Here is a 72,089-nt window from a genome sequence, read left to right on the forward strand (position 1 = left end):
ATTTCCCATGTGCAATTTCTCCATAACTTCCTAAAAACGATATCCATAGTTGTCCTTAACAGCCGAACTTCTTGATCACTCGATCAAAAAAAAATTGATTATGTCTAGTAGGATAAAAATTCTATTTTATCCAGTGGTTGAACTCTTCATAAGTTAAGTTTCAATCGCTTTTTGGATCTTCGTCAATATTTATTTCCATAAAATCTCGTTAAACACAAGCTCCTTATTACTTTACTGGTACTGTGGGCACTTATTGCTATAAAGTTAAATTTTTAAATACTTGAACGTAATATCTGTTGTTATTTTTCTTTTAGGATGAAGTTGCATATTCCATACGACCTTTTGTGGTTTAATATGTATATTACTGATGAATTTAATATACTTGATAAATAATTTTCAATAAAAGATTTACAAAGTGACTTTTGCAATTATTCTTGTATTCGTTCGAAGTACATGGTTTTAAAACAATAATTATATCATAATCTAAATTCATTTACTATTTTTATAGAGAACAAAGCTATTGCGTACAAAATAAAATGAAATAAAGGCGAAAACTTATTTTTCTTTTGATTTTCTAATTGAAAATTGACACTAATGTGCCTCCGTAGTAAAATCCGACTTTTGACCAGGTTAAAAAAAGATCATCGTTTTTATTGGTTTGCATTATTTGATTAGTTGCCCGGATAATCGAAAGAGAAAGTAAAGAACATGATTGACAGGTGCAGGATCGTTGAAGAAGGAGGAAATTTTCTTTTTAAGTAAAAACGGAGAAAAGTTGTACTTGTTTACATACGTGACATTTTTTGTCAAATTTCTGAACGACTCTGCGCAAAAAATTACATGTTGAATTTTCGATTTTTTTCACTCAAAACACCGATAAATATTTATATTTTATTCCACATGGTTTAAAATTATGTGCCATTCCACGCCATTCTATGTAATTAAACACAACCATTTTTCTCTCCCAATTGGTCAGTAAAATTTGTCTCCGATATGGGAGATTGTTCACCAAACGGGGGATAAATGACCATTTGGTGGGGTGTGCCCAACCTGATTAATATAGCCTGAATGCTGCCTGATCAAAATTCAAAACTGATTTCTAGATTTTAACATGTTTAGGAGTTAAACTTGATTTGGAATGACAACAAAATACCTTAAATGTTAGTAATATATGTATTACTAACAGCCATGCAAAGGTTTTTGTCTTAATCCACTTGCAGAATGCTAGTATTTTACACATACTGACATTGTTTTTTTTTTATTTTTTTGCCATTCAATTTCAGTGCACTGGCACATGTGAAAAGTGTTTACAAGACATTTTGGTTAATTTGTGCACTGAAAAGTTATCAAATTAAAGAAATGTGTAGGAGTAAGATAGATAGAACAAGCAATCGTTAAAAATGGTATTGTCCTACGGGCCCGGTTTAACAATAAAATGTGTTCCATGTGTTGTCAATGTAGAATGTATGTTCGTTCGCTCACCCTCGCATTCACCCTTGACACTGTTCGCCCAAAGTCGGTTTGGCATTTGCTCTAAAACTCGTTCGTCCAAAGTCTGTTCGCCCATAGTATGTTAGTCGATTAATATTTCATAAATTCCTCTTGTTATAAGTAATGTGATATATAACGGTAAATTAAATTGAGAATAAAATAAACCCTTTGCTCAGAGGCTACTCATCCCCAATGAAAATGGCCTATTATCACGATTAACACCACTCTCAATTTCCATAATTATTTGCAAAACATACATGATGCAGGTCCAGATCCAGGAATATTTTCCAGGGTTTTTTTTTCCAGTGGGGTCCACCCAGTCCAAAAAAATTTCCAACCCAAAAATTCCTTGACAAGCAAAAAAAAAAAAAAAAGAAAAGAAAAAAGAAAAAAACACCTATTTTGTGGTGTCGATGGTGGGGTCCACATTTTTTAAGGGGGGGGGGGGGGTGTCCAAAGTCATTTTTTATTTGCTTCAGTATATACTTTAATACCTCTGCAAATTATGGGGGGGGGGGGGGGGGTTAACATTAACTGCAATTAAGCCAAATAAGTTTTTGATAAACATTTCATTAAGAAAATAAAAAAGAAAACAACTTATAATTCAAAGATAATGTTGGCGTAAAATATTTACATTAGGGTGATCAGGATATATTTCAAATAGGGTACAGGGCAAACAAGAATGAAGGCGAACAAACCCTGCGCAAACGGACTCATGCAAAAAAGTAGATAGGGCTAACGGACCTGATACCATCAATGTAGCAAAATAAACAGGGGCAGATAATTTTAATCTTCATGTTTACTATGAACAATCCAGAGAGTTCAGAATGTCAACATGGCATGTAAATTTGAGATAAAGGAACATATTGATTTTTTTTTACATATGAATTATTTTTTTCAAGATAGAAGACATATACAAGCCCCAAAAGGTTTATGATTAATAACAGATTTATTTTCAGTGTAACTTCTTTTGTATTCTTTAAAACTGTTTTGAAGCAGATCCGCTCCGATTTGCTACAGTGCAATTAAATGGGACATTCTTATTATAGATAGTTTTCATTAAGCCCAAATTAGCAAGAGTTCTTTCCCATTGGCTGCCATATTGGTGATCAGCATGCTTATATTCCTTCATTACTCAACCAACTTTAACTTTTTATACTGGCCATTGTGGGGTAGGAGGCATTGTTTTCCTGAAAATATATATTCATTTGTTAAAGCCTCCTTTATTTCATAGTTTTTATTCTATTAAGATTAAGATTTTTTTCCCAAATATTTCTGCTACACCCTCTTAAATTTGGTAAGACAAAGAGGAAAAATGACCAGGTTGACCACCAAGATGGTGGCCAAGAGAAATAACTCGGAGAGAAAATATGACAGATGAAAACTATCTATTGTAAGAGCTTTTACTGTCCAGAGACCCTGTTAAAAATTCTAACAAGGAGTAAAACACCTAAGTACACAGAGAATGAGTTTTCACACTGTGAACTTTCATCAAACATATTTAATATACACAAAAGAAATACTCCTTGACACAAAAGGCTTTAAAGCATTTACTCTTTTTCTATTTCTAGCTTTGGAGTTATCTTCCCTGGTGTGATTTTGAGATTACAACATAACTTAGTCCCGTTCCAAAGACTGATTGGATATTTACCATGGATCCTTGACACCAGAACAGGAACACATAGAAATGCTTGATTTAATCTAAAGTTTGGCCTTCATCATGTTGATATTAACAGAAATAACTTATTTCATCAATACTCTAATGGGAGAGTCTGTAATCTAATTTGGTCAAACTAAGCAATAACAAATGGCTACTACTTCTATAACTGAAAAAGTCAAGGATGCAGCAACTGATTCAGAAGCAGTTCATTCTACTCTGAATAACAGTCCATCAAAGATTCCAAGCACACTTGCAACAAAACAGTGTGATCCTTTAGAGAGCACAAACAGCCTAGGGGTTCATTCTACCCTTCCTACAGCTAGTAGGAGCATGAAAAGCCTTCTAACCAATAAGTTCACTCAGGCTTGTGTGAACGTGAACAGCCTCAGAATCCAGCAGGCCTCTCAAACCACTTTGAACACAGACAGCCTTGGAACACATCAGTCATCCCAGCCTAGTGTGAACACAGACAGCCTTGGAACGCATCAGTCATCCCAGCCTAGTGTGAACACAGGAAAAACAGTAAATATCATGCCTATTCCCCGAAATACTGCAGTTACTGTCTCTAGCACAAATATTAAGAACCCTGCAACCCTCAGCAGTTCTGGCATTTTGATAAATCTGAACAATGGTGTTCAAAGTAATTTTACTCTTAATCAGATTGTAAATAACAAAACATTACCTGTGAACACTTCAAAAACAGTGGGACCTACAGATGTGGAGGTTACAGAGCAGAGCTTTCAAGTCACTATTCAACCTGTTCAGAAACTGGATCCACCACTAATCACAAATTTGGATCCACCAACAGAATTGGAAAATATTCAAGTGAAAATAGAAGAAAGCTCTGTTGTTGAGGAACTCCAGTCTTCCACCCCTATGAGTGAAGAACATGAGCAACAAAGGGTAGAAAATAGTCTTGTTGAAGAAAGTGTAAGTATTTGTTAAATATGTAACCTATATCTTGTATATAGGTTTAATGTCTACAGACAAACCTTTTTTTTGAAGTCAACAGGGATAAAAAAGTTTATAACTTTATAAGGTTAAAATATGCATGGTGGGAACATTTATCGATGCTATTAGAGGTGCTTGGACAGGGTTTGAAGTTAATATTTTCTCAAAGGATGACTGCACTTAATGCCTATTTTTGGGTCTTTTTCGGTTGCTTCTGTTGCTTTTATATCTAAACCTTATTTCACTTTTGTATGTTTTTGAGAGAATCCTGTCAATTTGGAACCAAATTTAAATCTTAAAATGATTTTAGACTGTGATACAATAAAATTATTCAATGTTTTTTGTCCTTAGTGCTTTCCAAATATAGTGAATTTACACTTATCTGCCCTTGATTGAACATTAGGTATGCATGAGAGGTGGAGCTAACATTGTAAGAATGGGTCTAAAATTAGACTTGATAATAACAATGACATGTTTGGAAAAAAGAACGTGATCACTCTTTCCAATCTCCCTCTCCATTCTGTATGGCACAAATACACTTCTGATAAAGGTTTCAAAACGAAATTAACAATATGAGCACGTCAATGTAATTAAAGCAGACTTTATATCAATGCCAGATGACTTAACGTGTTCGAACACAATGTCCTAGTTAGCACAAACATGCTACCTTACAAGTCACATGACGGAATTTAGTATTCACAAAGTTACCCGAGGTAAGAAATCATGTGGTGAATTATAATATTCAGCATGTCACAATCCTTGGTTACAACACAGAGAGCGAATGTAAGAAGAAGCAGTTTTTTTCTCCTTTTAACCATGAGCGCATGTTTGTCTATTAATCTCCTTTTGACACATTATTATTTATGCAAATATACAACTACTGTTAAACGTAGAACAATAGACAATCATGCGCTGACTATGTATAAAGTCAGTAAAAAAGTGGGCGTCCTCATTATCGAACGGAGATTCATGAAATTGTGATGACCCTGCCTTTGAAAACAGATTCGAACTTCGTAAATACAAACTTTTATTAAACGTAATTACATAAAGTTGTAGATTGGATGTTGACCATTCTTGCAATGAAAAGAAAAATGCTTGTTTTAAAAGTTTATTTTGTCACAAATTTCACATGTCCTTAAGTGCAGTCATCCTTTTCAGTATTATATCATGACTTATATGTTGCTAAAGCATTTCACATGGAAATATAAACATGATAAAAAAAAAAAACTTGTTTTTTCAGTTTTATATGGAAATTACTGAAACTACACACCCTGAAACGTGCTACTACCCCACCTGCACGCTGCATGAACGGTACACGCTCGCTACACGGTTTGCATGAAACGCTACATGGTTTACACGAAACGCGTTGCACGAAAGGCTGCACGGTTTACACGAAAGGCTGCACGAAACGATTTGTACACGTTTCTCACATGCTTTGTACACGATTCTCGCATGCTTTGGCCTCGATCTGGATTTTCTATTCGGAATCTCTCAGACTTTATTTAAATTATTACGCATTAAACAAAAATTATTTAAGAATTGCAATCATTCAAATGAAGTTAAGATTAAAAACTCGCAATATCAGTACTATATTAACAGATAAAATACTCAATGTTCAGTTTTAATTAATTAATAACTGTCATTGAGTATGTGACCCACCTGGTGAAATGCTTAAATCATCGTCTGTCTACAAACCTTTTTCACTAGACTCTAAATTAAGCACTGAAAAAAATTATTATATTCGTAATTCATAATCTTTTACAACATTTAATGTTTTTCATGAATAAAAATCAATCCTTATTGTCGGGTGTCATCTTAGCTATGATTGACAAGAGATAATCATGATAATAGCAGAACAAGTTGTCAGGCCTGGCACGCGGTGTCCATGATCGCTGTTGTAAATGACCTTGATCACAGTCGTAAGTGTAAAGAAGATTCCAATATATTTTTTAAGGGGTGCATCAGGAGCACCCCGAAAAAAAGCAATCATTTTCTTTAAAGGGAAAATTATCAATAAAACACTTGTTTACAACAAAAACTTAGTTTGTGTTTTTATTTGATCCCCCCCCCCCCCTGGAAATATTTAACCCTGTATTTGCCGATGCATGTGAATTATAATTCATTTATATGACTATTATTAATCAACCTATTTTATGCATTAAAAGACTATAAATAACTCATCGTTTCAAAATTGTTTGTATTACAATCGTGTAATATAAGAAAATTATGTTCGTTTATAAAGAAAATCAATTAACTGTGCTCCCCAACATAGAATCCCAATACTTCACATTTATAGCAACACACTAAATTTTGCATTTTATTTTTCACGCATTTTCTTTCAAAAAATGTTCAGTATTGCATACTCCCTTTAAAAAACGTATTGAATCAAATACCTTAAAATTGATGTGCAAATAATTTATTACTTTTAACACATTTTCAGTACATCTTTATTTAGATAAAAAAAGAAAGAAAATCTAACAAATATGTAATTATACATTACCGAGTAATTTTATTTTGTTGTTTATGTATTTTTTTTTCACTCTTAAAATACCACTGGTATGATATATCTGAATAGTATTAGTTACAAACAACATAGAATGACATGTTGATCTATCAATAGCCATATTTAGAATAAAAGGACTTCCGAATGAATCCTACATGTTTCTTACACGATTCTTGCACGAAAGTCACACATATCTCACACGATTCTTACACGAAAGTCACATGTTTCTCACACGCTTCTCGCACGCTCGCTACACGGTTTGGAGCTTACACGAAACGCTACACGGTTTGCATGAAACGCTGCACGGTTTACACGAAACACTACACGGTTTGCATGAAACGAAAATGCACGAAAGTCACACGCTTTTTTTGGGTAGTAGCACGTTTCAGGGTCTGTGTGAATTTCGGGTGCGTTTGATTGATACATCCTTGCACTTTCTCAAAGCAAACTTTATTCTTAATACTTATGAAAAGTAGAAATTTTGTTGTGTATTAATGAAATATAATTAAAATATAATCCAGAAAATTCAGAGTAGAATTGTGAGAAAGCAAAACCAACTCACCAGTATTGTCAGTCTATGCTCAGTGATGTGTGCAGAGTTTAACATATTGAACACACCCGGTGAAACGTAAACATTAACAATAACAGAGTTTGTGCTTTGTTTACAAAAACAGTTTACATTTCATGGTTATGGTTGAATATTTTTCATTAAAACACAACAAAATTTCTACTTTTCGGATAAGTTTACTTTGTGAAAGTGCACAGATGTTTCAATCAAATGCATCCCCAAATTTGTAGTTTCAATAATTTCTAGAAAAAAAGTTTTTTTTATTATATATTTCCATGTGAAATGCTATATAAACATATAAGTCATGATATTATACCAAAAATTTGACCAGGACTTTTTTCCTTGGCTGCACCTCGGGAAATGGTCCTGGCCTTTGGGAACTGGAATCTTGCTAACTCCCTCAATAATATACTTTAACTGTATAATATACATGTACACAGTAATTAGCAAATTATTTAAGAAATAAAGTATAATTATTTAATGTCCATTGGGATATAAATATGGTTTGGTCACTTGATCAAATTCCAAAAGGACTTTATGGTAAATTTGATCAAGTACCAACTTGTATTTATATTCCGATAAATATTTTGAAATCATACCTTATTTCTTATATTTACATTTGTGACTTGTATATAATTATTATAATATTTAATGCTTGAAATGATTTATTTTCAAAACTCAACGGCTCACAAGTTTTATCAATTGAATGCATCTCAATCTAGTTAGAATAATCTGTGTCTCGGGACAAGCCCTCACCACAGTTAGAATGCCTCCCATATACTAGCAAAAAATTGCAGAATTGCTCCGAAATTATTTTGAAGAATCAAAAGGATTTGCACTGAAAATAACTACCAAATTAAGGACATTGGCAAGTCAGGGTTTTCCGGAGAAAAAAGGTTTAATACATGGTTTTTTTTTCACTTATAACATGTAGAATTCTCTAAGCGGTGAAAACCAAGAAAGCGTATGTTACAGAGGTAAACAAAAGCATGTGTACTTCCTTCAACGTTTAGAATAATCTATAAGAAAGAAAAGTAGTAATGGCTTTGTTGTACATTGTATTCAGGGACAAAGAGCCAACAGGTCATCATTTACCATAGTTATGCTCAGTATGCTGGGAAGCTGGGCAAAGATGTGACATAGAGATGCTAAAAGGTAGATCGACCATGCTGACTGAGAACAGTTCTTAGGTTGTGTGAAGGAATCAGCATTTAGTAACTACGAATAAAAGTTAAAAATAAATCCATGCCAATATTTTTATGACAATGTGTTTCAATCAATTCAGTCAATTACATGATAAAAACAATCAACCAGTTTCTTGACCAATTTTAGCTGTTAAGGGACGCAACTCAAAAATGATGATCGATGCCGGTATATCCATGTCTTGTTTCTATATATACATTTTCAGCCAAAATATCTAGAAGTCATAGGAAATGAAGATACAATAATGTATATAATACAAAAACTGTATGAAATAAATGGGTTTTCAGGGTTCGACACTAACTTTTTAAGGCTTTAGTCCTGCCGGACTAGTGCTTCATTACTTTTACTAGTCCGCACGCGATTTTATTAGTCCGTCAAAAAAAAAAGAAACATCAATGTTTTTTAACATTAATTTAACATGACAATTAATATACATATTATTTTTTGAAATAAACAAAGTATTTACGTGAAATATATTATTCCACAGATTCATGAAATCTTGCAATCAGCAAGTACGATCGTATTCCCGATCTCGTTTTTTTTTTTATCTTTACATTACATCCAAAACGTCCAACATCTTTCTTAAAAGTGTCATACTAAATCATGATCGCTAAAACCTTATACTTCATATTGATCAGTCGAAAAATTAAGCGCTGAATTGACCCGGTATTGCGTAACTCCCGCCAAAAGCTAGAAATCTAAAAATACACGCGGGATTTCTTAGTAAAAGTTGTCGAGAATCGGACATCGGTAATTTATTCATATTCTTTTTCAAAATTTTTTATTGGTCCGTTCGGACTAATTAGCCACATATTTTATTAGTCCGAATGAAAATGTATTAGTCTGAGACTAACGGACTAACGTTAGTGTCAAACCCTGGTTTTGAAGAAATATTAAGGTGAAAATTTATGTAGATCCCTTTTATCAAAATGCATTAAGAAATGTAAAAACACTAATTTGACAAAATCTAAAAAAGAATGTTGGATTGGTAGGTAAAACGATCCAGAATATAGCCTGTTTAGTGCATTAAACCTACTCAAAAGTTCTTGAAAAATTCTATTACAATAACCAGGAACCTTGCCAATGTCCTTAACTATAACAAACCATTTTTGAGGTTGTGTATGCCTTTTATATGTTTTAACCTTAAATATAATCCACATAAATATGAAAGTTCAACTCATTTTCTCAATGTTTTTTTTCTTGCTTCAAATTTACATGCCATGTTGACATTCGGAACTCTCTGGATTGTTCAAAGAGTATGCACTGAGTTAGAGTTATCTCCCATTTTTCTTTTCTACATTGCCAATACACAGAACGCATTCTATTGTTAAACCGGGTCCATAGGACATTTATCATTTTAACATCAGAACATTCTATCTAATCTCAATTCTTTAGGCTACAGCTGCAACAGACCTAATTCAACAAAAATAAATAACCATTATTCCTTTGCCAAACATTCAGCACTTTATGTTCATAATGTTTAAAATGTAAGTTGTGTCCTTCAAATAGGACCTTAAAAACCCAGTATAGATTCTAAATTGTTTAAATTATGGCTCCCAGGGGAAATGTGGGGCCACAATAGGGAATCAAAAGTTTAACATTTTAATATATAAGGAAAATCTTTAAATTTAAAATCTTCTTGTCAAGAATAGGGGTGCAACAATACATCAACCTCACGATACGATACTTATTCATGGTATTCACGATACAAAAGGTATCACGATACATGACAAGGTTAAGAAGTCTTTCAAGTTTGTCATCATATTTTTTTTTTAAACTTGACAGGGTTATATCAAATGTTCATATTTTGTGATAATAATTAAAATATCATTTTGTTAACTTGAATTGGATTGATACATGTAGGTAGATCTTTGAGTTGTGACAATATTCTAAACCAATGATAAACATTTGCAGGGAACTACTGGGACCTTTCCTAATAATCTTCCTTTTAAATTGGAATGAAAAAGAAAGACATTCATTCTTTTATTCCTTTTATTTACCTAGAAAACCAGTTGTAAAATTTCTCGTGTTAACATATTTTAGTCAACAAGACAGCGAATTTTCATCGAAATACACGCGTGATGAGATATCGTGTATTACCAAGAATACATTTAGATCTAAAGGGTTAATCATTTGTCTTAACATCTATAACTTTTAATCATGAGGTCTGTAAGATGCTGGAGATGAGTTTAACTGCCATTAATGTATTATCGTTAACCTCACGTTTTGTGTGGAAGCCATTTTGAAATTGTAAACAAGGAAATAAAACAGATGACTCTGATAATTCTGGACCAATTAAACCAAATCGCGATATCAGTTTAGTGTATCATGAATTGATCCGTGGAAAAATATACTGCGATATACCGTCAAACAGTTTATCAATGCACTGTTAATGAGTCAAGAACCACTGGGACAGAAAAGCTGAGTCTTCAGGGGCTGATAAATCCCATTGCCTGAGGCCCGAGACTAGTGAATTTTAGGGATGGGCAAGTGAATTTTTATTAACCACTTGCCTGAGGGCAAGTGACTTTTTCAAGACATAAAATAATAAGTCTTAGTTTAAGTGGAGATGGGCACTTGTAATAATCATTTTTTTGTCTTCCTACTTTTCATAGTTTATGGTGAGGCAAGTAAAAATTCAGGTAGGGCAATTGAATTTTGACCATGTACTCGCCCATGGGCAAGTACTTGAAAAATCTATTTGTCAGCCCCTGATCTTATGTGAAATCATCCTGGAGTGGTGTAGATTCTGAATTGTTCATATGGCCCCCAGGGGTAGGGTGGGACCAAAACAAGGAATCAAATTTTAACAATGAAATATATAGTAAAAATCTTTAAAAATCTTCTTCTTAAGAACCACAGACTGGGCCAGAAAAGATGAAACTTACTGTAAACCAACTTTTTTTCGATTGTGAGAAATATTTGTGAGTTTCGCGACCTGCTTTAACTCTCGAATATTAATTGCTGTGAATTAATTTATGCTTTGTATTTGTAGAGAATATTTCCTAAGTCTCGAAAATTAAACACCGCGGATTGATTTCAAACTGACGAATCACGAATAAAAGATGACGCAAATAATAGTTGGTTTACACTATGTGGAAGCTTCCTTGGGTAGTGTAGATTCTAAATTGTTCAAATCATGACCCCCGAGGGTAGGGTGCAGCCAAACATGGAATCAAAGTTTAATGTTGCAATATATATATAGGAAAAATCTTCTTCCCAAGAACCACTGGGCCAGAAATGATGAAACTTATGTGGAAATATCCTGGGGTAGTATAAATTCTAAATTGTTGAAATCATGGCCCCCTAGGGTAGGGTGGGGCCAAAAGGGGGGATCTAGTGAAGAGCGGTAAGGCCATGGCCAAAGTTAGTCAGGTGAGCATTGTGGCCCATTGGCCACTTGTTGACTTTCATAACATTCAGATTACCTCAGTTCTACATGTTCAAATGTAACCCAGTAAATTTTCTATATTTTGTTTGCTGGGAATTTGAATGTTGAGAAAAATGAAAGCTTGTAGAATTTATAGCAATTGGAAGTGAATTTAATTGGACTTGTCAATGACTCTAAAACTCATACATTGTTTGTGTTTCATTATTGGTTTAAGATAAGATATTTCTTTCTTTTAGGAAGAAAATGCAGACAATTGTAACAAAGATAAAATGAGTGAGACCGACTTCAAGTTTTTCAAATGTGGAATTTGTGATGTGGCTTTTATTAATTCAGTAAATCTAGAGAAACACGTTCACCAGCACAAGATATTCCAAAGTGAAACCATTAAATGTGGGTATTGTGAAGAGATTTTCTATTCTAAAAGAAATGCACTGCATCATCTGAATCACACTCATGGTATTATTTGTAAGAAACCAAAGGCTGGAATGGAAGAAGTTAATTTACCAACATATGAGAGTGATGGAAAATCTCCGAAAACTATTCGAGTCATTCGAACAAAAATTCCAAAATGTGAGGTTTGTAAGAAAATATTTCCAAATCTGGAAAGGTTTGCAGAGCACAAACAGAAAAGCATTTGCGCTTATGTGTGGTATTGTTGTCTTTCTTGTCGGAAAAAAGTTGGCAAAGAAACTTGTAAGGAAGTTCCACTCCCAAAAGAATTAATATGCAAACTATGTCATCAGTCAGGGAACCAGTCAAAAGAGAACACAGATACTGTGATGGAGCAAGAGAAACAAGGAGATGAAATGATTTTAGGTGTAGTGCAACCAAGTATTGTAGAATTTGGTTCTAAGAAGAAGGATGAAAACAAACAAGGAAATGAAATGATTTTAAGTGTAGTGCAACCATGTATTGTAAAATTTGGTTGTAAGAAGAAGGATAAAAGCAGACAAGAAGATGAAATGATTTTAGATGAAGTGCAACCAAGTATTGTAGAATTTGGTTGTAAGAAGAAGGATGAAAATAAACAAGGCGATGAAATGATTTTAGATAAAGCACAACCAAGTATTGTAGAGTTTGGTTGTAAGAAGAAGGATGAAAATAAACAAAAAGATGAAAAATTAACTGATAAAAAATGTAAGAAGAAGGTGAAAAAGTTCTACAATTGTTTGGATTGTGGGAAATCTTATGCAGAAAAAGATACATATGAGATGCACCTGAAAATGTTGCACAGTACCATAAAACAACATAAATGTGATTTGTGTGAACGGGCTTATGTGCATCCCTCTTCCCTTAGATTACACAAACGTTTACACTCAAAAATGGAAACATTTGCATGTGATAAGTGTCCAAAAACATTTAAATTAAAAGGGTTTCTCAAAAAACATCAGAATGTACATGAGCCTGCAAGGTTTCAATGTGATGTATGCGGTAGGAAATTGAAGTCTAAACCTAAACTCATAGAACATAAGAGATTACACAGTGGTGAAAAGCCCTTTCTCTGTGAGATCTGTGGAAAGGGATTTCATAGTCGGATGGCCAGAATTTTTCATGTGGATACCCACAATCCCTCGAGCAAGAGACTATGTGAGATTTGTGGGAAACTCTACACATGCACTTCTTCTTTGCGACTTCATCAGAAATTGCACAGAATCCATAATGGTTCGGACTTGAAAGAAAGATTCTGCATTTTACCATGGGTTTGTGAAATTTGTGGCAAAAGATTTAGTAAGAGGCTGCGATATGAAAATCACAAATTAAATGTGCATGAGCGTAAAAACAAAAAAAACATAAAGAGAAGTCATTTAGAAGATAACCAGAAGAAGAAGAAGACAAATTCTGATTGTCGATCCATATGTGACATTTGTGGGAAATCTTTCTGCAGTAAATCGGCTCTTAGGTCTCATATTGCAGTTGTCCATCGAGAAAACCCTGATGATCGAATCATATGTGACATTTGTGGAAAAACTTTCTCCAGTAAATCAACTCTTTCTTCTCATTCTGCCCTCCATAAAGGACAAATGCAGATTTCCTGTGAGAAGTGCAATATGGTAATGCATAAACATTCTTTGAAAAGACACATGTTAAGAATGCACAAAACAAATGTATAACTATCTTCATGAACATTGAACAGTGTCAAAAAGATATTAAGTATAAATATAACAAATGAATCACAGAAGTATATTAACAGGTTTAAATGAAGTTATTTAATCTCATTAGTAAAATATCTATTTTTAGAATGTCAGTTCATGCTGTTTACCACAATAATAAAATACAGTACACTGTCTTGCAATATTCCTATGTGTAGAGAAATGTGTAGACAAATAATTGAAACCAAAAGGAAAGTAATGTTTCTGGCAAAAACAGTGGTATCATAGATATTTTAATGCACCCATACTACTCTTATGTTATAAAAAAAAAAGAGGCCCCAAGGGCCTAGAATCACTTCTGTGTTAAATTGTACATCAACCTAATCATTTCTACTCTAAGCCTCTTAATTAGTATAAAAAAATCAGATAAAGCCTTGAAACTTGTAAAGTAGGTCATGGTCAACATGACTAATCAAGTCACAAAGATTGATGATTACAGATCTTCTTATTATATATGTATCCGAAATATTTTGATATAATCCTATTCCAAAAGAATGTTATTGTGACCTACTTTTTGGATTACACAATCTGAGGACCCAAACCAACTAACAAAGTTTGATGATTTTAATCTACTTACGAATCCTAAATGTTCAGTTGGTTTGATATTCCAAAATTAAGACACAGTAACCAACCTTTTGGTTGATACACCCCAATGATCAAAGATGAATCAACTGACAAAATATGATGATTTTAAGCATCTTATTATCCAGAATATTGAGATATAGGTGTAAAATTCCAAAAATAGGTCGAAGTGACCTACTTTTCATTGTTCTGATTGAAACACTCTGAGGATCCAAAGTGCATTAACTGACAAACTTTAATGATTTTAAGCCTCTTGATAACTGAAATAGATATATTTTTTGTAAAATATCAAAATAAGGTGACCTTAACTAACTTTTTAGTCTACATTAGTACCCAAGATGCATTAGGCATTGCTTGAAATTCCAAACTAAGGTTATTGACTTTTGTTTTCATATACTAAGGATTCAAGATGCCAATGTTGACAAAATTAGAAATTTATGATACCAAGCATCATAGTTTCCTTAATATTGAGGAAAAAACCTATGAAATTTCAAAAGTACATATGTAGGTCACTGTGACCTACTTTCTAATTGATAGAGTATGCTGACCTAGGATACACCAACTTTCAACTTTGATGAATTTAAGCCTCTTACTATCTGAATTAAGATTTAACCATGAAATTTCAGAAATAAGTCATCATGACATACTTTTTTGGCTGATGAACGTTGAGATCCGAGGATTTTTCAACTGACAAAGTTTTTGATGATTCCTAGTCTCTTAGTATTAATTTGGGAAATTAGGGCTACTTATTTGGTTTTCACACACTGGGGATTCAAAATTCCAAAATTGACAAAATTTGAAATTGAAGATTCCAAGCATCGTAGTTTTCTTAAAATTGAGAAAAACCTATGAAATTACAAGCCATTTTCTAAGCTAGGTAGTATCAGAGAGATTAAAAATTATAACCAAGAAATTCAAAAAAAAAAGAGGTCACTGTGACCTCTTTTGGGTAGGTGTACTCTTGAGACCTAAGGATGCGCCTATTGACAAAGCTGGATAATCTTATGCTTCAAAGTGTCCAAATATGCATCTAGTACATGTCCAATTTGAAATGGAATCCCAGTAAACCAGTAAAATCCAACAATAGGCCTGTCGGCCACAACACTTACCTGAGTCACATTGGCCCTGTTGTTCTTCATTACCTTTTTCTCAAAATATATGTATTCCTGTGTAATTTTGATCTTTTTTGTAGCCCAACCTTATATTCAGTGATTTGAAATCAGTTTACACTACCAGATGATGTTTCTACTTTAATTTGATTCATCATAGCTTTGCTGTTCTTTAGTAGAAGGGTTTTAATGATTTTCTTCCCTACGTAACCCCCATTTTGGTCCCACCCTACCTTGGGGACGATGATCTGCACAAATTACAGTATACACTACCTCCAGACGCTTCAACAAAAGTTTCAGCTTTTCTGGTCAAGTAGTTCTTGGGAAGATCACAGATGTGTTCAATTTGTAGTTTCCGTATAGATCGATCATTTCTTCATTATATTCACTTATTTCATATTCAAGCTGCCATCTTAAAATAATTTACTATAAACCATGTTTTCCTAACATATCTTTCAATACTTCCACAATTATTCAAGAGTTCATGTTACAAATCGTTATGTACAAATAGAACGATTCGTTTTGAACCGATTTGCCTTTCCATCCAATACATGCATGGCAATATACATGAAAATAGGCGAAATTTCGATGATCTCAATTTCTATTTTACGACAGCTTTGGGGATCAATGCGATGATGAAAGACTGGCACAATGACTATAGCGCGATAATGTGAGAACGCTATTGCGATGATAACACGATGGTACGACATTATCGCGATATGAAGCAATATTTTCTATTGCTCCATCTTGCTCTCGCGCCATTCGTTTGACTATATGGGTAAATCAATGTAGGTGTGTGATAAGTGCATTATTTACACTTATCTTTAAAACGTTTCAAGTTTTTGCCACTTTGCTATCCTAAAGAAACGAAATGTTAATCATTTATCACTGAAAAGTGCACTTCAAAGTTCGCCTATTTCAAAGATGCCGTATATTTGTATTGCATTACCTTAAAACACATTAATTTTAAATCGTACTTGGTCTAAAAGTTTTCTCAAACGAATCTTTTATTTAACAGCAACTGTGTATGAGAATTTTACTTTTAAACGTTACATGTATTACACTGCCATGAATGATGAAATAAACTAGCTACTCACACTCACTTACTCTATTTTTCAATACATGTATATATATTTATATATATTTTCAAAACTGCAAAAACTGCTGTTTCCAGATGCTACTGAATTCAAGAAAAAGCAGGAAAAAACAACTTACAATTTTATATTTCTTCTGCATTTGTGTCATGTTTACATTGTCAATATTTTTGTAATGGTCACTTCGAATATGACTGGAAGCATGATTTCTCAACAGAAGTTGGGGGGGGGGGTAAATAAGGAATACACGAAATAGATTTGTAAAATGCTTCTTTTATCAGACTACCTTAAAAGTTGGGATTCCTGAAAATGGCTAATTATTATTAGCAGAAATAATTGAAGACAATTAGCCAGCCATTCTCGTGCTAGTTTTGCTAATATTTGAATTTCTAGATGAAGAGGTTTTTTAAAAAAAAATTAAGGAAATAAGAATTAGCAATATAATATATAAAAAATATACATGTATGAATTGGAGAACAAAAAATATAACAATCTGATATCCATAGTAAAAATATTTTGATTTACTATTAGTAAAAACTTTGATTTACTATTAGTAAAAACTTTGATTTACTATTAGTAAAAACTTTGATTTACTATAGTAAAAAAAAATCATACTGTAATAAAGTATATTAAAGGTGCATAGACACAGATTTGAAGTTTATATTTTCTCAAATTTTCTGTATAATATCACAACTTATATGTTGCTATAGCATTTCACACGAAAATAAAATTAAAAACTTATTTAATCTGGAAAATATTGAAACTACGAATTTCGGGAGGCGTTTGATAGCCACATCCTTGCACTTTCACAATTTTTAACTTTATACTTAATACTTAACAAAAGTAGCAATTTTGTTGTTTATTAATGAAAAATATTAAAACTATAATGCAGAAATTTCAGAGTAGAAATGTAGAAAGCAAAATCCTCTCACCAGTATTGTCAGTCCGTGCTCAGTGGTGTGTGCAGAGTTTAACAATTGAACACACCCGGTGAAACGTAAACATCACCAACAACAGAGCTCGTGCCCTGTTTACAAAAATAGTTTACGTTTCACGGGTGTATTCAATTTGTTAAACTCTGTACACAACTACACAACACTGAGCACGGGCTGAAAATACTTAAGTGAGTGGGTTTTGCTTTCGCACATTTTTACTCTGAATTTTCTGGATTATAGATGTAATATTATTCATTAATACACAACAAAATTGCTACTTGTGTTAAGTATTAAGTATAAAGTTAAAAATTGTGAAAGTGCAAGGATGTGGCTATCAAACGCCTCCCGAAATTCGTAGTTTCAATAATTTCCAGATTAAATAAGTTTTTAATTTTATTTTCGTGTGAAATGCTATAGCAACATATAAGTTGTGATATTATACAGAAAATTTGAGAAAATATAAACTTCAAATCTGTGTCTATGCACCTTTAACTATACATGTAATATTTTTTGTTAGGGAAGAATTGAATTCAAAAGAAAGCACAGGATAAAGTTAATCCTTTCATAAACAAACCAGTATACTCCATACACTAGAGTGTTCCAAGGAGCACAAGTTTCGTCTGCTTTATAGCATCATAAAAGATAACAATAAATCTTGAGGGTGGTCGGTTAATCTGCTACTAGGATTATCATGATTATATCAGAGAAAAAATTCACAAAATATAGTAAGACCGATAGTATAGCAAGAAAATCTGACATTCAAAAAGAAATATGATTCCCCAACCTTCCAAACTAGAGTGAATAATGAAATTGAAATTACATTAAAACATGTTAAATACGTGTTTAATCCCAGGCGCGGATCCAGGATTTTTTTCCTAAGGGGGTCCACCCCAGTCAAAATATTTCCAAACTAGAAATGATTCCGCATGAATCCAACTTTCTCCCAAAAGAGATTGCAGTTTTTCTTTCCTGCAATACTATCAGCCTACAACGATCCTTTTGGTATACCGATCCTAATGTATTTTCATGATATTTAAATTTCAGTTTCTGTGATTACTGTATAATATACGGTTTCAAATTACAGTGTCATGAGCTTATAAAAATGTGATATACATGTAAATGCCTATATCAAAAGCCTGCCTCACAAACCTAAAGAGAGATTTCAAAGCAACCTTCCAGAGTATTTTTTTGCAAAGTAGGTAAAAGGTCAAGGACAAGTGGATTGAAAAATGTAATTTTTATAGTGTTTATGTCAAACAGTGCAATTAAGTGTTAAAAAGCATAGATTTTACCTCTGAAGTACCAAAATATCCTGTACATTGGCGTTATGAACTACATGTTTATTTTGTAAAGGATGTCAAATGTCAAGATTTTCCTGTCCGTCCGTCCGTCTGTTTGTCCACAAAAAGTGTAACCTTGCCCATAATGTTTGATTGGTTGAAGCAATAGCTTTCATATTTCACATGTATATTTTTTGAGACAAGACCTTTCTTTGGATACCAACATATTTGACCCCTTTGACCTTGAAGTTTGAACCCTTTTGCAAAATTTCACTACACCTTAACCTTGGCCATAATTTAAGAACGGTTAGTGCTAGGACTTTTACACTTCAAAGATGTAGTTTTTATAATAAGACCTTTTCTGGGTATGAATATTTTTGTAGACTTTGACCGTAGAGTTTGATGTTCTTTTTAAAACCTTTACCTTGGCCATAAATTTGGAATAGTTGGGGCTAGAGCTTTCAAATTACACGTGTGTATTTCTTGTGACGAGAGGTAAAAGATAAATGTGTATTCCCTTTTTCCCTTTTTTCAAGACCCTCCTTTGGGTACCAACATTTTTGAACTCTTGGCATTGGAATTTGATTTGCATTTGAGGAATCTTTAACCTTTGGCATGAGCTGGCATAAGGGGGTTTCACTATTTCACAAACACATCTTTTTTTAATGTCAGATTTAGTCTGGATGACTTCTTCCTCTGGTCACGATAATTAAACCTAGCATATATACATGCTTCTTATTATCAATTCATTTCTCATGACCTTGACCCAATGTCTTTCGGATATGATTAAAGTCTTCTTTTTTTATTTTTTGGTTTGTTCGATGTCTGTGTAATGAAAGGTCATATATACTTGACACAGAAAGATTATAGACAGTTACGGTGTTCTCCTGAAAGAAATAAAATTGATCATTGTAAAAATTAACTGTGTCCCCATTATAACTGGATCGCTATAGAGGTATTGTGTTTCAGGAATATATGAAATTTTGTCCTGTATGTTTGTATATACTGAGAGACACAATATATTGCATTAAGAATTGAGTCTATAATATAAATACTAGTATATCCGCAGTGTTAAAGAAACACAGATGTTCCAGTATGGCAGCTCAAGGCCAAGGATAAAGTTTTTTTTCAAATGTAGGTTAAACTTCAATGTCAAGAGCTAGCTCAAAATGGTGATATCCAATGAAAGGTCTTGTCGCAAGGAATACACGTAAGCACATGTACGTGTAATATTAGGCCTTTCAACTAATTTTTTCAAGTTGCACATATGGAAAAACCATTTGATTAATAGATTTTTAGGTGCATGAAATTATCAATTTAAAGTGTATTCTATACATACATTTAATATAAATCGTTAGAAAATTAAATAGTTTTTAATTGATTTGTGTGATGTTGAGTTTTAAGGACAGGTAACTCAAGTGTGAAAAACGTCATCACCAAATTACCGATTTATGAATTATGGTTTATAGGAATGGCATATAGGCTGCTTCATTTTGTACTGTTACATGTACATGTATATAACCAGAAGGGTTCTTTTGGACACAAAAGGGTTGACCAAAACAAGGAGAATACTCTACCTAGAATAACGGGATTAAAATGAATGGGAAACTGACTATATTCAAGATTTATAACTCTCTCTGACAGGTGCTCTGAGGAAGAAAATATAATGTCATGTGTTATGGGTGCATTGATGTGCTTCTTGTATCAAGATATATATTTCTACAATAAAATGCAATGATTATGCAATGTTATCTACAAATAGCATTTATTCTTGTTAAAACTTTTTTTGACTTAAGAGAGATCCCCTGATGTTTTTAGACGATTTTTATTTCGTAATTACGAAATTTTATTTCTCTCAATTTTTAGATTTCTCATACCATGTCCTATACAAGCCACCGTACATACTGCGGAGCTTAAGTTGCTTTTTGAATTGTTTATCAAGATTGATAAATTAAACAATTAACTTTATTAAAATTCCCAATTTAAAGAAGAATTACGTAAAGTCATTATACAGCTATTTGCACACGGTTATACAAAGATCTAACGTATTTCTTCTAAAACTGTCGGACTCTCTCTCTCTCTCTCTCTCTGTAGAATAATTAGTGTCATTATGCCCTCTAGATATGATGTTCGGGATGATTACATTCCTCTTCTATTTAAGTTCACAAACCAGCATTGATCAATTTGTCCGTAAGATAAAAGTACCTTAAAAGCTTTACAAACTTTCTAAAGGACGTGCGAGCGACTGTTAACGCTTTTCAAAACACCCCAAGACTTTTTATTCTGTTTGTATAAATGATTGTTGATAGATCAACGAAACTAGATTTACTGGTGAAGCGTCTTTGGAGGTCCGTTGTGCTAAATAATTGTATTAATAGTGGTTAACAATAATTTTAACTGTGATCAAACTTCCGGGCGGATATGTTTGCTAAAATCCTTAGGAACCGTTTACTAAATGCTTTATTATGTGCATAGTTCATTAAGGTTTTAAATAGCGGAAATTTTTTTATTATGAACACACTGTGGACAGAAGATTGTGAAGTCAACAAAGCTGTGAATAAATTTTATTTGTTATTCTGAGGACTGAAATTAGGTTCTGTGGTTTGGAATTAGTCTTTCAATTAAAATCCTCAGCCGCAATTATGAATTTTAACAAGGATGTGGGACTCATCATCAATATTTTTATTATTATCACACCTGCCATGACACATGGGTATGAATTAACAGTTCTCCACACAAATGATGTTCACGCGAGAATTCAGGAGATGAACGCTTTCGGTGGACAGTGTTCCTCTGGAAGTTCTAATTGCTTTGGCGGAGTGGCCAGAATAAAGACAAAAGTCGAGGAGCTCCGAAGGGAACATCGGAATACTCTCCTTCTGGACGCTGGGGACCAGTACCAGGGGACACTCTGGTTCACGCATTATGGAGGATACGTTACACACACTATGATGAATCTCATCGGTTACGATGCCATGGTAATTGCATTTTTTCAGACAATCTAAGATGTATGCATTAGGAATGAAGGTGGGTTTTGGGGTGGACCTTTGGGTAGATGTCCAACAAAGTAATTTTTGCAATTTAGTGTATAAAAAAAAATGAATAGTCGCTGTAGAACGATTTTTGGAGCCCCCCCCCCCCCCCCCAATGCACACAGTACATAATGTTGACGATATTCTCCGAATATTTAGTGGAATTTTGTGTAATATCTCCCATTTATAAGAATTTTTTTCCTCCACAAAATCTGGGAAAGATATCGGATTTTATTAAGATACATCACACTAACATTATATTTATCTTAACATGTGATACAGGCTATTACACACAGAGCGTTCGTTACGGAAGTAACGCAGATTATACACGGTATTATACAAAGTACTATAATGCACGTTCGCACACAATATCCGTATTAACTATAATACAATACCTCTGTGTTAAGATAAAGAGAACAAAATCAAAATATTTTCTTCCTGACATTCAGTATTTTAAATAGAAATGTACAATATGTATACATGCATGTTACTCGCACATGCTCCTTTTTTATATGTGTATATGGTAAAATAAATCAAAAAAGGACAATAAATTAATGAGATTTTAATTTTGTAAAGATGTTCCTTTTATTGGTAACCTGGAGACAAAACTGTGACACTGTCAGCTTAAACTAGATTTAAACACCCCCACCCCCACCCCTCTCAAAATATACATTTTTGCATCATAGCAACAAATGCATGTATATTGTAATTACATGTATAATTAATGTGCTTCTATTATATACAAATTTCTATGATACCCCCTTTCCTGTCTGCAGTGAACTTAAAGTGAATTTTTAAAAATAATTTATTTTTTCTTTATCCCAAAGACTCGGATGAAACGGAGTATATGAGAATGAACAAAACGAAAATTATTTCGAAATGGAATTATTTTGTCGAGTGCACGCGCACGTGCCTTACAGATTACAAGCAAAAAAAAAAAAAAAAAAAATTAATGGGTCATTGTAAACTCGATACTTGAAAGGTTCTTTTTATCTTGAAAGATATAGCTAGCTTACAAATTTCTTAAAGATAAACTTGTAAAAGTTTTCAATCCTGTCAAAAACTTCTACCAGTAAAAGGTCATCTGAGGTTGGAATGCAGTGCTAGAAAGCTCAATCTCTGTTCTGAGAAAAAAAAAATCACATGACCTGTGTCAATTGAGATTAAGTTATATCTGATTCCCACATCACATGAATGACGTATAGCATATTGTTCAATGTTTACAGTGAAGTGTGTATATATAACTTCTTGCAGAATAAAATATTGAATAAAATAAACTCCGTTAAAATAAATACTGTGAATGCCTTCACTCCGGGTGTTTGATAAAAAAGGAATATACTAAAAGGTTCCTTAGAACTCAGTCGATTTAAAAAAAAAAGGGGGGGGGTTTACGTATTTTTTAAGCGAACTTAACGGTTCATGTATATCGAAACACAAGAACGACTTTTAGAAATATTTATATACTGGGGTGGGTGAGGGTATATACATAAACTTTGAGATATTATTACTAAACCACATTTCTCCAATAACTACACAATTCATATTCAGGGAAAAAAAACCTTTTTTTAAGCATATCGAACTAAATTTAATAATCATTGTGTAAATAATTTTGTGCAGACTTGTATTTAAATTAAATGCCAACCGCGTAATGTAGTTCTCCACTATATGGTTAATACTGCTTCCATCCGTCCTATCTTTTAATTAGATGCATAATAATTATCAAATACCTATTATTAAAGATTAATACTAGTACCTTGCCTAAAGTGAAAAGTTCTAGTTCAATTTATTCTCTCACTCTCAAACCACTTAATTATGCATAAGATTTTTCTGTTACAATACTTTTATGCAGATATTTTTCCCGACATTCTGGGAAACAAATGACATTCTAGAATGTAATGACACTCGGCTGCATTTTGTCCCTTATTAGATGCATACTGGATATATGGCATATTCTCTCATTTTTTTTTTTGGAAATTCCACACCATCACCCAGACTAAACTGGAAGACGATGATTTGTTGTTCTGTTAAAAGGAAATGGGCGAACAAGGCGTGCAGAATGCCTAGAAAGCTTCGGATGTATACATGTAAAAATCATATACAATTTGTAAATTTGGAATTCAGAGTAAAGTTCTTTTATTGACATTAATGAAATTATGACAAAAAAAACTTTTATGCGGAAAAAAAATTCTTGGCGAAAATTATTATATAATTAAAAAAATAAATTGATATTGTATTCTCGGAGATTCGAACCCTAGCACTAAAAATCCCGAGAATCATTTGTCTTTGAAATTAACAAGCTTTGTTTCAACGCGAAATGTAATAACAACGCAAAGTGTAATAAACCAGGATTATTGCATTTTGTGTTATTACAATTTGCGTCGAGATCAGCGCAAAATGTAAAAACAAACTTTTTAGGATTATTACATTTTGCGTTATTACAATTTGCGTCGAGATCAGCTTAAAATGTAACAACGCAGGATGTAATAACACGATTTTTGGATTATAACATTTTGCGTTATTACATTTTGCGTCGAGATTAAGCAAAATGCAACAACGCAAAATGTAATAACACACTTTTAAGTCAATCAGGTTGAGAACAATTTTCAATTGAGTAGTGGATGAAGAAAAAAAAAAGGAAAAATTAAAACAAAAGGAAAACTAAACATATGCTAATTCTTTCATTAGATCTGATTTCATTATATATTGATTTCATTAGCCATTTAAAATTAGTTGATATCCAAATCATAAGTATTACAAATTAGAAACGCGCATGCTCACGTATGTGTGTGTGTGGGGGGGGGGGGGGGATTTCATCAGTGTATCAGTTTGCTTTTGCTTTTTGATAGGCACATGCCTGAAATTTAGAAAAGAAATATATTTATTTTTACTGGCAGTGTAAATATAGCGGGAAGGGGGTTTCTTGACAATTAAGATTTCATTCTGTTTTACAAATCATGTGCATTGCAGACCAGCAAAAATAAAATTCTCTCTCTCTCTCTCTCTCTCTCTCTCTCTCTCTCTCTCTCTCTCTTCAACAATGTAATGGATATTTTCTGCATGTGCATAAAAATACAATGATCAACATACGAGTAACCCCTGCCCCCCACTTCTCCTCACCAGACACACACACATGCGCTTCTAATTTGCTAACCAATGTACACATGTACGTCGTACATGCATATCAAGAGCTTTTAATGGACCCATGGTCAATCTTTGGTAATCAAGAATGTCAGTGTTGGATACATAATACAGACTGATTTATAAGTAGACATGTCAATCAAAGTTAAGTTAATGTTTTATAAGTATTCAATAAAAATATTAGAAACAGCGTTGAAAAAATTAAACAATTAGATTTTGTAATATCCGTAGAAGCCGTAACGTTAAACTTTGTCTCATGGTCATAGATATGTCTGTCTATTTAGTGAAGCGCGTTTCCCTATCGTTATATGTTTCAATCAATTTTGTGATGTTTCGCGTTGAACACAATACAAAAAATAATACTATTTTTTTAAATTACATTTTGTTTTATTACATTTTGCGTTGTCCGCAATGCAAAAATTAAGTAACGCAAAATGTAACAACCAAAAAGTGCATTATTACATTTCGCGTTAATCCCAACGCAAAATGTAATAATCCAAAAATCGTGTTATTACATTTTGCGTTATTACATTCTGCGTTGATCTCGACGCAAAATGTAATTATCCCAGTTTATTACATTTCGCGTTGTTATTACATTTCGCTTTGTAACAAAGCTTACCATTACGCTTCATATATACAGCTCATAACAAATATCGGCATTTAAATCAGGTTTGTGATATGACCCTTGACTAAATGGACTTCAAGTAATTCTCGGAAAGACACGAATGTTGTGTTATAAAAGTGTAAATTAAAAGTATTATAATGGGTCTTTGCTCCATGTTTTTAAAGCAAAAAATGTATATTATCATACTTCGAGGATAAACCTTCAGAAAAATGGAGCGAAGACCCACTCATATGGGAAAATTGTATATGAGAAAATGATCATTTTTGTCCTCTTTGGTGTGTATACTATTTCATAGATAAAAATTTTCAATCTTTGTGAGATTTTTGCAAATTGTGGAGATTATACATGAAATAAACGTTAATGTTAATAATACGAAATATCAACGAATTTTTTGTTATAATTGAGATTTAATTTTTCGTCTTCTTATTTGTCGCAACATAGGCGTTAATTGTGTTCGCCTTGTTCGTCCATCTTCTTTGACTAAAATTCAATTCTTTTTTAAAATAAGGAAATATTTTAAATATTTTTTAAATCCAAATTCTGTTTTGTCGATACCATATTTATCGGACCCATAGAAATATAGCTATCCCTTTGTCATTTCAGTATGTACTGATCAATGACATTGTTCAACTATATAGTTTTTAGCCATTTACAAAATTCATAATTGTTCGTTCCACACGTTTTAAAAAAACTCACAAAGTTCAATATATTATCTTTCAAGTATTGCCCCCCCCCCCCTCCAAAAAAAAAAGCTTTGCCGTCTTGAGCAATAACCTAAAACAGTAAACTGACATAACTTATTAGGCCGTATTATTCTTGAGTAGTTCTTGGCTCTGTAATTCTTCTTCAGTTTTTACAGACGTTAGCCCTACAATATTAAAGACAAAACATGGGGGGGGGGGGGGGGATAAACACATATTTTAATGTCTGCATGCAACAAAAAACATTGCTGTTTGATATAAAAATATAGATTCATTGAAACATTTCTTAGAGATTTTTAGAAAAATTAAAGTGTCAGTTTCATTTATTGCAATTTTCTTAATTTGTTCGATTGGAGAATTTTTTTAAAAATTGAAAAATATTAAAAAAAAAAAATGCCGGGTTAAGTCGAACGGAAATTAGATCACCAGAAAATTATCCCCCTTGCCTTGAATAGCAATCAACCAATGAACTAATTGAAAATTTTCACGTCATGCATTTTTCTACCAATTACAAAAGAAAGAAATACATAGTCCTGAAGACTGAATTATACTTCAACTCTGTACACTGGCTGATTAATAAAACATGAAAGCCAAGGGTTCACATGCCATTGATTTATTATACGAAACTGCTCAAATAAATAGAATGCGGTTGCACACCCCTGTTTTTGCACGTACATTATGCATATATATGTGCCCTCCAATTTAAGAATTCGGCATTTGGGATTACTATATGAAATTAATACCACTTAGCTTATTCGAAAACACATATTGTAACGTAAAGAGTATCCCTCTTGGGGTACTCTTTGTGGTCCTAGAAGACATGAAAAAGTACAAGATAACTTCAGCTTAAACGTTATGGTCTTTTAAAAATGATCCTTCTACATACTAAAGTTAAAAAAATCTGGTCAGTTGAGTAATTGACATGTTTCGTTTTTTCCATAATCAAAAGGTGATCTATAGTAGCTTCAGTTCTCTACCCAGGTACACCCCCCACTGGCAATAAAACATCTACATTTCGAATACAAATATCAGATATAAGACTTGTGTCTCAAAATCAAGCTGCATAGTGAAAAAACTGACAGTCCATGATTTATGTATTTTTTCGATGCTTTCTACATGTCGCTTTATACATGTACCCCTCTCTACAGGTCAACACCTGTCTGCACTATTGTCATGCAAAGTTTGAACTATTAAAATATGCCCGGCAAATGCATGGGTAACAACATGGTGAGTGACTAAATACAATATCCCCCCAATTTTAAAAATAGTTTTCTTTATTTTAACATATACCTATAAATATAACTCTTTCACGGTGAGTTTAGGTCAGTATTACAGCACTAAATATTCCTTTCTCGCGGGTCCTTAGGAGGCAATTTCAGTTGGTGGGGGTGGGGTGGGGCAAACTGAATATTTCGGTCTTGAGGAGCACTACCAAGCATTAATTGCTTAACAAGCAAAAAAAGTTCATCAGACGATTTTACTGAGGGGACACAAACATACAGTTGCTGTGTATTCTATAGTATACTATATATCGGCAAAATTATTGGGGACAGCCCCCTTCCCCGTGCCCCCGGTTCCTACGGCTATGTTTCTACTTATCCCAGTGCTCCATAGATTACTTTACTTTAATATTTATTCAGGAATCTAAATGGATTGGGTAACAGGCAGTGCTTATAAATACCCTTTCCATACAAAAAAGCTGCAGGTTTGCATCTCGCCATGCAATCCAAATTTCACTGGGATCATTTATTCCGATATTTTCAGACCAGAACTGAAAGTTTATGAACTTTATATCTTGGATAGGCCTTGGGAAATCACGAATTTGACAACAATATTGACGGTGTTCTACCATTACTCCAGAACGCAAACTTCACCATTCTCAGCGCCAACATCAATTTAGAGACAGAAGCCCGGATCAAACCTTATGTATCTAAAAGCTACGTCACAGAAGTGGGAGGGGAAAAGATCGGGGTTATAGGTTATACAACAAAAGACACGCCCATGATATCTCAGCCTGGTGAGTTTATTTATTTAATTAATTTACATATTTATTTATTTATTTAATATTTATGTATTTATTTTTTAACAAACGAACGATTAAAAGTTAAACACAGCACAAAATTAACTGAATGACACGAAGAACATGATTTTTTTTTAAAATAAAACTTGTCTTATCATGTTCCTTGTAATTTTTTAAAATTGTATAAAGTCTTTAAGTTTCATTTCCACCGCCATTCAGGTTCTGTGACGGTGGGTGCTTTGTACTGCACTCGGCTATTATAGTGTTATTGTCACACTTTTTTTTTCGTTCGACAATAAGACCTAATAAATGGCAGTATATCCGCGATGAATTTGACTGATAGAAACAAATTTTCTTAATGATTCCCGTTGAAAATACCTCCCCCCCCCCCCGAATTTTCCTTATGCAGATGAGTTTAAATGCCTCCGAGTGTGTAATTTATTATTTATAATTAAGTCTTGCATAAATTATCAAATTATTATTTATAAACTATCGAAAATTCTGTCTAAGTACTCTCAGTCCTTTGATGAAATTCTTCGTTGGTTGCTAGCTTCAGTCTAGTTGAGTTTCAGCATCCGCAGCATAAAGTAAGCATCCAAAGATACAGCATCAATGAAAGGATGGTCCAATGTACCGCTACCAAAATTTTAAAGTGGAACTCCAGCGACGGGACAAAGTTTTTAAAAAGCTCTTTTCATTTTTGCAGAAGTGAACTAAAAACTAATATCTAATAAAAGAGTGGAACAAGTTTTAAAAAAGTTATCTTGATTTTTCAAACTGGTCTATTCTCTCTCTTGATAAGAAATCAATCATATTTTTAATGACGAAACTTAAGCCGACGTCAAATTGACAGCTCGTTTAAATGATTGTCTTCCGATAACAGAGTTCATGTTGTCCATTAGATTATTAGAAAGCAGCAGGTGCTTTCTCTGTTTGCTTCCATTATCTTTGGTTTTTAACAGCCATTCTTGTACGGAGAGGCATACATTTTATTAAATAGCTTGTAATTAGTTCGTAGATTAATGAAAAACTTAAAATAGACCAAATATATGGCTTTTATTCTGTTCACAAAATAATTCAAGGATGAATTTACAAATGTAGAGCAGAGCTATTATGTTAAAAAAATAACTTCCCTAGATATTTTTCATTAGTAAATGACAATTACGGCTGTGTAGAATAAGTTTTACGGCAATCAATCCATAGTATGGACTTCAATATCTTAATGGTTGCTGTTTTAATTAACGTTCAATGTACACTAAATGTATAAGTAATCCCACTGCTGTAGAAAATGAATTTCATAAATTGTTAAAAATTTATATTACCTTCCGAAACCGTATTTATTAGTAGACGTTTGTTCATTTAACTAGGGATGTGCGATTTTATCGGTATACCGGTATATCATGATTTTTAATTATTGTGTGATACGTATCGTGATACGGAGACTAAAATATCATTTTTTAGGTACATAGTTATAAGTTCCAGGAATTATTGATTTATTGGTTCAATCTTTTAAATTACATTTACAGGAAGTGTAAAAAATGTTGAAAACGGTAAAAGAACGACATCCTAGAATCCAAAATTACTTGATATTATGTAAATAAAAAAATGAAAAAAGTGGTTATGTTTTTCCAGCATATCTTTCGGAAAAATTATGAATATATTCTTTAAAATCACTGTAAAAATTGCTCGTAAAAATATCATGATATTATCGTGATTTTTTTTTTTTTGGGGGGGGGGGGTCGTGATATATCGCGATACGAAATTTTTGTCGATACCCATCCCTACACTTAACACATAAAACAAAGGATAGACGTGATAATTGTTTTGTACTGAGAAAAGCTGCCCTCAGCTATCCCAGTTTAAATACATAATACTGGTATTATTTCTCAACCTATATTGTACTTATTTTAAGAATTAAAGCTTTAAAGCTATAGAAAACAAACAACATGGTAACATATGCTTATAGGTGTCATTATAAATAACTTTCCCTCTTTTGTCCCCCCTTTTTTAAGGAAGCCTGAAATTTGAGGATGAGGTGACCTCCATCCGTGCCGAGGTCAAGAAGTTAGAAAGTCAGGGAGTCAATAAAATCATCGCTCTGGGTCATGCCGGATTTTCTGTTGACACAAAAATCGCTAACCAGGTAGAGGGCGTTGACGTCGTAGTTGGAGGACACACCAATACATTTCTATACAAAGGTGAGGGATACAGGCGCGGATCTGTTGTTTTAACGAAGAAGACTTATGTGCTGAATGGAATCATTATTATTGTATAATAGATCTGTAATTATATTTGGAAGAACTTTTGTATTTCTTAAGAATTGATTATGATTTTGTTCGTGAAAAAGCATATTTTTTGTAATTTGATTTGGGTCGTGGACATCAGCGTGGGCTGGTAGAGAACCTGACTAGTGTCTTTCACTAATTAACAATTTTCTATTGCCAATGAGTACAAGTCATGTACTCATTGGCAATTGAAAATTGTTAATTAATGAAAGACACTAGTGACGCAGGTGTCCAGGGTTCGATTCCCGGTCCAGCCAAACATTTTTCCCTTTCCAAAACTACATTATTTGGTACCATTGCCCTCCTCTGAACTTGCAGATCAAAGTCCTGTCAGGGGTAAAAATAACTGGGTTGTGATTTAGAGGACGAAGACAATTTAAGGAGGGGGAATGTAAAGGACGGGCATTGGATTTGGCCTTGGTAGCTCAGTGGTAGATCACTTGACTTGTGATGCAGTGGTCCCTGATTCAATTCCCGATTCAGTCATACATTATCTTGTGTCATGTTACATATTAATAGTCTGTTTGAAATTTATTTATTTATGACTATAATTGTCATATACAAATTTTGAATAAAAATATCAAAATATTTTTTAGAGGACATTACCTGTCACAATAATTTTGGTCACTGTCTATAATATAGTTTTTGAGCTTTCCGTAATAAAGACCTTCAGTCTTCAAGCAAGCTGAAGATGTAAAAATCAAAAGTAATTATCATGTATATGCTTGATTTGAATTGAATTTAAAGACAAATATTGGTTTTCTTTGCAATTTCCCTTTTCCTACTGGACACTTTAATTAATGTGCCTAACTACCATTGACAAAAAGCTTATTTATTCCAGGCACAGCGCCATCTGTTGAGAAGCCCGTAGGTGAATATCCTCACGTGATTGAGAAATCGAATGGGGAGAGAACTCTGGTGGTTCAGGATTATGCATTCGGAAAGTATCTAGGTTTTTTGCAAGTCGAATTCGATAACAACGGAAAAGTAGTTTCTTTTGGCGGAAATCCAATCATTTTGAACAACTCAGTGGCAAAAGGTAAGGAGTAGTCGTGCACTTTCAAACAAAGCCAAAAAGAAAAAAGAAATACTTTTCAGTGACAAAAAATAAATTTAAGGAACATTTCATGCACAGAACAGAAATATTTCAACTGGAACTCAGGAAACTTTTTACTTAAGTGTTATGAAAAAAATTAATTTTTTATCAATTATTTTTTGAAAATCAACACAACTACATTTTAACTTATTTTTTTTTTAAAATACAAAGGTCAAAGATAATTTTAACATTTTATATGAAGATGTTCATCCTCATCTAAATACGAAATTAATTATATAAACCGGACTGAGTGAACCTTTGTATTCAGTATTGCGCGCACACATTTAATCAAGGCCTTTAATCAAAACAAACAAAAAACAAACAAATAAAATTATTAAACTATTTATTGCAAGTATTTATGCGTGAAATACACATACACTTGTACTATATCTCTATGCATGTGTGTAAATTTGCACCTACAAAACTCCACAAGACTTTCAAAAATTCATGATTATTTGTAATAATTAGATACGAATTAAAACGTACGATGTCAAGTCACACGAATAAAACGTCTAAATTGCCGAAAAATTCTATATATTCAAACATTTACACAAGTAACTTCGGATATAAAAAGAAGTCCCTTGAATTTCTAATATATAAATTTTGATCCTCCTCCTCTCCCGGATAGTAAAAATGAGTTTTCTTGTATGTAGATAGGACTTGCCCGACAGTATCCAAATTTCAATCAAAGATATGGAAACTGAATATTCCTCATCCAACAGTAATTTACAGTAAAACTCACATTTTTTTCTATGTTTCTTCCAGATACGAAAGTTCAGAATATTGTAGATAATCTTTTCCTTGAAATTGAGAACGCCACAAAGAAAGTGATTGGTAGATCACTGGTTAAGATGGAGGGTAATAGGGCGGTGTGCCGACTGAGGGAGTGTAACATGGGTAGGTATAGCGGTCAGACATTGGACATTGTAATATAGTGTAGAGGGACTAGTAGGGCGGTGTTCTGACTGAGAGAGTGTAACATGGGTAGGTATAGCGGTCAGACGTTGGACATTGTAAATAGTGTAGAGGGTAGTAGGGTGTGCCGACTGAGAGAGTGTAACATGGATAGTTTTAGCGGTCAGACATTGGACATTGTAATATAGTGTAGAGGGACTAGTAGGGCGGTGTTCTGACTGAGAGAGTGTAACATGGGTAGGTATAGCGGTCAGACGTTGGACATTGTAAATAGTGTAGAGGGTAGTAGGGTGTGCCGACTGAGAGAGTGTAACATGGATAGTTTTAGCGGTCAGACATTGGACATTGTAATATAGTGTAGAGGGACTAGTAGGGCGGTGTTCTGACTGAGAGAGTGTAACATGGGTAGGTATAGCGGTCAGACGTTGGACATTGTAAATAGTGTAGAGGGTAGTAGGGTGTGCCGACTGAGAGAGTGTAACATGGATAGTTATAGCGGTCAGACATTGGACATTGTAATATAGTGTAGAGGGTAGTAGGGGGTGTGCCGACTGAGAGAGTGTAACATTGGTAGGTATAGAGGCCAGACAATAGAGAAGAGTAATATAGTGAAGAGGGACTAGTAGAGCTACACTGAGAGAGTGTAATATGGTTCATGGGTATGTAGACGTCAAAACTGTAAACAAAACTATATTATGAATGTAAAGATGTTTCTTTTTTATTGTTTCAGGAAATTTGGTGGCTGATTCCTTCGTGCACATGAATCTAAGAGATGCTGACACTATCAACTCTACTCGGGTATTTATAGCCCTGGTTAACTCCGGATCCATAAGGTCGTCGTTTGAAAGAGGTAAGAATGATATTTTCAGATTTTGATATGTATATAATTAAATATATTTCATTATAATTTTGATGATTTTTATCCATCATATCAAATAGACTTACTCCTCAATGAAATGCCCAACAATTGCTTTTAATAGATATTTCTTCTTTGAAAAAACCCAGGAAGGTTTTGACTCCATTTAGGGAGTATACCATAAGTCGTTCCTTAGTTGTTTTGGACATGCACCTTTCTGATTATATCTCAAGCTGGAATAAAATACTTTCGTAAATAATGAAAATCTGAGTCATACTTGATCAAAAGCAAGTGTTTGATAAGATTTTCTGTTGCACTCAAAATTTTAATAATCTGCATGAATGCTTTAAGAAAATCTTGCTTGGTCAAAGTGCAATAAAAAAAAATTATTTTGAAATATCTTATTGGAATGGTTTTCAGGATCCATAACTTTGGGAAATGCAATAGAAGTCCAGCCGTACAGAAATACGATGGACACCATACAACTTCCGGGTCGGAACTTACGTCAGGCACTAGAGTACAGTGTGACGTCATACGACGAAGAGGACCCGGATGGTGGATTTTTACAAATATCAGGTATGAACAGATTTTTCTTTTTAAAAATTACATTCAATTATTCAGATATACTTAGTATTCAAAGACTGTAATGAACTCAAGCGTACAGAACGTTTACCGTGTTCTCTACATGTACAATAATTGTCTCAATGGTTTTATACGATGAACATGGTTTTAAAGTAAAAAGAAGATTCTTTACTGATTTTAATTAAACAGGCATAAGGGTGAAATACAATCTACAGAAACCAGAAGGTCAAAGGGTTGTAGATGTGAAAGTTCTGTGCTCGGAATGTGAAGTTCCGGAATTTGTTTCCTTAAAGGATGAAAAACTGTACGACATTGTTCTATCCAACTTCCTGTTAAATGGAGGTGACGGCTACACAATGATTAAAGACAACGCTATACAGAAACACGTTGTGGGTGAGTGCATCAATGGCTGATTATTCTTAATCAAATTAACACAGCCCCCTTTTGTAAGTGTTTTTATCACTGTACAAGTGCACCTGTGACCTTGCTTTGAACTTAAGTTCAGTCAAAACAATTTTCAATTATAGGGGAGGACCATATTTGACTCTGAGAAGGGGGGGGGGGGGTGGCAGATTTTTGAAATAAATCTATTCTCGAAAATGTTGGAAATAAATAATATGTCCTCGACTGGCAAGAAAATTAATCTGTATCCTTTACTTGTGCCCCCCCCCCCCCCCCGAGAGAAATTTGGAGTTTGGCACCCCCCCCCCTTGTTTTTTGTTTGTCAGACTTTTTTTAGTGAAGAAGAAAATAAATAATCTTTCCTTCACCAATTTTAAAGTTAATAATCTGACTCGGAAAAATTTGCTAGCCCCCCGCCATCCCCACGAATCAAATGATCGTCCTATAAAAACCTATATAAACTGGTAAGATTTCGTGCATGACATCCACTTATGTCATCTTAATCTAAAGGTGTGTTTGGGGTGGGGGTGGGGGTACAAGTTCTTAATAAGACCAATACACAGTTCATTTTTTTTCTTGGCTTAATGTTTTGATACGGAGCAAAAATGTGTAGTTCATATTTATATCACATATGGTGTATTTCTATCATGATGGCGAGTAGTCTATAAATTTAATTTTTATGGTTTAAAGGGATAATAGATCTCGGGACACTTGAATGAATCATTAAAAAAAAACCCAAAAACTCCCCTTTAAATAATTTCCTAGATTTCCTTTTTCACCTGCCTCAATCTTGATAGTATAAAATATGTATAGTTCATAGAAATACTAGTATAAAGTAGTACTTGTCTAATCCGGATGTTGTATATTACGAAATCTTGCCTAATACGATGTAAACATGAAGTCCCTTTCAGTAATTTCAATTATTTAAAATGTTGTATAATCCGGAATGTTGTCTAATCCGGCCAATTTCTTTGGAACCAGTGGTGGCCGGATTAGACAAGTTTTACTGTAGTAGTAATTAAGTGTCTGCTGAAAAAAAAGAGTACTTATTGATGAACCATGAGGACACTCGATATCCTTTTTAAGCTGGAATAACTTAACATTCTTTCTTGTTTATTTGAAGGTATTCTGGACACAGATGTATTTGCCGAATACATAAAGCTGATGTCCCCTTTAACCACTGGTCTTGACGGGAGAATTGAAATGGTTGACGACAACGGATGTGACGATACTTCCGGCGGAAGCAGATTTATATCAAACTCTTTTCTTTTAATTGAAACTTTAATTCTAGTCTGTGCAGTTGTAACAATCTGAGAGAGAGAGAGAGAGAGAGAGAGAGAGAGAGAGAGAGAGATCTTTGTTCCTTTTTAGTTCTACTGGTCAGACACCAGAAGAGCTTATGCATTAGTAAAGTGTGCGTCATTCCTTCCCTTCTTCTGTCTGTAAATATTTTTTTTTTCAAAATGCTACTCCTCTTACAGATTTTGTCTGATTTCAATAAGACTTGGTACAGAAGTAGACTATACTAAGATACATAATTCTAAATAGCGTTATTTTATTTTGACACAGTGTTGCCATGGTTACTAAAACAGAATTTACTTTGAAGTTCTTTCAAAACGAACAAGTAGACGACTCTAAGATACACGATTCTATGTGTCGGTTTTTGATTTCTACACAGGGTGTTGCCATGGTAACTAAAAATCAGAATTTCTTTGAATTTCTTTCAAAGCCCTATTCTTCCTACAGGTTTGGTCCGATTTCAATGTGACTTGGTACAAAAGTAGACTTTACTTAGATACATGATTCTGTATATCGGTTTTTGATTTCCAAGTGGTTGTTGCCATGGTTAATAAAATAGAAATTTCTGTGAAATTCTTTCAAAACGCTACCCCTCTTACAATTTTGTTAGGTTTCAATAAAATTTTGTACACAAGTAGACGACTGTATTAAAGATAAATAATTCTCTGTATTACTTTTTGATTATGACAAAACGTTGGTGCCATAGTTACAAAAAAATCCTCCTCCTACAGTTTAAATTTCAATAAAATGTGGTGTGCAACTAGACTATACTTAAATAAATAATTCTATTAATTGGTTTTTGATTTCAACACGGGTCCTCCGGATGAGACCTTGAAATCCAAGGCCCCGTGTCACGGTAGGCGTTGGCACAATAAAGAACCCTCACTGCTTAATGGCCCTGAGTGTCGGGTAAGGTCTAAATTTGAAGCCCTTCATCGGTATATGGTGACGTGTCTATATGAGTGAAAAATGCTCGAGCGGGACGTAAAACAACATACAATCAATCATTGATTTCAACAATTGATGTTGCCAGGTGTTAGTTTAAATAGACATTTTTGTGAAATTCTTTCAAAACGTTACTCCTCCTACAGATTTATTCAGATTTCCATAAGACTTGGTACTCCAGCATGCTAGAGGTTTATGGCGAGGTACTTTTGACTTGGTGCCGCGAGGTATTTAAGGAGCGTAGGGACTTTAAACGAGGCTCTTACTTGTAGGAGTAGGTACACAAGTAGACTTTACCAAGATCGATAGTAAACAACAGTAGAGCTACAGTCTCGTCACAGACTTCTAATTATACATTCAATCTGTTAAAAATCAAATATCTCATTCCAAACTTTGTTTTACAAGGTTACAATCATAGTTCGCATAAAATGAATACTCTTAAACAGTGCAATGGTTTATAGCAAAGTAGTGTAAATTCAATTAAAATTTGTCAACTTTTAGTAATTATAATTTGAAATTTAGCATACTTGGACAGGTCTGCTCTATAAGACTTTTCCATGATGTGTTAATAAAATAATTATATATTTTTATTGTGTGGTTTCCTTTCACTATCTGCTATATGGAGGTATGATGCACCAGAAACTAGATGAAATCCCGCGCAAGCGCGGGAAATTGAATTTATACCAAGTGCTACCGATAGAAAATATATTGTAATTTGTACTGACAGCCTACAGACCTATAGCAGGAAGAAATACTTTGTTCAAAATCCCACATGAAGTAGATGTATGTCTCCTCACACACCCCTTTTTTGTAAAAACTTGAAAAATAACAATTTCATTGTAATTGACGTCTATTGTGAAACCTGTTATACTATGTTATAGATATTGTACTCCAGATGCTCTTATTTCATTTCTGTGAACATGGTGAATGATAAAAGCAGCGAATATGCAGATTCTTTTTTTAAATATTAATAAGCTACATACATATTTATAAACCAAGACCCAAGTACCCGTGTAAAAATTAGCTTTTAACGCCCTAGCTATGAAAAGGCCGAGTATTTGATACAAAAGACTGTATTCAGAAAAAAATGAAATATTTGGATTAAAGCACAAAATTCCACTGCTTTAATTGTATTTGAACAATACCTTATTCATTAATTTTCTCTTTTCATGTAAGCAAGTTTAATACGAAGTACAAACTTTACCTCGGGTTCGTTGCCACGATGCTCTCAGTAAGGAATATATACAGATTTTACCGAAAAATTTATCAAAAAAACCTACTGCATATATATGTAATAGTCTTTCGATATATAAATATATTCACAACTTATAGTGTTATCGATGAATTACCATTTTTTGATGAACAATCACACAAAAGCTTTTTTAATGCTATAATCTCCCGTTTTTCTTTTTAACATCGGGCTCGATGCTGTTTGTTGTTCTAGAAGCTTCCGTCAATATTAAGATCGGTGAATGACGAAAATAATTTGCACATTTCCCTTTTCGATCGGTTATCACAACTTCTTTCTTTTATATCATTTAAATCAAGTTTTGATTGAATAATTCAGCGATGACGTTTTATGAAATAAATAAACGATTGTTTGTTGTCAGTTTCATTAAAAATTGCCAGTAACTTAGATCCGCAAACCGGAAACGCCACCATACTCACGTTTTTGCTATTTCATGATTGTTTATAGAAAATGAAAGTAGACTTTTAATTTAATATACGATACTTACTATGCGAGTGAAATCTAAATATAGTTTACGGACATCATCTTGTATCTAGTGTATTGTTAGAGGAATAAGTAAGAACCCTGGTGCAGCCGTTTCGGAGTTTATTTGCAAAATTTATTAATTTATAAGTATAGATTTTTAATGGATGTTTAAAGTATCGCTCTTATTCACCAATAAAAGACCCTTATGAGAGTTTCATTATTTTACATGAATTTTTTTCAGAGAAAATGTAAAAATTGTTTTGGTTGCAAATAAGACACTTGAGAGCTTCAGATTTGCTTTCTATTAATGCATAATATAAATATCTAATAAAAAGTATCAAAAAGAGTCAGTTGGACATTTCATTTATTTTAATGAAAAATTATTTCTGAATATGAAAATCATAATTTGTTCAGTGCAAAATTTGTCTTTTTCTAATGTACACCCAATATGAATTTACAAAACTTCAAATGAAATTAACTTGATACCATTTCTGAATCATGATGAATGAGGATTAAACAATACTTTCATGTAACTGTATGGTAAAAAATAGTAGAATAGTATTAATAGAAGGATGGAATGATAAAATATCTTTACATAACATTTTGAACCTTTTTAGCTCACCTGAGCTGAAAGTTCAAGTGAGCTTTTCTGACCACTGGTCCCATTATGGTCTAGCATTCGACCGTCTGAAAACTTCACATTTTTGACTTCTTCTCAAGAACTACTGGGCCAATTATAACCTAAATTGGCACAAATCTTCCTTGGGTAAAGTGTGTTCTTAATTGTTCAATGAAGGGCCAACCCTCCCCCCTCCCCAATCAAAGGGGAGATAATCAAGAAAAGGCAGAAATGGGGGGTCATTAAAAATCAATGAGCAAAGCCATTATTAATATTATTAGTAACATTTATATGGAAGCATCTTTGGGTAGTTATACATGTATTCATTTTAGTTAATCAAAATCATTGAAATAATATCTGAATTAATAATAGTTTAGATACTTAGTGTAAAGTCAATTTAAGGATTACACCTAAACTAAAATAAGAACAAAATAAGTGCTAAAACCACATACTCTACAAAACAAGCATACAGCTAACTCCAGATTTGCTTTCGTTCTTAGAGTGGAATGGAAACTATGCTAATCTATAGTTCATATAATAAACTAAACCTTCATTTAACAATGTTTACAATTTTATTTCAACTAACAGAAAACAGATATTTCAAATTCATACAAGCATTCACATTTGTAATAATATTCTTTAGAAATCTATTAGATCTATACAGTCACTGCTGATTTTGAACCTATGAAATTTACCTGTAATAGGGCTGTGTATTGAGCAAAATATTTCGATACGATACGATATTTTATAAAGCGATATGCGGTAATTGGATTCTTTAACAAGTCTATCAAAAAAGACTTGTATATCATTTAATCCATAGATTTGATAAAAACTGGGTGTTTTATTACCAAATTGGAAGTTCATGTCTCGATCACTGTCTTTACAAAGTACACTTCAAATTCAAACTTTTAATGATTGTAAAACTAACATGTTAAAATATAGTTGTCTATGTATTTTGTAATAGTTATTTAAGATGTGCTATCTCCTTAATGTTTATTTCACTATTGATCATTTTGAATTCAAAACAGTTAAAAATAACCTTTGGTGACTGAAATTCCCAACTTTTTCACAGAATTATAAGAAAAACTGCCTGACCGATACGTATTGGAAGTTATTTTTCTATACGATACATTCCTGAATATTCGATACGTATTGATTAATCGATATATTGACACAGCCCTAACCTGTAAGGTATGTGATCATTACACATTTTTTTAATGTAAAATGGAAGAATGAAAACAAAAAATGTGTAGAAAAACGATAACTTTAAATAAATATAGCAAAATACTTGCACCACCTCTTGTGATTGCATAGTATGTAGATTTTTTTTCAACATCTGAATGACACAGCACTTGATCTGGTTGAGTTGCCTTCTTAGTAGAGGGTTCAGGTCATCGATCAAAGTTCAATGGATATGTGATTAAGATGTGGCTTTGGTATTTATAATCAATAAATAGTCCAGGTCACTTGCTTCATGGGTGAGGCTCGTTCCAATGTGACATTCTCTAAAGCCTCCCTTGCCATCTCTATAACATTACAAGACTTTTTAGTATAGAAGCATAAAAAAAATTACTTAAGGTTCATTGATACATGTAAGAGAGATAACTCTACCTGGAATAAATGACTAACGTTACATCAAAAGTTTAGACTGTATCAAGTTAAACTTATCTCAATAGTCTAACTTGATAAGACTAAACTTTTAATGCAACTCTATTACATGTCTTCCTTATTATTCCTTTATAAAATTGTCAAAAGCTAAGGTAATTTCTGTCAAAAGTTTGCCCTGCCAGGTATGCTGAAATTGTGTATATTTTAATTCTACTTTGGATTTCTTTTGGAAAATTATTTGTGTAAAAAGCAAAAATTTAAAATGAGTGAAAAGAGAGATGATGAACCATAAATTTTTGTTTCATTGATTGAAAAAATTATACTAAATCGGGGCTCTGAATAATTTTGAAGTGAAGAGGTGAATTTATCCATTTGAAGAGACTTTTAAAATTATTTTCAATAGTTTACTACTTGAAGCAGCCAAATCCGCTTATTGAAACAGTGATAAATCACCCTCCCCCCTCCTATTGAAATCCCTGATATAATATATTTTAAAAGCAAGCTTAATGCTCTTTCAATCTTTACAAATTTATTAGAATAAACTAAATAGAATATTGTAAAATTATAATGACATTTTTTTTAGAAAAAATTAAACGCAATTTATTGGGAAGTAACTCAGATTAATGTCTAAGTTTAGAATTGATATACCTGTGATTTTGGGACATCCGTGGAAAAGGAATATGTTGATTTGTGGACAGAATTGAAGAATTGCTTCCACTGACTCATCTGTTAATGCCTTACAACCATTAATGTGGACTTCCTGTGAAACAAATTAATTTCGCACAATTGACAAAATTTTGAGAGAATCATGGATAGTAAAATATGTCAATGTGAATTAGAAATTCCAACCACTTTTTCTTTCAGTAGCTTGAATTTTTTTTTCTGGGCACCATGGAGCTTGAGATAAAAGGTCTCTCTCTCTCTCTCTCTCTCTCTCTCTCTATCTATCTATATCTATATATATAACCTACCTTCAGACACTGGTTACAGGCACCTGTTGCTATATTCATGATCCCTGCATCTGTAATCTGTGTAGTAATAGAAAATGTAAATAATACCAGTGTATGTAATATAATACTTGGCAATTTCAATTTAATGTTCAGTATTTGTGAAGTGCTTTATTGAGCATGTGATGAATTAAGATCAAACTTTTAGATGAATTCTAATTTAAGTTAATTTAAGTTAAATACAAGTTTTTAAATGTTTCATCTTGGCCACTAACTAACTAATCAGAGCTCTGAATATTTCTTCATCATGAGAAAATTTACCTTGGTGTTGGAAACATTGAGACACCTGAGAAATCGTGAGTTTTCCCCTAAAGCCTCTAGACACCTGTCCGTCAAAAGTGAACACCCACCCACATTCAGGTAACGAAGCTGTGGACAGTTTGTGGACAGGGCAATCACAGCCTCGTCTGTCAGGTTAAGACACCTTCGCAGGTAGACGGTCTGTAGATTATGACAATTTTGTGCTAGCTGGATAATTCCTGGAATTAGCACAAGATACAAAGTGAGTTTAGGGATTAAATGTTTCCAGAGTCATTGTGGAGAGAGAAGGGACTAGGATGATTTACATGTACTTCTCATGACTTCTTTACAAGGAAGATTAAAAAAAAAATATGTACATGGTACCATCCTATCCTTCTTTTTAAAGGTTACAAACTATTTTTGTGTTGTCATCCAATATCGTTTTTAAATGAAGCATGTGATGATAATCTCCTTTTCAGGTATAGAGACAGTGAGACACATGCAAGTTTTCATGTTATAACTGTTCATATATTACCTTGAGTTGAAATACAGGTGTATTGGTAAGAAAAAAGATTTTACAATGATAACTGAGAAAACTTGTTTGTATCAGATTGTACAATTTACCACATGGAAATGGCTAGATTGAGATTGACCAAGTTTATTACCTTCAATGGAGATTTTGGTACCTTTCAGATTGAACATTACATGCATGTTGGCACACGAATCTGTACATTTAACTCCTTAGAATGAGATGTGTCTGATGAAAATAAGGTATATTTACTCCCTGGATATAAGAACTCTGTATGAAATTGACCAGTGTATTACCTTGAGATGAGATGTTGGTTCGAGATTGTTTTGCTGAGTTGAGAAATCTATCTTTAGAAGCTGGGGACATATACATGGGTGATAATTACCTTGAGATGAGATGTTGGTACGAGATTGTTTTGCTGAGTTGAGATCTATTTTTAGAAGCTGGGGACATTTACAGAGGTGATTTAGTCCTTCATCTGATACGTCTGATTCACTAAGGTCTAAAACCTTCAGATTTTCATGTATCACCTGTATAAATAAGAGTCATTATCAATGTTGTACTGTAAACATACTTTTTTCCACAGGGTCAAAATTCCATAAAATCAAAATTTCTGTTCAATCCGTGGGTAAAAATTTAAACAGATTTCTTGGATTGCCTTTCTGTGCCTTCAATGCCATTTAAGTATGCTGTGACAAATTTCCATGGAAAACATGTGACAGCATACATGTACATAGCATAAATTTAAATTCCACAAGGAAAAAAAGTATGTCTACAGAAATTTAAACTTATTTCAAGTTACAGTTTAAGCTAAAAATGATGCAAGTTTAAAAGGTATGCTTTAAAAAAAAAATTATACTGGCTGTCATCTGTACATTAGTACTTTACTTTTTAAACCAGTAATGTTAGATAGAACGTTCTATCGTTAAAATGATATATTGTCCTACGGACCCAGTTTGGTGAGGGCCTGTCCCTAGACACAGTTAGATTATTCTAACTACAGTAATGTATATAGTTGTACATTAATTCTTTTCCTTTAATCTAAGAATGAACTCCTTCATTCTGATGTGAACTGATATCTTGTCTGAGTTTTACATACTTTTGGAAGATTTGTGTCTGTGATACAGCCCCTCTTTGACATGAGGTAGAGACATTTGTCTTTTAGGTTGCCTGGTAGCAGGGTGATGCTTTCAATACACATGGATGAGAGATTTTTCACTACACATTGCACAGTTCTAAAAAAAAAATAATAACAGAACAAATCATATATTAAGTTCTTCTATTTACCAGCCAGAAATTTCTAAGTAAATGGGAAAGGGTGATTAGTTGTTTGAATATTTCAATACAAGAATTTATGTCAAATCAGTAAAGTAAACATATGTACGTTTATGTATCTTTGAACAAGATACTATGAAAACACTGAGAGAAGTAAAAAAAAAAAAGTTATCAAAACTTGCTTTGACAACTCTTGGTAATTTGTATAATTTAAGGGCTTATTGGCAACATTACATCGTTTAACTAAGAAACGTAAATGCTTACACGTCCAGCAGTGGGGCAACCTTTCCGTACCCAAGAACGTGAACAGTGGCGAGAGACTCCATATTGTTAGAACTGACAACCAATCAGCTTGTTGGAACTCTTTAGTTTTTAGAGGAGAAAAATATGTAGTCAGATGACTAGACAAACAACGTCATACATCGGCAAAATGGCAGATGGACCTTCGAAAAGTGATATAAATGCTATTTTCAAGCGTTTGCGATCAATTCCCACTAATAAGGTTAGTTTTAAGGGACACTTTGGTAGAATGTAATAGGATTTTTGTCTATATCAGACTTTCCACCCCAGAACTTTTACATTCTGCCCCTTGATCTGACGTGTGGAAACGCATATGTGGCATACATTCGAATTTTCTCTGTAAGCCGACACTTTTTTCCTCTCACATAGTAAATGAATTTATTTTGCGAATGTGATGCTTTTACATATGTTCCATGACAAACAAAATATTATTTTACACATCAGTCTAAGATTAGGAGTGTGCACAATAATTTCTAAAATAAGCAAACAAAAGACTGAAAATGGTAACTGTTGACAGTCCCTGTCATCAATTATGAAACAAAGTTTTTTGCTGGAAAAAAAAAAAATAAACATGGTAATGATAGCTAATATAAAAGTATTGTATAACAGCATAGTCATTATCTGTTACATACAGACCATGTATCGATCAAATAGAATGTTCTGGAGAAATTAGAGCTGGAGATTCCTTTAACTGTTACACCAGAATTTATAATTTATTATAATAAATTGTTTATGATTAGACCTTTGGGACCAGCACAGTTGTGTTTTATTTAACACGAGATTCCTATATACTGCCAATAAAACTTCAGAAAAAAAATAATTTGGGTCAGTATGCACAATCCAAATGTTTGCATCACCAAAGTGTTGCCTTAAGAACTTGCAATGTGAGTGGCACTGATTGTAGTGCCTTTAAATTTAAACTGAATCGATTTCATCATGATAGAACAAAAAAAGCATCAATAATTTTTAGTACCAAAAGCGGTAATATTTTGACATTCCGTTATCAAAGTTGAAACATAGCTCTCGACTCTTACCTATATTTCTTAAGAAAGATTTTTCAAATTTCGGTATCAATTTTCTAATAATCACAACTCTCAAAAGAATTTTTTTTTCAAATTATTTTTTTTTTTGTAGACATGCTTTGACTGCAACAGCAACAACCCCACATGGGCCAGTGTGACATATGGTGTGTTCTTGTGTATAGACTGCTCAGCTGTTCATAGGTCACTGGGTGTTCACGTAACCTTTATACGCTCCACACAACTAGACACAAGCTGGACATGGCTGCAACTTCGTGCAATGCAAGTTGGTGGAAATGCCAATGCTGTATGTATACTTTAAAAAGAAAATTAATGTATAATTTTTTTTAAATAAATGTAAAGCCATACCAATTTGCAATCTAGTTCGTTGGATTCGCCGCTTCTATTTGTAACAATTCCAAATTATAATATTATCAAAAAAATATGTCCGCCTGCACATCCAAAAATATCCAAGTACATTTTTTCTCGACTTTTTTTACCAAACGTACAAAAGACTTCGGAACACATGTTGAGGAATGACAGAAGCATGGGATGGAGAAAGATTGTACGTCGTAACTCATACTGTGTAACAATGTGTCATTGTGTGAAGTTTTTCACGATGCCTGTCTACTCTTTATATATATGATACATCAATAGTTTAAAAACAATGGATGTGAATTTTTTCCTTATACTGCAATCGAACTAGAAGCGGAGGAAACTTTAGAAGTGCTGTTTGATGTTACTATAAAGAGAACATCAAAAAGTCCACGGAAGGCTTGATGAATATTGATGTTTGCTCTATCAAACTTAAAAAAAAAATTAAGAGCGATGTAATTGAGATTTCAAGACTGGACCTGCCCCTAGGAATTTGCATGGAATTGAAAAGAACTTCTGTAGAAATGAAACTAAATTGCAATGTATGTAACACGTATCACTCATTCAAAACATGACAAACAGAAAGTAGGGGCGTTTTCACGTTTTATGAAAGCTTCAAAAAAATATTCTCACCCTGGAAAAATTACAGGCAAACGAGACCACAGAATTTATTGAATGATTTGATAGATTGGACAACAAATTGGAGAGGAAATTCTTCAAAAAGACCTTATTTAATGTAGCAAAACATTACTTGTTATGAATTATTTTTGAAACCTGAAACTTTTTTATTTATTGAAAACAATATGAAAAAAGTTATAAATCATAAGTTCATGTGATATACAAATGATATCTAATTATTTTAAGTTTTTATTTTTTAAGCGCTAGCTCTTTGGTATCATGCTTTATTCATTTAAAAAAATTATATTACTTGTATTCGCTTGCCTCATAATTTTTAACCCCAAAATGAAAAATAATATTTGTAAAATTATTTCGCCCTCTCGCATCACTTTTTATTTTTGAAAGTCCGAAGAACTATTTTACATATTGGTGTGGCCTAAAGTTGATATTTTAAATTACCCAATCAGAGAATTTATGATTGACCTAAACATACTAAACAAGTTGAATCTAAATCCTAACAGAAGTATATGAGATCCGTTCCAGGAATTGTTGAATTTACATGTGTACATTTTAATGTATAATGTGCATTCCTACTGTGTACAGTTATGTGCATGTATACAAGTAGATTATAAGATTCAGACTCAACACTTGAAGTGTACATCAGTAGGTGTTCCTGTAATGATAAGAAACAGGTGATGCTTTTACAAAAAAGGAGGTACCTTGTGGAAGCGACTTAAATTATGTATGTTATGAAATTTATCTCCAACAAATATTTTAGCTGGTACAATCATGATTTCAGCCGGGTAAAAGTACTAGGTTCCAACAGATTTTGAAATTCTGGTTATATGTGCATGGAGACTACCCAATTTTCTTTTATCCCGACCTATACTGTAGTGAAGTTCTGCGGTATGAGAAACACACTAGCTTCCATTTTCTGTATTTTAATTTTTTCCTCTTTTTAGACTGCCTTTTTCCGTCAGCATGGTTGTACAACATCAGATGCCCAACAAAAATATCACAGCAGAGCTGCCAAGCTCTATAAAGACAAACTCCACTCCTTGGCAACAAATGCTATGAGACTCCATGGAACGAAGGTATGGAAACAAACATTATGTCTCCTAAACCACGAATTTGAAGTATCAAACAATAAAAATGTACTTTAATCATGTAAAAAGCAGAAATATTCATTGGGGATTAAATTTCGTTTATTTTGTTGTTAACAATTATCAATGAAATTAAATCCCACACGAAATTTTTAAGTGACTATACATGTATATACTGAATAGAGTTACTTTCAAAACAAAGAAATTTAATGCCAACGAAACCTTTTGAGAGGACAAAACAAATGCCTATAACATTATCCTAGCAGTTAAACTGATTAGTGAGATTATAGTGGTAAAATTGTAAAATTTTTTTTGGAACAACTCAAATTTATCTACAGATAAACTAAGAACTAGTGTAAGATCCAGTTTACTTCAGATCTTACCTATATTGAACCCTAAAGTACATTTACATGTATTTGTTTATGTATTCATCAAATATCTAACTTTAAAAACTTTTATTTTAGGGAATGACCATTTGATTCTGAATCTGAAAAAAAGGGGTGTGTGTGTGTGTGTGTGTGGGGGGGGGGGGGGGGGGGAGTAGTAGCACTTGTCAAGGACATATTATTTATTTTCTTGCCAGTCAAGGACAGATTACTTATTTTCTTGACAGTCAAGGACAGATTTTTTTTTTCTTGCCTGTCAAGGACAGATTATTTATATTCAAAAATTTCAAGGACAGATTATTTATTTTCAAAATCTTCCAAACCCCTCCCCCTTCAGAATCAAATGGTCATTCCCTTAGGCCATTGAATAATTTTACTGTAACCTGTATATTTTCCTACAGTTACACATAGACAGTCATCATGAACCCACATCTCCCACGACAAAAGAGGAAGTTGATTTCTTCAAAGAACATGCTGACAGTATTGACTCCACACCTATTGCAGAAAATCAGAAGCTGTTCAGTGCATCAGAGCCCCAGCCAATCAAAAATGGCAATCTGAAAAAGGAGGATTTTGGTAAGATGAAATTTTAGCCAATCAAAATTCAGATGTTGAAGAGTGAGCCAAAACATCCCCAAATTAGAAATGACATATGTGGGCAGATGATGAAATATACAATTCAGCTACATGAAAAGAATATCATATTTAAAAAAAGTATACTTGTACAAAGAAAAAAAAAAGCTATAAAAACATATAGCATATCTAAAGCAGCTAAATTAAATGTAAGGATCTGTTTGCAAAAATGACATTCTAGCTTAAGAGAAAGGGCATACTCAGAATATTAGGCAATATGAATTTACAGTTACATAATGAATTGGCACTTTATCATAGACCCCTCTGAGGGCCCCAGTGTAGAAGCAGCCTTAAGTATGTCACCAACTTCAGCAGCCGCTCAGGCGGAACCACGGAAATCCATCATTGGAGCCAAAAAACCTGCTGGCAGGAAAGGGGTAAGATCTAGCCCTGGGGCCATAAAACTTGGCCAGCCCACTTTTGATTTCAATCTCTCTTTTATGATAGAAATTTATAGTGGAAAAGTGAGACTGAGATTAAAATTGAGCTCATCAAAGGTTTATGGCCCTTGGAAGGGGTAAAAGTACACATTTTGAATTATGAAAATTTTTAGCATCCAATAGATACAGAATTTTTTTTTCTTTTTTTTTTTTAAATTGCTAATTATATGATCCTTTTTATAAAGGAATTTATTTCCATATTTCATTTACAAGTTTTATGGAAGGGGTAAAATAAGTTGCCCAGTATCAAGTTTTTAATGAGGAGTAAAGAATATATGATCAATCTCTTTCTTTTGACATAGGGGGAACGGTAGGGGGAATGATACTAGGATTTGTAATGTTATGTCAAACTTTAAATACATTTATAAAAAAATTCTGGGTAGCTTTATGGTATGATTGAAGTTGATTTGATAAGAGAAATGGAAAGGAAAAAATAAAGTGTCAACTCTTTATGTTGATTGTAGAAGGGTGGTCTTGGTGCACAGAGGGTTAAAACAAACTTCTCAGAGATTGAGAATAAAGCTCAGCAGCTGGACAAGGAGAGGGAGGAACTGGCTGCCAGTCGAGCTGTCCAGGAGGCCAAGTCTGAAGAGGAAAAGGCCAAACAAATGTAAGGGGTGGATCCAACAAATGTAAAGGGCGGAGCCCACAAATGTAAAGGGGTGGATCCAAGAAATGTAAAGGGGTGGATCTAACAAATGTAAAGGGGGTAGATCCAACAAATGTAAGAGGTGGATCCAACCAGAAAGATTTATGGGAGGTAGAGTGGGGGATTAAAATAGTCTTGTAAGGATTAAATCACAGAGAATATTGGGGAATTTAGATTAAAGAGTTTTAGGTTGGATAAGAAATAATTTTTTGATGTCAGCTTTGAAAATGCACATAAATTTTTAGATCATAAATGAAGAATGGAAAACACCTATAATTTTCTTTTTTTCCTTCTGTTGATTTGAATCGCAGGTTTTACTTTATTATGATTACATAATTATGTTGAGTTTCATTGAAAAGGTCTGATAAACTAAAATTGCAAAATTTACTCAGTCTTAATTTTCTTCAATAACATGAGCTTCATTCTAACAGGGCCTCTATGAGATTAGCATACCAAGACATGAGTATAGAGAGAAAGAAACAAGAAGAGAAGTTAAAGCAGTCAGACCCTAAAAAGGCAGAACAATTAGAGAGGCTCGGCATGGGGTTTGCTTCATCAAAGTAAGTCAGAGGGGCTCTTCAAAGGATTTCTTTACCTTGATAATTATTTAAGTAGTGGGGTTACACACATCTAATGATATTTTTTTGTTGCTTATGATAGCAAAATGTTCATAAAAAAAGCACTTTCAGAGACAAGTATGTATGCTTAGAATGTTTATTGGATGTTTATTGAAAAGGAAATTAACTTGTCTTTGCCTCAAGAATTGCTAATGTTTTCTTCAAATTTGAAGACAAGTATACCAAATGATATGTTTCTATCAATTGATTTATCTGTCCACTAGATACATCAAGGTAGAAGTGGCTTAATTTTGATAATTGCATGTGTGTGAGGTCAGGGATAATCTTTGTGTAATCAGGCATTGCAGCAAAAGTTGAAATGCCATGGTCTCGTAAAGCATATGTCTTCTTTGAATTATTCTTCTTATCGTGAGTTGATTTCTGCTGTTTTTCAGGGGGATGAGCCATTCAGCCATGACAGATATGCAGGTCATTGAGCAGGAACAGCCAAATTCCTCCAGATCAAAATACGATAAAAAGCCATCAAAGGGGCGGAGCTTTTTTGATGATGAGCTGGACGACTACACTTCCTCTTCCTCTAAGTATGAATTTAAGGAGTGGATCCAGATATTTTGTCATCCTTCTTATGTTTCACATTGAAAGCTTTATCTTTTTAATAGTGAATTTGTATGTCATCTATTTAGTATTTTACAATTAACATATTATATTTTTATTTTGTTTCAAGAGATAAATTTTGATTTTTCTGTGTTAAACTTATGTTAATAGAGACTCCTGTTGGATTCTTCGAAAAAAGAAACCATGAAAATACAAATTTCTTCAATCCATACATTTTCTCAAATGTAAAGCAGAAAAAAAAATTAATTGGAGGTTTGGATAGCTTTAAGAAGTCTATAAACACAAAATTCTTTATGATTTTTAAAGTTCAGAAGTATATACTATGCCCATTTCTGCTGAACTAGGTATTAAAGACTTTTTGTACATAGGTGTGACCAAAACTTTGATTATGTACATACATGTAGATATGACCGAAACTTTGATTTTGTACATAGATATGAATGAAACTTTGATTGTGTACATACATGTAGATATGACCGAAACTTTGATTTTGTACATAGATATAACCAAGACTTTGATTTTATATATAGGTATGACCTAAACTCTAATTTTCTATCTAGGTATGACCGAGACTTTGATTTTGACAAGAAGGACTCCTTCGGCTCTTGGGGAAACAACAACAAATCTGGGAGCTGGGACATTGACCGCTTCGACTCCAAACAGAGCTTCTCCGAGACCCTGTCCAGCAAACCCCAGAATGACGAAAAGTAGGTCAAATATTGGTGTGAAAGATATATAGTTGTATGGCAGGATATTGAAAAAATGAATTATTTTGTTGATTGATAAATAAATGTTGGATTGTTATTATTAGTATACATACTTATTTTTACTGCTGCCCAGTTTGGAGGAGTTGTATGATGATGAGGATTCAGGGTAAAAAAAATTACGTCACAGGGTACAATACACAAGCTTACAGTCCCCCATAAACAGGCACAAAAAAAAATCAGATTTTATGGGTTTTTTTTTTTCATTCTTATAAAGATGTTACAGTAAAACTCGTTTAGTGCAGATGATATATCGAAGTTTTTCACAATCCCCTGAGAAATTCTTAACAATTCCTTATAAAAATTTATGGATATAACGAACTTGGATATAGCAAATTTACGGTGATAACGAACTGATTCTGTGTCCCCTAGATGTTAAAAATAACGAAATTTACATCTTTTATAGCAAATTTTCAAAGATATCAATTTTGAATATTAAACTAACATTAATTTTGTAAGTATGAATTGTAAGTATGAAAGTCTACTCATCAAAAACTTTTGAATCCAAGGTAAATTTTGTATTTTATACTTCCCTAAAAACATTTTGTAGTCATACTTTAAGGAAAAAAATCTATATTGTGAATTTGCTAGGTATACTTTAACGAATTCGTTATACGGATATAACAAATTACGAATATAGCGAAGTAAATTCACAGGTCCCCAGAACTTTGCTATAACTGAGTTTTACTGTAGCAGTGATCAAATCAAAAAAAATTTTTAAAAATTAAAGCACAAAACATTATTTCTGCTCACTCTGTGTAATGATATAATCAAATTTTGGAAATATGTCCTTTTAATATCTGTCGAGGCTAATAGATATAAGCCACAATGCATTGGATGATTGTGTTGTGGTTCTCAAAAAAAAAAAAATGCTGCATTGTTTACCCTGGTTAATTAGGTCACCCAACTGTAACAAAATTGCCTCTAATTAATAATAGGGAGGACAGTGTAGCTTAGTTTAAAGAAAACATTATAGACCTGTAGTTAGTTGTGAGAAGTTTTAGTTTGATGCTTCAGTTGAGTTTTCCCACAGGTAAACGAACACAATAAAGGGGATACAAAATAGAAGCTTAAGTTTAAGTTTCTGTGATGTGGGATGGTCACCATTTATTATGGTCCAAGTAATATGACCACAGGAGCCTGTAATTTAACTTATTGTTTTCAGTGGTACATGGGCAATTATAGATTGATCTCTGTGAAATCATTTATTTCCGTTCTGTTTATGGGTTCTCGTTTTCAGAAAGTTCTGGATAATTTTTTTAACTTGTGATATAGTTAAACTTCACCATACATTTTTGTGCATATTGTGAAAAGTGTGTACATGTGGAATATTCCATGAAGTGAATGATTTTCTGTTCAGTGGTAACCATTCTTCAATTATATATTTTATTTCATGGGAAATAAAATTACATGCAGTTGGTTTTTCATTATAAGGAGAAAAAAACAACTTATAAACATGTAAAATGTATTTTGGATTCAAAAATTAACAAAAATAATTGATTTCACAGATGGTAGATGTAGATAGTTACGGTAACTATGAAACAACACGTGATACAGAGCATGGCAATGTAGTTGTTTCTAAACTTGCTTTTGAATTTAGCTTTTCTTTAGTACATACTAGTCAAGAAAAATCCTCCTTGATACCTAGGGACATGATTATTTATTTTCCTTTTTATCAAAGGGAATGTTTGTACCCAAATGATAATATTTAATATTTTCCCTATTCAAAAAGTGTTCAGAAGTCAGGTAATTAGTTATTTGGCTTCAGTCTTGAAGAAAATACAGATAAATGCAAGGTCTTTATAATTAAACTGCATGACTTGTTAAACTTTTGAAATTGATTATTTTTTCAGACAAGGAAGAAGCCGTAAGGCGTATGACTACAGTTCACAGTCGACGTCCGAAGAAGCCCAGAAGAAATTCGGCAACGCCAAGTCTATATCTTCAGATCAGTTTTTCGGGAAACCGGATGCAGATGTAAGAACCCTGTCTATTGCAGAAGTGACCACAGTACCATTAAAATAAGCTAAATCAAGCTACAATTGAGTCCAGATATTTTAGTAGACATGATCAAACAAAGTTACAATGCAGAATTTTCACACTTATTTTTTTGTAACTTAACACTACATGTAATCAAATAATGATTGATACATCAAAAGTGGAATAACTCTAGATTTTAAATCATTCTAGAGCAAAACATTCAATTTAGTTTTTAAATAATTGTTGTTATGAAGTAAAAGAACATTTTTTTTTTCTGCAGTCATTAATTTATCTAGTATTTAATTCCTACATTTTAATGTTGGTAAATAAAGAACCCAAGTAAGTAAAGGCTTTGAAGGCATTTTTGAAATTATTGAAATATAGAGTTTCGGATGGCAGTCATTTGATATCACAGGTATATACGTGGAGCATCTAGCTCTCTGAGATTCTTTCACATTGTAGCCTGAAAACATTTCCGTCATGACAATGAAAATCAAATTTTTCCTCAAAGTAACATGCAGATATATTGTAGCAAGAGTGAACTATAATTCTCAAAAGAAAATCTGAGTGAAAATTACTGATCACTTTGTAGTTTGAGATGCGTCAGAATTTGTCCAGATTTGAGGGAAGTAACAGTATCTCCAGCTCTCAGCTGTTTGGTACGGAATCCGCGGGTCGTAAGAATTATTCCAGCAATGCTCCCGATCTACAGGATATAAAAGACGGAGTTCGTCAAGGGGTCACAAAGGTCGCAGGGAAACTTTCCAACCTAGCCAGTGGTGTTATGAGTTCATTACAGGTAGGACTTAGTAAATCTGTACATTATAAAGTGTATGAATAATTATATACATATAGTGTGATTATTGTTGTAAATGTATCAGTTTGTATTTGAAAAGTTTAAAGGTATAATGTAAGCATCTATATATAAACTGGTAAGCCACGTTGATTGCCATAAAGAAAAAAAATGGGTCTAAAAAAGAACTGCTAATTTTTCAAGGGTAGGGAATCTTATGTGACAAAAAGTGTTTGAAAATTGTTATTAAAAGAAACGGACTTCTTTTGTTTTCCTTTGAATAAAGAGATAATACATACTGGTGCATAATTAAGAGGGCTTTAATATATAATTTCTTATGATTTATTGCATTTGTGATTAAAGTTGGCATGTTTAAGCAAAAACACCTCACACACTAGATTAACAGCATCCAGGAAAGTCCCTTTCCATGTAAACTACATGTATGTACAACTGTACAAGAATTAAAAAAAAAACTTTTTAATACACTGTAGTACTAATCATACCAGCCATTTGTTTTGATTAAAAGCATGCCATAATATGTATAATATTTGTAAATAGAAAAAAAGTTCTTGACTTCTTATTTATATTAATAATTAACTCTGTCCTTTGCAGAGAAATAAATAACAAGGTAACATTACGGGCTTTTTTTCTGGTAAAGCCTGGTATTTTTATCTTGTTCTTTTTTCAAATGGGGAGCTTTGTGTAAAGTTTTAATGGTTCAGTGGCAGTCCTTTGTTTTTATGTATCAGTCCCATCCATTCCTTTATCATTGTAAACTTCAGCATCCTTCAAGCTTGATGCTTACATTGCATGGCTGGTGAAGGATATTCTTACAGGCCGAAATTCGATTTTTTTTTTTTTTTGATGATGGTAAGTTAACATTGAATTTCATAGGTGCCAATGCTGATTTGACACTCAATATGAAATTTAAATTTCTCACAAACACACACACTAAATTGTCGTAAGGTATATTTATAATAATGAAAATATTATTGGGGGGTGAGGGTTAAAGGTGTTATGCCCTATAGAATACACCACACTTTCATTTTATATTAAATACTCTAAATGTGGTTATAACAGGGGGTGGAAGGGGGAATAATTACATATTTCTGATAAAAATTGTGCATTAGTGTCGGAAGCATTTCTGTGACTCTTAGATCTAGAATATTTTAAGTGACTACATGTATGCATGATAGTTTTTCACATGATTTTGAGTTTAAAGCGTAACTAGACTCAGTCTGTTTATTTTCATCACATGTAATTAAAAAATAATAAAAACAAAAAACTCCTCCAGTTTTTCAGTATTCTTTATTTTTCAGATATTGCTATATATTACATTTACCTTTTATCCATAGCAAATTAAAAGCATATTTATATTATGATATCTTTTTTTTTTTTTTTTTTATAATATCCTTATTTACTGGCATGTGCTGTATCACCTGAGTTGTTATTATTGTTAGTATGGTAGAGGATGGTGTAGTTTTATTCACAACATAATTCTAGTTTTCATTTCAAAACATACTTGTATAGAATATCAAAAAATAAAATTAAAACTCCTTTTATAATCAGGTCAGATTTGATCTGAAGAAAACTTGATTTGTTGTTTTACTGTCAGTATTTATGTATAAAAATTCACAGTTTTAAAAGAAAGTGACTACCTCCTCCTGACCAGATTTTATTTTCTATAAATGCATCTGTGTAATTCTTATATCTACTCTGTTTAAACTTTTTATATTGTTTACCTTTGGTGTAGGTGCATGTCTTTATTTTTGATACATTCAAACTTTAAAATCTTAAACGTGGTGGGCTGTAAAAAAAAAAAAACTGAGAGAAGTTCTGAGGGTTGCAGATATTACAGTAAAAAATGCCTCAAATTAATATAAGGTCAATATCACTAACTCACTTTAGCTTATTCTTTGTATTCAACATATTGACTCTTGAGATTCAGCTGTAATTGTGAGGCCTACAGATCCAAACTTGCATAGATAATTCATTAATGAAAGGATATAAGCAGTCTTGTTTTGGACAGAGACTTTGGTGTAAGAGCATTTGATCGAGTTCCAAGTGCTTAGAAATTTTACATTCTTAAGTGTTCGCTCTCGTGGCGCAGTGGTTACAGCATCTGATCTAGAGTCAAGGAGTAAGAACCTGGTCCTTACGTCAAAACTTACGTCGGGTTCGAATCCACTGCGGTATGTGGAGACCGGTCCATCGGATGAGACCATATAAACCGAGGTCCTGTAGGTCGCAGTAGGTGTTAGCATGAAAAGATTCCTCACTGCTCAATGGCCTTGAGTGCCGAGTATAGGTATAAATTTGCAGCCCTCCACCAACAAGTCTCCATATGAGTGAAAAATTCTCGAGAGGGACGTTAAACAACAAACAAACAAACTAAACAAAAAAACATTCGAAATTAAATTGATGTTTGCAACATTGTGTGTGTCCAAAAAAAAAAATTCTGAAGGAAATTTTTTCCCCCAAAGTATATTTTAATAAGAATGAATTAAAGATGGCAATGCATGTATGACAGATTCTTAAAATATGTAAATTTATGACCCATTTTTATGATGAGGAAATGCTACATGTACCATGAGTTTTTATTCCAGAAGCCAGACAATCTTTGATGTTTATAATGAACTTAATCTGTTAATGCAACAAGTTAATTTAAAAGTTGTCTTGCATGTGAAGCATGTACATTTTCAAAGAGAGCTGTGTTGTTTTTGATTTCAGTGTGTATTTTTGTTTGAATTAGTTCTCACAACTAGAGTAATTTTGTGTTTTAGGATTGACAAAGCCTGCCATAGCTAAGGTTTGCAAGTTTCTCAAGTAGTTACACTCTAGAAGAAATCACACTCTTTTTCACTGTAGAACAATTTATTGAGACATGTTTTTGCCAAACCCGAATTTGCAAATTTATGCCTACAGTAAAATAATATATTTTTACCCAGTAGTTGGAAATTATAAGTAAATGATTAACTGAATATGATGAATTACAAATCTAACATGGCATTTTATGCTGTCCAAATGCACTTTACATGGGTTTTACTATTTCTATACACTGAAATATTTCTATATGCAATGGAAAATTTGATTACATATTCAAATCATATCATCAATCATCGAATATTCTTCATACTTAGCATTATAATGAGTTGTAACTTATGTCTGTAGATCATCTAAATTATCATTATGAAGCTAAGAATTACAGTTAGTAAGGATAGTTTTTTATCTTCTGTCTGCTGTGAACTGTGACTTTATGAGTTGTACACTAACCAAGATACATTTTCTAGTTTCTTTTTCAATATAACTAATGTATTTATCTTCTACCCTTTTTTACACTTCACTTTGTAGTTTAGTCTTAGTCAAAATTTGTATGCTTCTCTAACATCTTAGTCTCACAGTCATCATGCAAAAATTCTATAATAGTGACTACTATTTTTGAAATGGGAGCTCTAATGAAAACAAGACAGCACTAGGCTTTCTTTTGTGGAGCGTTGATGGTTGGTAGGGATTTGATTGGGATTGTTTTTAAGTGATTTACGTACATGTATTCCTTTATTACATATACACATTTGAACTAAGCTCATGTAAACACTTTCGTATTGTTTGGTTTGTAGATAAAAAGTCAATGTAAAAACATTACATATTTATATTATCGAATAAGATTTAGAGGATTGCATCTTTAATATTTTTTCTACTTTTATTACAGGACAAATACAGTGGTTGACAAAAGCTTTATATCTAAACTTATTTAATAACTGAACTAATGGTGGAGGCAGGGATTTTATACCAAACATTCAAATTGGTGAAAACCCTCAAAGAAAATTATTTCAACTTCCGTGACTTGATTGGAGTCTAGTCGGTCTCAACAGGCAGATTGCCACCTAATGGAAAGACATTTTTTTTTTTTTTTATTTTCACTTCATTGATATTACATGTATGTGTATATATATCTATGATTCATTCATTTAAAAGACATCAGTTTCACCTGGACTTTTTGTACATGTTTGCTAATAGTGTAAAACAGCAATTTGTTTAATGTGTAAAATGAATGATTCTTAGATAAGAAAATGAGAGAAATATTAAGTCACATCTTCCTGTATTTATGGCCAGGCTAAGTATTTTTGGTTCAGGAGTAATTGATTATTTATTCACTCCACATTATTTTTGTTCCCCACAAGATACTGGTACCATGATAAACATCCGAGTCAGAGTACATGTTTGTATATCTATTTAAGTACATTGTATCATGATTTAAAGCTGAAAATGGATTAGTTATTGAGAAAATAAAGAGAAAATGTACAGTTACATTATTTTATTTTTGTTCTGTGTCATTTAAATTCATTGTATTTGAGTGGGAGGAATTATTTAAAATGTAAATCACTCTATCAAAGCCCTCCCCAATTTTAAATATGGTACATGTATAAGACTTTTCATTAATATTATTTTTTTTGTTTTCTTTCCAAATTTACATCTTCCCTACCCTGTTCTACTGAATTCAATATGTGCATTATGTCTGTGCAAAAATGTTTAGAAATATTTAATATTTGTCAAAAAATCTTGATTGAATAGGAGCTTTTTATAAAAAAAGAAAAAATACATTCCTAATACTAATATTTCTTTAAAAAAATCAGTTCTGATATTGTAAAATGTAGCAATGTGAGAAATTCATATTTATTTTATTATTTAATATACTAGGAAAAGATTGGTCATTGCCTTTGTACATAATTTAATAACAGAATTTAATTATTTATGTATTAAATGTACATGTACCTGTTTTCTCTCATGAAATTTGATTCTTTGTCATGCATATTTTAAAAAAAAATTACAGAGTATGATTATGAATTTTGGAAAAACAAAATTTAAATATTTGAAGTAAATGGTAGAAATATTTTACAGTGTTTCATTATACTTGAATATTACTGAAATTATTTGTGAACAAAAATCTTTATTCAGCACATCTACAATGTCAAAAAGTACATTGATGTGCTTGTTCAATGGACATAACTTAATCCTGGAGAAGATGCATTGTTAGCAAAGAACGAGGGCACATTAAATTGGCATTCGGCAGGAATATGGGCTCACTTGAAAAGTGAAAATTTCATTGACATAACACATGAAATTTAGCCATTCTTTTGATGTATCGGGTTCCTGTGAAATGGGAAATGGAAATATTTTCCGAATATTATGTTTTGATTTGCTAAAAAAAATAACTTGAAAATTGGCTCGATAAGTCATTTGGTACAAAATGTTGCATTTTTAAACAAGTTTTTCTAATAATTTGCTATATCTTGGTCATCTCTCTGAAACATTATTTGCATGCATTTTAATTGAAAGAAACGAGGAAATATTTGTTAAAAAAAAAAAAAAAATGGAGAGAAGACCCAGAGACCATAAAAAATGAAGTTTTTCCCAAAAAAAATCTCATTGTGTAAATGCGGCCGGTGCTTCATTGTCGTTTTCATATCGACATTTAGTATGTAGCGATGATAGCTAAGTAGTCCAGTGCACAGGAATTGAAAAGTTTTCGGTTCGATCTTCGCATGGGGCGTTTTTTAGCTCACCTGAGCTGAAAGCTCAAGTGAGCTTTTCTGATCGCCCGTTGTCCGTCGTCCGTCCGTCTGTCCGTCCGTCCGTCCGTCTGTCCGTCTGTCCGTCCGTCTGTAAACTTTTCACATTTTCAACTTCTTCTCAAGAACCACTGGGCCAATTTTAACCAAACTTGGTACAAAGTATCGTTGGGTGAAGGGGAGTGTAAATTGTTAAAATAAAGGGCCAAGTCCCATTACAAGGGGAGATAATCAAGAAAAGACAAAAATAGGGTGGGGTCATTAAAAAATCTTCTCCTCAAGAACCACTGGGCCAGAAAAGCTGAAACTTATGTGGAAACATCCTGGGATAGTGTAGATTCTAAATTGTTAAAATCATGACCCCCGGGGGTAGGGCGGGGCCACAATAGGGAATCCAAGTTTTACATTGAAATACATAAGAAAAATCTTTAAAAATCTTCTTCTCAAGAACCACTGGGCCAGAAAAGCTGAAACTTATATGGAAGCATCCTTGGGTAGTGTAGAATCTAAATTGTTCAAATCATGACCCCCGGGGGTAGGGCGGGGCCACAATAGGGAATCCAAGTTTTACATTAAAATATATAAGAAAAATCTTAAAAAATCTTCTTCTAAAGAATCACTGGGCCAGAAATACTGAAACATATATGGAAGCATCCTGGGGTAGTGTAGATTCTAAATTGTTCAAATCATAACCCCTGGGGGTAGGGCGGGCCACAATAGGGAATCTAAGTTTTACATTGAAATATATAGGAAAAATCTTAAAAAATCTTCTTCTCAAGAACCTCTGGGCCAGAAAAGCTGAAACTTATATTGAAGCATACTGGGATAGTGTAGATTCTAAATTGTTAAAATCATGACCCCCCTGGGGGTAGGGCGGGGCCACAATAAGGAAATCCAAGTTTTACATTGAAATACATAAGAAAAATCTTAAAAAATCTTCTTCTCAAGAACCTCTGGGCCAGAAAAAGCTGAAACTTATATGGAAGCATCCTGGGATAGTGTAGATTCTAAATTGTTAAAATCATGACCCCCTGGGGGTAGGGCGGGGCCACAATAGGGAATCCAAGTTTTACATTGAAATACATAAGAAAAATCTTAAAAAATCTTCTTCTCAAGAACCACAGGGCCAGAAAAGCTGAAACTTGTATGGAAGCATCCTGAGGTAGTGTAGATTATAAATTGTTCAAATCATGACCCCTGGGGGTAGGGCGGGGCCACAATAGGGAATCCAAGTTTTACATTGAAATACATAAGAAAAATCTTTAAAAATCTTCTTCTCAAGAACCTCTGGGCCAGAAAAGCTGAAACTTATATGGAAGCATCCTGGGGTAGTGTAGATTATAATTGTTCAAATCATGATCCCCGGGGGTAGGGCGGGGCCACAATAGGGAATCCAAGTTTTACATTGAAATACATAAGAAAAATCTTTAAAAATCTTCTTCTCAAGAACCACTGGGCCAGAAAAGCTGAAACTTATATGGAAGCATCCTTGGGTAGTGTAGAATCTAAATTGTTCAAATCATGACCCCCGGGGGTAGGGCGGGGCCACAATAGGGAATCCAAGTTTTACATTAAAATATATAAGAAAAATCTTTAAAAATCTTCTTTTCAAGAACCACTGGACCAATAAAGCTGAGGCATATTTGGAAGCATCCTGAGGTAGTGTAGATTCTAAATTGTTCAAATTTTGACCCCCGGGGATAGGGCGGGGCCACAATAGGTATATTAAAAGGGGGGAAATCTGGTAAAGAACAGCATGGCCAAAGTTACTCAGGTGAGCGATGTGGCCCATGGGCCTCTTGTTTATGCAAATAGTCAATTCTTTTGTCAGTTAAATTTTATGTACTCATTTATTAAATTTTAAATTGGATAAATTATAGTTCAGTTGCACTGAGAGCGAAAACAATTCTTCCATCCTACTGAATTTTGATATACACTTGTAATTGCATTTAACTATGCCCTATTATCTTAAAGGTTTTAATATTAAGTGAATTAAGTGTTACTATGTTATCGTAACTATTAAGATAATCGGTCTTAAATATTATAATATGACAAGGTATTTCAAACTAAATGTAACATTTTCCTATGTCTGTATGTGCGTAACTTTGTGAAGTCTGTCCAGCTGTGGTCAGGCAGCCGACCACGTTTTAATTAAACTATAAATGTTTCGTACACATGATTTCTACAGATCACACACGCCAAATACGTCCATCTTCTTTACCTGAAGTGAGAGAATGAGGTTATGACTTTGTGTCCCTGTATTATATTGATATATTAACGGAATAAATGTTTTTGAGATGAGAAAATTAAAGAAAAAAAGATGTGCATATTGTTATTTTTGTGTACATGATACTTTTGTCATTCTGCTAGTTACATACAAGATAAGCAACAACCGCAAGATGTTCAGGAAAAAGTTATTTATTAATCTATACATATTGTTTTTATAGTCTTTTAACAGATTATTCATATTTAAAGTTCAGCAACTAACCTTCATATGAAAATTATGAAATCTTTTAAAATTTTAGGAAAGGGGGGGAGGGGTAATTGAAATGCATGTAGCTTCAAAATGAATCTGATAACTGTACTTCATATATTTTAAACATAAATGTAAGTCACTTACACTTGACCTATGGAGAGAACGATTATAGGTATTATGCCTGCTGTTCAATCCGTTTCATTTGTAATAAACAAATATATTTTAAACTAAGTCACATATAATAATTAGTACAAAATATAATAGTTATAGGAAAATTCATTTTTTTTGTCAAGACGTTGAAATCTGCTCTTGAGGTGAAATATAACTGCAAATTTACAATGAATATTTCGAAAAGCAAATGTGGCATTACTACATCTACAAATAGTTTCCGACACAAATTTTATTTTGAATGAATATAAAGCATATTATTTAATATCTGTTGGAAATTACTTATTTTGTTTCAATTTTGATACCTGTATGGCATACTTAAAATTTTAACCCATAAATATTAAAATATTGAAAAACGATGGCTACCATGGCAACCGTATCATCCTTATAACCCTGATGATCATGGTTGATAATATAATTTGATATTTTCATAATATATGATACCATTAACGTAAAGCAAGTTAATTATAGGTAAAAATGAGAAAAATTCATAGTGCGGATTTTTTTTTCACGGACCCTTGCAATCACTTCCTTAAATTAAGGCACTTTCTGTGACCAAGTCTAAAATTAGTGGTCATGCGGCTTGAAAAAAGGTGAGTATATGCTTATTTGCGACGTTTGCTGTACGTTCTAAACCTCTTTTCTTTTTATAATATATCTTATATAAATTATCATGATTTTAAATGTTACAACAATTTTTTTAGGGGGGCGGGATCAACCAGCCTTTTGATGAATATTTTCAATGGTAAAAGGTTTTGTTTGAAAAAAAAGTGGAGGATAGGGAGCCCCCCCTCCCTCCCCCGATTCTACGTCAGTACATGTACGTGCCTGTTTCCAGTTTAGCTTGATTTTGAATGAGTAAATGTAAATTTTACAACTTGATTTTGTTGATAACAAAATGTCGAGGTTTTATGTTGGAGGAAAAATGATTTAAAACAAAACGAAAGTAGATGTAGCATGTGTATATCTATTCCCATTTTTGACCTTTACAGGGTAACGTTAGACCCTATATATAGAACAGGTTTTTCCAAAGATATAGTGATAAGCACATCATGGAGTTTGGATGAGAAGTTCATAACAGAGAAATGGTAAGATATAAATTTTAAAGTAGATTTGATAATGTAAGTATATTATATAATTATCGGGGGTTATGTAGTAAGAATTTATGAAAAGTAAATAACCATATGGGTTACGGGTCAAAGGTTTCGCATGTTGGAATTTATTTCCTTGTTCTAGGTATAAACAGCAGACCTCACAACGCCATGTAAAACGATTTTGAACTCTTTTTCTGTGTCAAATTGAAAAGGAGTCTTGATTTCATTAGCACTAGCAACATAACTCATATAATTTAGGCTTTGATAACTAGCTTTTGTTTCTGTTGGGCAGGTTGGGTGTCGTTTTGCCTGGGGTTCTCATTTATCATTTGGCATTATCCTTTCAGATCGTTCAGATCTACAATATTAGATTCTACTTCGGGTGTATTATGACCAATATGGATTAATGGACATCTCATAATGAATCCACGAGATCTATGTCCTCCTGCACGACTTGTCTCCCCTGTCACAGTACCAGTCAGTGCAATCACTACAGCAGGAAGTCAGCAAGGTATGATCATAGGTCTCTGTTTTAGATACACCTATATTTCGATGGGATATCTGATTGCGGTATACTTTCCTATCAACCTGTCATAGCTTTTTATAGCATTTTATCAGGAGTCAGTCAGTGTGTCCATCTTTCAGTCTGTCAGTCTGTAAACTTTTTAAGCAGCTTTTGCAAAAGTGAATTCAAATTTGTCCCATTAATAAATCATCTTTTCTTTCAAATGGAGTTAATTACGAATTATGAAAATGCGGTATTTTTAATCTTCTGAAGAACCACTCTCCCAGACAAATTGAAACTTTCATGAAAGCTTCTTAAATTGATATTTAATAATAGGGGTTGCATTTTTCTGCTTTTCAGTATTCCTATTAACATTTTTCACAATTACTGTACACTATAAGTAACATACCTGTATATATATTAACATCAACTGAATATTTTTATTTCTGAAGAAAACCATTGCCATTTATCAGTCAGCAAAGGGCAATAAGCATATCACCTGTACAGATTTTTTGGGCAGTGGCTCTTCCCCCAATGAAACATACAATGACGTACATATCAATAACACAATGGTTAATTTACTTAATCCTACTTTTGATGATTATTTGTACAGATATAAATATGACCAATAAAAGGTCTTCCTTTCTTTGTTAGTATGGGAATTAACATTGCATGGAGAATTGATTTTTTTCTGATTGATATTAATGTTATTGATAAATTTTAGGACCAGCAGTAACTCATTCTCAGGTTTATGGTGGTCAGCCTCATTTGGGCATCCCTCCAGCAAACTTAATCCAGCAGCAAGGACAGACAACTGCACAGCCAACTTCACAGCAACAACAACAATACTTAATGGATGGACAAAATCAGCGATTGACACAAAATCAAAATGAAGCCAATATACTGTTTCAGCAGAAAAACTTTAATCCGCCTTTGATTAACTTTTCAAGTATGATATCTTTTTAATAACTAATTAGTTATAGGATTCTAGAGTCACACAGGTTATCCATTCGACAATTTTTGAAATTTTATTTGGTGCCATGGGCATTTTTGACAGTAGAACCAAGCATTAACATATTTACTTTAACTAAGAAAGCAGCATCTACAAATAATTAAGAGCAACCCCCTTTCAGGTCATGTTTAAAAGGCAAAAATATAGCCACTCTGAAGGAAGTAGGTTACTTGGACGATTTTCCGACCAAGTACCCAGGATATAAGCTCTAAAAAATTCTGGTACAGAAGTCAGATCAATATACATTCTAATATTTGTGCATAGTATAGTTTGGTTTCAAGTTTAAATCAAGTCTTGGCCCCTATAAAGGAAGAGGTGTTACAATGGTCCAGTGCTGAAAGACTCAGTATATAGGAACAATTTTGTAGTCAGTGTTCAACATATTCATATTACTAGTAGAAAAGTGTGCTCAGTAAGGTTAACATTGTGACTCAGAGGCATTTAATACATTCTCCATAATAATGTTACATCGAAGAATGATTTTTCTCTGATTCATGTAAATATTGTTGTTATATTTTAGGACCAGCCTTTGCTCATGCTCAGAACTATGTTGGTCAGGCTAACTGGGGTTTCCCTCAAGAAAACTTTATTCAGCAGCAAGGTCAGATAACTGCAAATCCAACTTCACGGCAACAATGGCAACAACAACAATACTTAATGGGTGGACAAAATGGGCTATTGAGACCAAACCAAGTTAATATCCCATTTCAGCAGCAAGGCTTAAATCAGCAGATGACAATCACTTCAAGTATGATTGTTTTTCATTAGTAAATTGGGATTTTTTCAAGATTCTGAAGTCACAAAAATTGTCATTTTTGCATCTTTGTATTTTGTCTGGTGCCTCAAACACTTTGGAACTGAAAAAACAACAACATGTACAACTCTTTCTTTTATATATACAATGAAAGCTGTTTCTACAAATCATAGATAACAATTCCATTTAGCATATATTGTAAATGATCATGACCCAAGGGTATGAAATGGCCACTCTGTTCAATTGAATAAAAACTCTTATAGTTGTAAAAATCTGTTCATTATTTTTTAGATTGTTCTGCACCTGAAGTTATTTTGTGTAGATTTAAGTTTTTCATCACTATAATGGTAACTAGGATTAAGCTGAATAGACATTCAATCTTACAAATTCTATTTGATTAAAAATTCTGAAAGTCGTAAAATCAAAATTAAAATTCATATGATTTGGACAAGAGAATTATAATATCAAATATTATCCTGTAAGCATACTTGTCTGTAGATCACGATGCTGTAAAGTTTTTAGTGAAAGAATTGCTTTCTTTTTGCACCAATGAGAGTTTTAATTAACCCACTTAATTTGCATAATATAGTACCTTATCTCTATGTGGCTTTATTACCTATGGGCGAACCATTTTACTTTGGCATAAAATTCAAATTAGTAATTTAAAGCTTGGGGTTTTTAGAAAGAATTAATGAGATCTTAGTAATCCTGTATGACTTGTCTAATTGTTTATAGTAGAGATATAATGGAAGAAAAAAAATCCTTTAAAACAATTTCTTGCTCAAACACAACAGGATTTCTATAATTCAGATGAGCTTTGTGGCCCATAGGCTACTTAATAGTTCACCTTTGCCAAAGTACACATCAAGGTTAAAATATTGAGAGAGAGAGAGAGAGTTGTTGGGACTTCTACCTCATGGTGTTTGAGATATTATCAATATTCCAGATATATACACCTTGTCTCAGTGTCTCTAAAGTGTGTTCTGTATGATACACTTTTAGGCCACAATTATAAGTTTCCATGATTTACATATCCTTTTGAGAATGGGAAAAAGTATGAGTCATGTAAGCCTTGTGACCCAGGGGCATCATATATTTTCATTTATAATAATATATTTCATGTAAAAATGGTCTTCATCTGATCTTTATAAAACTTGTTAATATATTTTAGGCCCAGCATTAATGTATCATCAGAACTATGATGCTCAGGCTCCTTGGGGCTTCCATACAGAAAATGCAATCCAGCCACAAGGGCAAACAACACCACAGCCATTTTTACAGCAACAACAGCAACAGCATCAACAACAATTAATTAATGAACAAAAAGAGCGATTGACACCACATAAAAATGAAGCCTTTATGACATCTAAGCAGCCTCACTTGAATCAGCAGATGACATACACTTCAAGTATGAATGTTTTTTTTTCTCAGTAACAACCAGTAAATTAAGTAAGATCCTGGAGTGCTCAGATTACCCTTTTCACATTTTTTGCTTTTTTGGTGTCTTGAACATTTTTGACTGAAGAACCACAACATGTTTACATATATCCAAAGGAATTAGGTTTTAAAAAGCACATAAATCAATTCCTTTTAGCTTAGATTGAAAACAAAGTCCTCTCTGATGAAGGGAGAGAGGCTCCTAGTGTTCAAAAAGGTCATCTGGTTTAAGATCTGCGAGCCCAATCATCAAATAATTTTGCAACTGTCACCACTTTGTGTTGTTTCAAGTTTATCATGTTGTAGTGTGGTTTTCGGGTATGCATTGATGTCTTGCAATCACGAATCCGCCTATCGTGACTTACATTGCTGAGATCATGACGCCTAGTCAAATAAATATGTGGAACAACATACCACAGAATTGTTTCCAAAACGCGTCTCTAAGCACCGGATTATTATTATAGCACTGTCCTCATCGGGGTAAAATTTGTTACAATTTGTTACAATCATGAAACCAAACTACACTATATAAACAAATGATAGTTATCAATTTGATTTCTCTACTTTGATTTTCTTAAAACATATTTTGTATATCATACATAAATAGAGGGCTATAGAGGAAAAACGAGTACAACCAGACTTTTGTGACTGGAGTGAGCATTGTAGCTTATAGGCTTTCTTGTTAGCTAAAGGTTTAGTAAGCTTTTCTTGTCAATGTGTGTCCCTGTCTGTTGTTTGCTTCTGTCATTTTTAAAAACAATCTAACTTCTCCTCCAAGACAACCAGAGAACATGCTGTTAATCATTCTAAAGTGAAGAAAAGTCGGGTTGTTCAAAGGAATAGACACACACCCTGTCAAGGGGACTTAATTAGGAAACATTGATCATTAAGTTTGGTCATTTCAGAATCTTCTTCTCAAGAACCATATTAGAGAAAGGTGAATCTTATATGAAAGATTCCTAAAATTGAATGCATAATAAGACGGCGGAATGGATGAGGCTATATTTCAGCATTGAATAATTAAAGCTTTGGTTTATTAGGTTATCTTTATTCGCTCAATACAAGCGGGGTTTGCAGGAAAAATTCAAATAATGCCTTCTAAGGCTTCAGGTTCAATGCCACAATAAGTGTTCACATTTTTACATGAGAATAAATAGAAAAAGAACAGCGAGGTCATGATTAGTGCGATTAAAGCTGAACATTTAGGTAGAAATTTATCCTTGATCGCCATACTCTTCGTTCGCCTCTTTTTTTTTCTTTTTCGTCCCTATAAAGGCATCTGCCTTTAAAGCAGTTGATCAGAAGGTCGACCAGTTTGAGGGCATTTGGAATATTTAATGTTAAGTGTGTGACAACATTTTGTCTTTTTGGAGACATTCGGGGTTCTTGCCACAGTGTTGTGGGCGTTTCCAGCCAACAGTAACTGCAGTGCGCTGTTGTCTTTATTAGGTAGCCTAGGCAGCCTGAACACAATATGATAAACGAAAATTTGATATTTTATTTTTCTTATTAAATATCTTAAGATATCAAACAAGTCCAAAATACATAAATTTTGTAGCATTTTCATCAGAGTATGTATTGATGTCTCGCGAATAGGAATACACCTAGTTTACAATTAGGTCAATCAACCATGAATTACAAGGAATGCGTATGAATCTTGCAATTCAAAGTTGCTTACCGAAAGATCATTAATAAAAATATTTCTGACAAAATACATATATACTTAGAGATGTGTATATTTTGAAGAAACTATGATAATACTGTTACCATTACGAAGTGTTTTGGAGTTATAGAGGTATAACCCCTGCCCCCGCCCCCCAGCTTTTACACGCATTTTGATGATAATTAACAAATCGTTAGCAAATGTGAAAGGATTCATATGGGTAGGAATTTTTTTGCTGGAACAGCTTGGCAATGGCAACAGTTTGTCAAATCATTATGCAAACTTTGTCAGGCAGTGATATTCAATTTAGTTAATTTCTTTTTCTAGGATTGAGCAATATAAAACGGTTCTTTTTTGCAAAGGACTAATTAAATATGCGATAAAGATTTAAGAATCCTTATATAATGCAGACGTAAAACTGTTCTAGTCATTTTGCCAGTAGAAAGAACATTCTATTGGTAAAAATACTTATAAATCATATCAAAAATGTCATGAAAAAATTTAGGAAACATTAGTTGGATCAAAATACTACAAGTAGTATTTGTGCACAGTGTTATGCGCTTTCAAGTTTGAATCACCCCTTCCTAAATTAAAGTAGGAACTGCAATAAGGATCCAGTACTGATCTTTTATGAGTGACTCTTCTTGGGGCATAATAACTAGTACATGTATGGGCTTCATTGATCTACAAGTTCCTTGACTACAGAAAATGTGACTCAGGGGAGCCTTCAAAGGATATATTTTCTTAGTTTAATAATGATATTAGAAGAATAATTTTTTTTTTTGTTAGAATGTCGTTGATTTATTTTAGTACCAGCAATATTTTATCCTGAAAACCATGAAGCTCAGGCGTCTTGGAGCATATATCCATTCATCCAGCAGCAAGGGCATACAACACCACAACCAGCTCAACAGCAACATCAGCAACAACACTTAATGTCGGGACAAAATGAGCGATTGTCACCATATCGAAATGATGCTTATATGCCTTCTCAGCTACCAACATTTAATCAGTACATGGCAACTCCTTCAAGTATGATTTTTCAGTGTTATTTAAATGAATGGGTTTTATTGAAAAAAAATTATAGTCACAGGCATCCTTGCTGGTTTTTTTTTTTTTTAGAATATTTCTAAACGTTTAAGACTGAAAGAAACAACAGCAATATGAAAACTGCTTATTCACAAAATTGTGAATTCTCGTTGCCCTAGGATCAGGAGGTCTAGTGTTAAGGTTGGGCTTTTTAGGTCATGTATTAAAAATGAATAAATACAGTCACATAGTTATTACAATAAAATATGGAGATAACGAACAATAATCAAACTCAAAGGTCCATGAAAACAATACAAATTAGGAATAGAGCAAAAACACAAATCCGCTTATAAGCTTTTCAGCTGACAAAAACTCCAATTTAAACAATATAAGGAGTAAGAACTCTTGTATGAACAGATTTAATTAAGCTTGTTGATAATATATTTTTTTTACCCAGGCCAGAGGCCTATGATTGTCTCTTTTAAAAGCTCTTCCAATATCAGTTTATCTGTCCAATTCCCATAACTTTCCAATTGAGCATTACTATTCCTCCACTGCTGATTAAACTTTAAATAAATGTAGAATATAACTATATTTTGTTTATAAATAAACAGAAAACTTACTAAGTGATGAAAGCAGAGACCCTTCTTCCAGAAGTTTAATTTTAAATTCGGGGTCTAAGACCCAGGGTGGGACTAGTTTGGTCCTTGTATGTGTAGGTGTTTGAAGGGCATTTCTTCTCTTGAACTTCTAACAGGATAACTGTGTTCTTGATTATAATGAGATATCTTTGAAACAGTGCTATCAGTGGCTGTGTGAAATTTTTTAGTGATTGAATTTAAAAAAAAAACTGTAAATTTTGAATTGCTGCTGTTGGGTAAGTTTTGTAAAGTACCATAATTGATATCATAAATTACCCATTTTCCCCATTATTTTTGCAAAATTAATCTTAAGAACACCATTTCCTTTGTACTACTATAATGGTTTCGTAAACTGCCCATACTTGTTTGATTTTGGACTATATGCATGCAGTATCAATTTCTTGGTGTACATTTAATACATTGTATGCTTTTTATAATTTAGGTAAAGGATGGGATTCTTTAGACTACAAAACACGACAGCATTTACCACCTTTGATAAAGTTAGATGGCTCTATGGAAAATATGTCTGCCCCTCCAGCTGGTCCTATGAGAAACATGTCCGCCTCTCATGCTGGCTCTATGGGAAACATGTCTGCATCTCCTGCTGGTCCTATGGGAAACATGTCCAACTCTCCTGCTGGTACTATTGGAAACATGTCTGCATCTCCTGCTGGTCCTATGGGAAACATGTCTGCCTCACCTGCTTATACTATGGGAAACATGTCCGCATCTCCTGCTGGTCATATGGGAAGCATGTCCGCCTCTCCTGCTGGTTCTATGGGAAACATGTCCGCCTCTCCTGCTGGTCCTATGAGAAACATGTCTGCCTCTCCTGCTGGCTCTATGGGAAACATGTCTGCCTCTCCTGCTTGTACTATGGGAAACATGTCCGCATCTCCTGCTGATCCTATGGGAAACATGTCTGACTCTCCTGTTGGTATTATTGGAAACATGTCGGCATCTCCTGCTGGTCCTATGGGAAATATGTCCGCCTCTCCTGCTGGTCCTATGGGAAACATGTCCGCCTCACCTTCTGGTCCTATGAGAAACATGTTCAACTCTCCAGTTGATCCTAAGGGGAACATGTCTGCATCTCATGCTGGTTCTATTGGAAACCTTTCTGCCTCTCCTAATGACTCTATAGGAAACGATCATAGAATTTTTCATGATCTTAACCAAAGGTATTAAGCTCATTAAGATATTAGCTCAGAAATTATAATTTCAGAAAGGCAAAACCTTCTAGTGGAGGGGTATCAGGAGATAATACTTTGAATACAGGTGATTGTGACTAAGAGGTATGACATGATCAAATGCGATAGTTGTGTGCATAAAGTTATAGTCACCCGACTCAGAAGTAAAAGTGTCTCATGGCATAAATATTCTGAAGCTTGACTAGAATTTTATAAATCTTCTTAACCATTTTTCTTGCCTAGAAATGTTGCAGCCTTCATCCATTTATAAGTAACATTCCACAAGAAAATAAATAATGGGAATATTTGCAGTGTAATTTTTCATCAAGAAGCCTGAGCACTTTTTAAAGCTATTTAAAATTGAGCCCCTTTTCTGGTTGCTCAAGGGTTTTAGTTTCATAAGGGCAGTTCTGGTTAATCTTGTTTTTAGTTCATCCTAGCCAAATATTCAAGTGAGCTTTTCTGTTCAAAATGTTTCATTTATTTATTGTC

The 72,089-nt window shown here is 33.2% G+C and overlaps 4 protein-coding genes across 7 annotated transcripts; 3 read left to right on the forward strand and 1 right to left on the reverse strand.

Annotated features, from left to right (window-relative positions):
* Positions 1–3,070: 3,070 nt before the first annotated feature.
* LOC133203300 (zinc finger protein 728-like) lies at positions 3,071–14,054 on the forward strand. Its single transcript, XM_061339107.1, has 2 exons — positions 3,071–4,081; positions 12,004–14,054. Exons 1-2 carry the CDS (start codon positions 3,299–3,301, stop codon positions 13,876–13,878), a joined length of 2,658 nt encoding a protein of 885 aa, XP_061195091.1. The 5' UTR covers positions 3,071–3,298; the 3' UTR covers positions 13,879–14,054.
* A 7,463-nt stretch (positions 14,055–21,517) lies between these two features.
* On the forward strand, positions 21,518–35,883 carry LOC133203251 (snake venom 5'-nucleotidase-like). The gene is made up of 9 exons (XM_061339071.1): positions 21,518–21,895; positions 28,217–28,430; positions 30,446–30,631; positions 31,560–31,757; positions 32,580–32,711; positions 33,460–33,579; positions 34,006–34,161; positions 34,357–34,560; positions 35,693–35,883. The coding sequence occupies exons 1-9, from the start codon at positions 21,560–21,562 to the stop codon at positions 35,881–35,883; spliced, it is 1,737 nt and encodes a 578-aa protein (XP_061195055.1). The 5' UTR covers positions 21,518–21,559.
* A 3,816-nt stretch (positions 35,884–39,699) lies between these two features.
* Positions 39,700–44,190, reverse strand: LOC133203276 (protein AMN1 homolog). Of its 2 annotated transcripts, XR_009723371.1 has the most exons (8): positions 44,070–44,190; positions 43,630–43,765; positions 42,916–43,060; positions 42,023–42,240; positions 41,726–41,782; positions 41,403–41,514; positions 40,331–40,672; positions 39,700–39,841 (listed from the first exon to the last, which is right to left on the reverse strand). XR_009723371.1 is itself a non-coding variant. In XM_061339095.1 (7 exons), the coding sequence occupies exons 1-7, from the start codon at positions 44,129–44,131 to the stop codon at positions 40,593–40,595; spliced, it is 810 nt and encodes a 269-aa protein (XP_061195079.1). In that variant the 5' UTR covers positions 44,132–44,190; the 3' UTR covers positions 39,700–40,592. The 2 variants fall into 2 exon arrangements, 1 of the variants encoding a protein (XP_061195079.1); XM_061339095.1 differs by having other exon boundaries at positions 39,700–40,672.
* Positions 44,169–58,366, forward strand: LOC133203272 (ADP-ribosylation factor GTPase-activating protein 2-like). 3 transcript variants are annotated; one of them, XM_061339090.1, is made up of 13 exons: positions 44,169–44,307; positions 45,240–45,431; positions 47,080–47,211; positions 48,008–48,182; positions 48,498–48,616; positions 49,144–49,289; positions 49,760–49,888; positions 50,341–50,487; positions 51,082–51,228; positions 53,139–53,262; positions 53,858–54,064; positions 56,842–56,867; positions 57,768–58,366. In XM_061339090.1, exons 1-12 carry the CDS (start codon positions 44,203–44,205, stop codon positions 56,845–56,847), a joined length of 1,629 nt encoding a protein of 542 aa, XP_061195074.1. In that variant the 5' UTR covers positions 44,169–44,202; the 3' UTR covers positions 56,848–56,867; positions 57,768–58,366. The 3 variants fall into 3 exon arrangements, with proteins under 3 accessions (XP_061195074.1, XP_061195073.1, XP_061195072.1); XM_061339089.1 differs by lacking the exon at positions 56,842–56,867 and adding an exon at positions 54,671–54,686 and having other exon boundaries at positions 57,768–57,827; XM_061339088.1 differs by lacking the exon at positions 56,842–56,867.
* The last annotated feature ends 13,723 nt before the right edge of the window (positions 58,367–72,089 follow it).

The sequence above is a fragment of the Saccostrea echinata genome, unplaced genomic scaffold (assembly GCF_033153115.1).
Source record: "Saccostrea echinata isolate AGI-Se365-2 ecotype Australia unplaced genomic scaffold, CSIRO_AGI_Sech_v1 ptg000049l, whole genome shotgun sequence".
Classification (NCBI taxonomy): domain Eukaryota; kingdom Metazoa; phylum Mollusca; class Bivalvia; order Ostreida; family Ostreidae; genus Saccostrea; species Saccostrea echinata.

Coding starts and splice junctions, on each gene's coding strand:
- LOC133203276 (XM_061339095.1), bottom strand. CDS start 44,131: ATGGAGTCTCTCGCCACTGTTCACGTTCTTGGGTACGGAAAGGTTGCC. Junction 43,766..44,069: donor GTTGCCCCACTGCTGGACGT/GTAAGCATTTAC, acceptor TTTTTTTTTTAG/AACTGTGCAATGTGTAGTGA. Junction 40,673..41,402: donor CGGATGTCCCAAAATCACAG/GTATATCAATTC, acceptor GTAATGTTATAG/AGATGGCAAGGGAGGCTTTA.
- LOC133203300 (XM_061339107.1), top strand. CDS start 3,299: ATGGCTACTACTTCTATAACTGAAAAAGTCAAGGATGCAGCAACTGAT. Junction 4,082..12,003: donor ATAGTCTTGTTGAAGAAAGT/GTAAGTATTTGT, acceptor TCTTTCTTTTAG/GAAGAAAATGCAGACAATTG.
- LOC133203272 (XM_061339088.1), top strand. CDS start 44,203: ATGACTAGACAAACAACGTCATACATCGGCAAAATGGCAGATGGACCT. Junction 48,617..49,143: donor AACCTGCTGGCAGGAAAGGG/GTAAGATCTAGC, acceptor TGTTGATTGTAG/AAGGGTGGTCTTGGTGCACA. Junction 51,229..53,138: donor AAACCCCAGAATGACGAAAA/GTAGGTCAAATA, acceptor TTATTTTTTCAG/ACAAGGAAGAAGCCGTAAGG.
- LOC133203251 (XM_061339071.1), top strand. CDS start 21,560: ATGAATTTTAACAAGGATGTGGGACTCATCATCAATATTTTTATTATT. Junction 34,162..34,356: donor TGGATTTTTACAAATATCAG/GTATGAACAGAT, acceptor TTAATTAAACAG/GCATAAGGGTGAAATACAAT. Junction 34,561..35,692: donor TATACAGAAACACGTTGTGG/GTGAGTGCATCA, acceptor GTTTATTTGAAG/GTATTCTGGACACAGATGTA.